Here is a 70,174-nt window from a genome sequence, read left to right as displayed (position 1 = left end):
CACAACACTTCCAGCTGCCAGCCAGCCGCCGCTAGTTCTTCGTTTCGCTGCGCCGGCAGAACTCAGTGGAGTGCGGCGTGGCGCAGTATGTGTGCAGCTAACAGATCATCATAATAAATTGAGTTTACTTCCCAATCAGAGCTTTAAAACGAGCACTTTTTTATCGAGGCGCATGGAGGCGGGGGGGGGGGGGGCTCGGGAATCGGGGGTTCGTTCGAGGGGAAGCCGGCGTGCCGTGGCTCGCCGCAGCATTAGTATGCGTCGGGTCCGCGTGCATTTAGCCGCAGTCAGCGGAAAAAATAAAGTCGGCGGTCGGCGGTTGGAGGTTGTTTTTCCTCTAATGGTGGACATGTTTTTATTTGGCTCCGGCTCAGCGCGGGGGGAAATGTGATCTTTGATGGTGCCATTAAATGAAGTGGCAACAGAAGAGCGGAGCGCTTTTGAATTTTTAAATGTAGCCTTTCTTCACTTTTTATGATTGAAGGGGAAATGCTAAATTATGAATTCTCCGCACACAAAGCCCATGAAATATACATCGCTATGTTTGAATTGCGTCTGTCGCCACCACTACATCGTATGAATAATGAATACGCAACGCGCTACCGAAAGACTTCACAGGAGCGCTACATGGCGAGGTCAGGGAAATGAAAGCGTTTCAACTCGTTCGCTGAGGGAATGTGTTTCTCCGCATACAAACCCCAATCAATTGAAATCAAAGACCTGGGCACCTTTTTTCTCATAAGTGGTATTTTTATCACAAGCATAAAACAACAGATGACAGGAGGCTTGTTCCGACCAATCAACATCGTGACATCAGCCATCAATCAATCCAGCGACATTTTGTACGAGGTGTGTGTGTGTGTGTGTGTATGTGTGTGTGTGTGTGTGTGTGTGTGTGTGTGTGTGTGTGTGTGTGTGTGTGTGTGTGTGTGTGTGTGTGTGTGTGTGTGTGTGTGTGTGTGTGTTTGTGTGGCGCCCCCCTTTTATGATTGCGTGAGGGGAAATACAAATTATGACCCTCCGCAATAAAAGCCCATGAAATATACATCGTTATGTTTGAATCTGGCGGCTGAAAATGCCACGCATGTATATCGATGAATAATGAATAATGCAACGCGCTGAAAGACTTCACAGGAGCGCCATGTGAAGTAGTCAGAAATGAAAGCGTTTCAACTCGCTCGCTTTCTTAATGGGCCAGTACAATCTCAAATCAAAGAGCCACATTTCCCCAAACATTATGGGAACCTCGTCAGACACGTAGTATATAAGAGTATAGCTCAATGAGAGAAACTGTTTTGGTTAAAAGAATAAATATTGATATAAATGTTTATTCTGTAATCAAACTGTGTAAATGAATATAACCCAGATGTTCCTCTCTCCATCACACATTACTAACTCTTCTTCCTCCTGAGTCCTTGGCTTCACGTCTGAGGTCCACTGGACCTGGCTGGGTCTGATGTGTGGCCCTGCTGAAGCCCCGCCCTCCTCCTCTCTACCTCCATCCCGATGGATCACTATTCCTTGCACTCTGTCATATTCATTTCATGTGTTCCTTCTGATCACGCAATCTATTGTTCTCTCCATCCTGGGTAGGGTCCTCCTCTGTTGCTTTCCTGGGCCAATCAAATACAGTTCACTTCTGTAACCCGAACCACAGCCCCTAACTCAGGAAGAAAAACACATGCACACTTTTACACTCACGCTGCAGCCTGAAACCACTTTACACACTCACAAACCTGCTGGATAGACAGCCAAAGGCTGGGTTCATAGCGTGAGGAATCGTTAGTGCGCTCGCTGCCTCAACAGATGGCGGTGGCGACGCCGAGAGGCGAGAGGACACCGCGAGAGAGAGAGCTACAGGTGCAGCTGGCTAATTCAGGGAGGCGAGGCTGTGAGCAGCGGCCGCCCGGCTCCAGCCCAGGCGGCGATAATATCAGCCAGCGGTGGTGGCGGAGAAGCGCGTTCCCCAGCGGGACGGGAGACGAGAGGTTCAGTCGCTAGTGCAAACCGATGTTGTGATGTAAACCTTCGACTCTGTGAAATGATCTGAGCTCTCACGTGTGTGTGTGTGTGTGTGTGTGTGTGTGTGTGTGTGTGTGTGTGTGTGTGTGTGTGTGTGTGTGTGTGTGTGTTTTTGTCCCGGAAATAACCATTTTAAAATCCATGACCGAGGAACCCTGAGGTAAAGGATTACCCACATTTGAAGTTAACTGTCTTTAAGAGACTTTAAGAGACACGGAAACACGGAGGTAATAACCAGGAAGACGTTACGATATGAGTCATGAGCAACATGAGTGAGTCATGAGGAGTCATAATCTTCCCAAGACCTTTCCGGACTTTGGGAATCACATTTCATGCATAACCAAACATTATGTGAAACTCGCCAGATACACGAAATATAAGAGTATAGCCTAAATGAGAGAAACCGCTGGTTGGGCAAGAACAAATACGATATAAATGTTATTCTTGTAATCAAACTGTGTAAATGAATATAACATGTTGGAGGAGTTTGTGAATGGAAATAACCATCTAAAATAGCTCAATTGAATTGAATTTATCATGTTTTTATCATCAAAAATCAATCATCTCTTCTTCCTTAAAACAACGGGTAACCAGGAGAAGCCTTCCGACCAATAACATCATACAACCATCAATCAATCAAACATTTTAACCCACGGTATGTGTGGGTGTATGTGTATGTATGTATGTGTATGTGTGTATGTGTATGTATGTGTGTATGTGTGTATGTGTATGTATGTGTGTATGTATGTGTGTATGTATGTATGTATGTGTTTGTATGGCATACCATCCTGTAGCTCCATTGTTCATTCTAAGCCCGCCCACTTTGCACCGGGCCAATCAAATGCAAAGGATTCACTTCTGTAACCGAACCACAGCCCCTAACTCCTGAGGAAGAAAAAACACATGCACACGCACACACACACCTACACTCACGCACACACATGCAGGCTGCACACACACACACTCTGGCTCTACTGGATAGACAATAGGCTGGATCATAGCGTGAGGAGTCGTTGGTGCGCTCGCTGCCTCCAACAGATGAGCGATGGCGACGCCGAGAGGCAGGAAGGGCGCGCCGGAGCAGCTTCGAGGTCACGGCTAATTCGGGAGGCGAGGAGATGTGAGCAGCCGGCCGCCGGCGCTCCAGCGGGCGCGATAATGTCAGCGGTTAGCGGTGGTGGCGGAGCGCGTTCCCCCCGCGGCGGGACCGGGACGAGAGGTTCAAGTCCTTTAATTAAACCCGTCAGCGTGTAAACCTTCGCTCTGTGAAGCGGTACGAGACGCTCACGTGTGTGTGTGTGTGTGTGTGTGTGTGTGTGTGTGTGTGTGTGTGTGTGTGTGTGTGTGTGTGTGTGTGTGTGTGTGTGTGTGTGTGTGTTACCACGGGCAAAAGTTTAGTGTCACCCAGACAATGTGTTTTCCATGAAAACTCATTTTTATTTATCAAAATGAATATAAAAATCTAGTCAAGACATTGAGGAGTTATAAATAATAGTTATATTAAATATTAATGTCGTTCTTCTTTGTGGCTCAAAGGAGGCCAGTTTCATAGCTTCTCTCCAACAATAACTGTTTTCAGCTCGCTCACATAAAAGGGTACAACGAGCTTTAAAATCCATGACCGCATGAACCCTGAGGTAAGATTCTACATTTGGGGTTAACTGTCTCTTTAAGACTTTAAGAGACACGAAGATGTAATAACCAGGAAGATGTTACATGATAGAAGGAGTCATGAGCAGTCATATGAGGAGTCATATGAGGAGTCAGAAGCAAAAGGTTTTTGAAGGAGTCATACAACGAGTCATATGAGAGTCTCCCCGTCCCTTCCTCCTCCTCTTCTCTCTGCCCTCCCTCCTCCTCCTCCCTCCGCCCCTCCTCCTCCTCTCCTCCTCTTCTCGTCCTCCTCCTCCTCCCTCCCTCCTCCTCCTCGTCCTCCTCCTCCTCCTCCTCTCCTCCTCCCTCCTCCCTCCGTCCTCCTCTCCTCCCTCCTGCCCTCCTCCTCTCTGCCTCCTCCTCCATCCCTCCTCCTCCTCCTCATCCTCTCCTCCTCTCATCCTCCCTCCTCCTCTCGGTCTCCTCTCGTCTCCTCGTCTCCTCCTCTCCTCCTCCTCCTCCTCCTCCTCCTCTCAGTCCCTCCCTCTCCCCTCTCTCGTCCTCTTCTCGGCCCCTCCTCTCCTCCTCCTGTCCTCTCCTCCTCTTCCTCAGTCCCTTCCTCCTCCTTCATCCTCTCCTCCTCCTCCTCGTCTCCTCTCTGCCCCTCCCTCCTCATCCTCCTCTCCTCCTCCTCCTCCTCCTTCTGCCTCCTCCTCTCCCTCCCTCCCTCCTCCTCCTCGTCCTCTCCTCCTCCTCTCGTCTCCTCCTCCTCCTCTCCCTCTCTTGTCCCTCATCCCTCCCTCCTCCCTCCTCCTCCTCCTGTCCTCCTCCTCCCTCCTCCTCCTCCTCCCCTCCTCCTCCGTCCTCTCATCCTCCTCTCATCCTCCTCCCTCTCTCGTCTCTCCTCCTCTCGTCCCTCCTCCCTCTCTCGTCCTCCTCCCTCCCTCGTCCTCTCCTCCTCTCATCCTCCTCCTCCTCTCGTCTCCTCTTGTCCTCTCCTCATCTCCTCCCTCTCCTTCTTGTCCTCTCATCCTCCTCCTCCTCCTCCTCCTCCTCTTGTCCTCTCCTCCTCCTTCCTCCCTCCTCCCTCCTTCCCCCCCTCTTTTCGTCCTCCATGAAAAGGCGATAACACAGTATGCCACTAGAACACTGGAGATTAGGCCTCCTTGTACCTCTGTAGACTTGTTAACATTAACTATGTAGGTATTTATGATTCATTTAATGTTATCTTCATTGGAAAATAAGGATATTTCTCGTGACTCCAAACTTCATTGAGTGGTGCTTATGGGCGCCATTGTGTAAAGTTGACCTTCTTCAATGAGTCAATGGCTATAGGACACGAGACTGCATCAAAATTTCCATCTGCTGTTGGAGCAGCTTACCCCCCTCCCCTCCCCCTCCCCTCCCCCGATTCTCACTGCATGGTGCGGTGAGATTTTTCAACACTTCCAGCGCGTTGTGCCGCGCTCGCCGCTAGCCTCTGCTGCGCCGGCAGAACTCAGTGGAGTGCGCGGCGTATTGAGAAGTCGCCTGCGGCGAATGATCATCAGCATAATTGAGTTTACTTCCAATCAGAGCTTTGAGCAGGCACTTTTTATCGAGGCGCGGCATGGAGGCGGGGCTCCGGGAATCGGGGGTTCGTTCGAGGGGAAGCCGGCGTGCCGTGGCTCGCCGCAGCATTAGTATGCGTCGGGTCCGCGTGCATTTAGCCGCAGTCAGCGGAAAAAATAAAGTCGGCGGTCGGCGGTTGGAGGTTGTTTTTCCTCTAATGGACATGTTTGTTGGCTCCGGCTCCAGCGGAGATATGATCTTTGATGGTGCGCCGCTTTAAATGAAGTGCAACAAAGCGGAGCGCTTGAATTTTTTAGCCGCTCTACTTTTTATGATTGCGTGAGGGGAAATGCTAAATTATGAATTCCTCCGGCACACAAAGCCCATGAAATATACATCGTTATGTTTGAATCTGCATCGATGCCGCCACGGCGACATGTAGATAATGAATAATGCAACGCGCGGAAAGACTTCACAGGAGCGCCATGTGGCGAGTCAGGAAATGACGGTTTCAACTCGTTAAACTTTCTTAATGGGCCGAAAGTACACCCGAAATCAAGAGCCTTATTTCCCTTCTTACACAAGTGGTATTTTATTAATCTTTCAAGACCTTTCAGGACTTTAACCACATTTCCATAACCAAACATTATACAGGAACTCGCCGTACAGTATGAAATTATAGCCTTAAATAGGAGAGAAGCTGGTTTTGGTTACAAAAGAATAAATATTGATATAAATGTTTCTTGTAATCAAACTAATAATAAATGAATATAACTTACATGTTGAGGGGCACCATTCCAGAAATAACCATTTTAAAATCCATGACCGTATAGACCACAAGGGTAAGGATTCTTACATTTTAGGGTTAACTCTTTAAGAGACTTAAGAACCTGAAACACGGGTAATAACCAGGAAGACGTTACATGATAGAAGAGTCATATGAGCAGTCATATGAGAGTCATATGAAGTCATATGAGTTATTAGAGAGTCATACAATGAGTCATATGAGGAGTCTCTCGTCCTCTCCTCCTCTCCTCTTCTCGTCCTCTCGTCCCCTCCTCCTCTCCTCCTCCTCTCGTCCTCCCCTCCTCCTCCCCTCTCCTCCTCTCCTCCTCCCCTCCTCCTCTCGTCCTCTCCTCCTCCTCTCCTCTCCTCCTCCCCTCCTCCTCTCGTCCTCCTCTCCTCCTCTCGTCCTCTCCTCCTCTCTTCCTCGTCCTCTCCCTTTCCTCTCGTCCTCTCCTCCTCCTCTGTCCTCTCCTCCTCTCATCCTCTCCCACATTTTTATTTATCAAAATGAATATAAAATCTGGTCAAGACATTGAGGAGGTTATAAATAATGATTTATATGGTAAATATTAATGTCGTTCTTCTTGTGGCTCAAAGGAAGGCCAGTTTTATAGCTTCTCTCAGCAGCATAACTGTTTTCAGCTGCGCTCACATAAAAAGGGTTTAAAGGGTTTTCTACCCCTCCGCTAGTCTTCTAAGGCGATAACACAATGTACCACTAGAACACTGGAGATGGGCCTCAACATACCTCTGTAGACTTCATTAACATTAACTATGTAGAGTATTTATGATTCATTTAATGTTATCTTCATTGGAAAAATAAGGATATTTCTACGTGACTCCAAACTTCTGACTGGTGGTGCTTGTCGGCCTTCGTGTGTAAAGTTGACACTTCTTCAATGAGTCGGCGGCTATAGGACACGAGGACTGCATCAAAGATTTCCATCTGCTGACGGAGCAGCTCCCACCCCCCTCCCCCCTCCCCCCTCCCCTCCCCCGATTCCCTCCACCACTTAATTGGCGAGGCTGAGATTGCACAACACTTCCAGCGCGTTGTGCCGCGCTCGCCGCTAGCCTCTGCTGCGCCGGCAGAACTCAGTGGAGTGCGCGGCGTGAAGTGTGTGCAGCGAATAGATCATCAGCATAAATTGAGTTTACTTCCCAATCAGAGCTTTAAAACGAGCACTTTTTTATCGAGGCGCATGGAGGCGGGGGGGCTCAGAATCGGGGGTTCGTTCGAGGGGAAGCCGGCGTGCCGTGGCTCGCCGCAGCATTAGTATGCGTCGGGTCCGCGTGCATTTAGCCGCAGTCAGCGGAAAAAATAAAGTCGGCGGTCGGCGGTTGGAGGTTGTTTTTCCTCTAATGGTGGACATGTTTTTATTTGGCTCCGGCTCAGCGGGGGGGGGGGGGGGGAATGTGATCTTTGATGGTGCCGCCGCTTTAAATGAAGTGCAACAGAAGAGCGGAGCGCTTGAATTTTTTAGCCGCTCTACTTTTTATGATTGCGTGAGGGGAAATGCTAAATTATGAATTCCTCCGGCACACAAAGCCCATGAAATATACATCGTTATGTTTGAATCTGCGTCGGTCGCCACGGCGACACGTATGAATAATGAATAATGCAACGCGCCGGGAAAGACTTCACAGGAGCGCCATGTGGCGAGGTCAGGGAAATGAAAGCGGTTTCAACTCGTTCGCTTTCTTAATGGGCCAGTACACCCCGAAATCAAAGAGCCTTATTTCCCTTCTTACCTGAAGTGGTATTTATTAATCTTTCCAAGACCTTTCCGGGACTTTAACCACATTTCCATAACCAAACATTATGTGAAACCTCGCCGTATACACGAGTATAAGAGTATAGCCTTAAATGAGAGAAACCGTTTTGGTTAAAAGAATAAATATTGATATAAATGTTTATTCTTGTAATCAAACTGTGTAAATGAATATAACACATGTTCGAGGGCTTTTCCATTCCCGGAAATAACCATTTTTAAAATCCATGACCGTATGAACCCTGAGGTAAAAGGATTGTTCTTACATTTGGGGTTAACTGTCTCTTTAAGAGACTTTAAGAGACACGGAAACACGAGGTAATAACCAGGAAGACGTTACATGATAGAAGGAGTCATATGAGCAGTCATATGAGGAGTCATATGAGGAGTCATATGAGGAGTTATTGAAGGAGTCATACAATGAGTCATATGAGGAGTCTCTCGTCCTCTCCTCCTCTCCTCTTCTCGTCCTCTCGTCCCCTCCTCCTCTCCTCCTCCTCTCGTCCTCTCCTCCTCTCCTCTTCTCGTCCTCTCCTCCTCTCCTCCTCCCCTCCTCCTCTCGTCCTCTCCTCCTCCTCCTCTCCTCCTCCTCCCCTCCTCCTCTCGTCCTCCTCTCCTCCTCTCGTCCTCTCCTCCTCTTCTCGTCCTCTCCTCCTCTTGTCCTCTCCTCCTCCTCCTCCTCCTCATCCTCTCCTCCTCCTCTCTCGTCCTCTCGTCCTCTCCTCATCTCCTCCTCTCCTCCTCCTCCTCTCCTCCTCCTCCTCTCGTCCTCTCCTCCTCTCCTCCTCTCCTCCTCCTCTCGTCCTCTTCTCTCGTCCTCCTCTCCTCCTCTCGTCCTCTCCTCCTCTTCTCGTCCTCTCCTCCTCTCATCCTCTCCTCCTCCTCTCGTCCTCTCGTCCTCTCCTCATCTCCTCCTCTCTCCTCCTCCTCCTCTCGTCCTCTCCTCCTCTCCTCCTCCTCCTCCTCTCGTCCTCTCCTCCTCCTCTCGTCCTCTCCTCCTCTCCTCTTCTTGTCCTCTCATCCTCTCCTCCTCCTCCTCCTCCTCTCGTCCTCTCCTCCTCCTCCTCCCCTCCTCCTCTCGTCCTCTCATCCTCCTCTCGTCCTCCTCTCCTCCTCTTCTCGTCCTCTCCTCCTCTCGTCCTCTCCTCCTCCTCTCGTCCTCTCCTCCTCTCGTCCTCTCCTCCTCCTCTCATCCTCTCCTCCTCCTCTCGTCCTCTTGTCCTCTCCTCATCTCCTCCTCTCCTCTTCTTGTCCTCTCATCCTCTCCTCCTCTCCTCCTCCCCTCCTCCTCTCGTCCTCTCCTCCTCCTCCTCTCCTCCTCCCCTCCTCCTCTCGTCCTCTCATCCTCCTCTCGTCCTCCTCTCCTCCTCTTCTCGTCCTCTCCTCTCGTCCTCTCGTCCTCTCCTCCTCCTCTCCTCCTCCTCCTCTCGTCCTCTCGTCCTCTCCTCATCTCCTCCTCTCCTCCTCCTCTCCTCCTCCTCCTCTCATCCTCTCCTCCTCTCCTCCTCTCCTCCTCTCCTCCTCCTCCCCTCCTCCTCTCGTCCTCTCCTCCTCTCCTCTTCTCGTCCTCCTCCACGTTTCCTCTCCAGAATAACGACTCTGTTGTTGTGAATCTTTGGATTATTAACGTCTTAACGTGTTTATGCCGTTCATAAAAGAACAATAAGAATCCCGACGCTCGGTCCGCCTCCATCCCAGAGATCTGAGGGCGCATTGTGAACGGCCTCCATGAGTGTGTGTGGGTGTGGGGGGGGGGGGGGACCCGGTTATCTGGTTATCATCAGCCGCTTTCGCGTGTGTGTGTGCCTGTGTGTGTGTAGATGAATAGATAGATGGATAGATGAATAGATAGATATATAGATAGATATATAGATATATAGATAGATAGATAGATATATGAATAGAGAGATGGATGGATGGATGGATGAAGGGTTTATCCTCTCCACATCATACTTCAGGCGCTCTCGTCTCTGAACCCTTTGAATAGAATGAAGTCGTCGAGCAGCTGCAGCTGAAGTGATGATCTGCCGCGCCGCGTGGAGGAAATCACTCGCCACACGGGATCATCGGCGCCGCGGCTCACGAGCTCCACGGAGGACGACTCCTGTGACCGGCAACTGAGGAGGCGATGAGGAGCTGCAGGTGGCCGTCGAGCCCCGACTAACACGATACCTCACACCACTCATCGAGGACTTGAAGAGACATCCAGATAGTTCCCATTGAAGCAGGAAAGTGGGATTCTTTGACTTAAAGCCCCAGGAACAGGATGGCTGTATTATTATTTACTGTTATGTATATTTCTATATAATCTAGTGTTGAGCAATGAGTCCATGCATACGGCACTATAGAGGGTACGCTGACCCTCATGGTCTCCGGCGTTACACCAACGTCTCTTTGTCCTGTTCCAGAACATTCTCACAACCTTTTCTCACCTATTATACAAAAGTCCTTTTCTTTCCCAGCAGACACGTTTGACGTGTCAGCGTTTTAACGGTAATGGCTCTATTCACGGGTCCCACGAGCCCTGACAGCCTGACACCGGATCAGCCCCGCCGTAGGGGCCATTGTAGGCACCTGAACGCCTCGTTGAGCGCGGACGCCTCGGCGTCGGGTCTGAGAGAGTCACGCGGCGCGCCGGGCGACAGCGTATAATCACCGATTGAAGCCGGGTGGCGTACGAAGGAGTGAAGCGAGGACCGGCGATGAAACGGATATGGGAAACGTATTTTAGACTCAGACACATAGAATTCCACCCAAAAAATTGGTTTGGCCTGAAACTGAAGCAGCTAAATGTGATGGTAGGTAAGTAGGTAGGTAGGTGGGTAGGTAGCTAGGTAGGTAGGTAGCTAGGTAAGTAGGTAGGTAGGTAGGTAGGTAGGCAGGCAGGCAGGCAGGCAGGCAGGTAGGCAGGCAGGCAGGTGCCAGGCAGGCAGGCAGGTGGATGGATGAATGGACAGATAGATATATATATACAGAAGAAAGGTAGGCAGGAGGGAGGAGGTGCAGTGGCAGGTAAGTAGGTAGGTAGGTAGGTAAGTGGATGGATGAATGGATAGATAGATAGATAGATAGAAAGGTAGGTAGGGAGGTAGGGAGGGAGGGAGGTAGGCAGGTAGAGATGTCTTGGCCTGAAACTGAAGCAGCTAAATGGGATGCAGCCCTCTTTTCTTCTTCTTTACTTCCTTTCGTCTTCTCTCCGCTGTGGATCTCAGGACCAGTGGCCAGTGGTGTGCTCCACACGCTGACCGCTGACCACAGATCAGTTTGCACTGCGCATTGAGGCCCACGGCCAGAAGGAGGCGGTGGTCGAGTGTCATTGGGATCCACACCATACGAGCCACCCTCTCACCTCACAGGGATTCACTTGATTCAGCGTTCATAGGAACGCATTGCTCAGAGAAGCTCTGAGGATCTTCTCTCAAACCTCCGTTAGCACCAGGAGCTCCGACGCGAGGTGCTAATCCTTCGTGACATCTGGGTCAGCGCTTCACATTAAGTTAGTCCAGCCCGCTCACGACCTTTGAGCAAGGCGCAAACACCAGTTATGCTTAAGAGGAAGGTGTTAAAGGTGCTGCTTTATATTCTTTATAGCGCCGTGTGGTTGAAAGAACAGAGAGCAGCAGCGGAGCGCCTGGAGGAGGAACACACGAGGCTGAAGGGGCGGAGCTGTGACTCCATGCAGAGCGCCCGGCTTCACCTTCCTCTCCCCTGCACCGCCGCCCTGCAGCCGGAGGTCAGCGGGCGGCAGGAGACGCACTGACCCGTGTACAGGGAACACACACACACACACACACACATGCAGCTGGACTCTCCTCACAGCACGCCACACATCAGAGAAGCGTGATGTAACTGGAGAGCTGGTGGATGTGTGGAGACTGTGACTGGTTTGGGGTGGGGGGGGGGGGGCTATGGATTACCAAAAGATTGATCGCCCACAGTACAACATACACACAGCAGGGGGCAAGGATGTCTCGTAATGCGAGCCCAGCGTATCCTCTGGGGACGACGAGCGATATCAGAATCAATCGGGGTCGAGCCGCTGAACCCTGAGGACGAGGAGACGGAGCTCAGGTTCATCAGCTAGAGTCTCGTGCAGAAACCCAACTTCAGTGTTTAAACGAGCGAATGAAACACACCGCAGGTCTTCCAGTGTGTTAGCTTAGCTAAGCTAACGGAGACTTTTTGTTCTTGATGAAATCACAGAGATGTCGTCTGTGTTGGTTTTCACTTCAAGTTGAACTTGTGAATTAATTTATATCAACGATCCAATGAGCCCCGAGAGGGTGCAGGGACGTTGATATAGCGCGCCGATTTACCCCCCACCACTGGACACGCCCGGCAGGCATGTCCATGCACAGCGGCCCACTAAGGAGAGAGAGAGAGAGAGACAGAGAGAGAGAAAGGGAGAGAGACAGAGAGACAGAGAGAGAGAGAGAGAGACAGAGCGAGATTTTTTTTGATTTTTGAAAAACACTTTATTTACATTTTTTTAACCATTACGTTTCTTTAAAAATGAAGTGTTTTAAAAAATCGGGTTGTTTAAAATAAAAGCAAACAAACAAAACAAAACACATTAAAAAAACAGACACATATTTTACCGAATAAAAAGTGGTGCAAACACCAGTTCCTCCTCCACCACAGAACAAACAATATCTTTAAAACACCAGCGTTGTTTAAAAGCATCCAGGTCTCCAATGTGTTTATAAAACCTGAACTCCAGCCAGAGTCTGGCTCTGATGTTACAGAGCCACACTGCCCCGGCCTCCTGCCCCTCTTTGTTTTCCAAAAACATGGTAAATAGTCTCTCGGAGGTCACAGAAGGGGCACTGGCTCAGGACACCGGGATTAATTACCGAAATAAAAGCGTTGGACGCGACATCACCATGTAAAATCCGCCACTGGAGGTCAGCGGTCCTTTTCTTCAGGGGAGGCTTGTATAGGACCCCCCACTGCGGGCCAGGGCCTCCATGCCCAAGTCTCTCTGACCACACAGTGGGCGGTCTGTTGCACAGTCCGGACCTGTTGATGCTCTTCACGAGGTTAAAATACAAAGTCTTCTTGTCTGCTTTGTTCAGTGTGCAGTTTTCTGGGTGGGTTGTCCTGAGCAGGGGGCCGGTGAGTCCCCCTAGCCCCGGGCTGAGGGAGATTTCTGGGAAGGGGTCTGCAGGGTCCGGCTCTGTCTTCTGCTGGCTGTAGTCGTTGAGGAGGCTCCTCTCCAACCCGGTCAGCCTCTGCCTCCACAGCTCCAGGAGCCTCCTCGCCACCCGGTCGGAATGCAGACCCAGCAGGGAGCCCAGGGCCGGGGGGTCGCTCAGCATCGGCCCCACTGCATCCACCAACTGCTGCAGGGAAAGGGTCTTTGTTCGCAGCAGCGCCCCCGTTAGTCCAGGGGTGACGCTGCTGCTAATGTCCAGTTTTGCCCCGTGAATTAATGGTTCTCTCAACAACCAGAACAGAGAGAGTCAGACTGTGGGCACCTTTCGTGCTTAAAAAGGGCCCACGACTTAAAAACACCCTGATAAAAAGGAGGCAGCCCACTTAGTTTTAAAAAGCTGGGGTCTATTAAAAACAGAGCAGTATCCAGCCCCAGGTTGTCAGCACGTCTGAGGATGCAGCTGGCCACGTCTCGCCACACTAAAAACCCAGGACTCGTTAAAAACTTCTGAACAAACTGTAATCTAAAAGTGGCTGTCCGGCTGGCCAGGTGGACAAGGCCCTGTCCCCCCTCCTCTCTGGTTAAAAACAGCACCCCCTGTGGCACCCAGTGTAGACCCTTCCAAAAAAAATCCACAATTTTCCTTTGTATATTGGCTAAGAAGCCCGAGGGAGGGTCTAAAACGGTCAACCTGTGCCACAGTTGGGATGCAATAAGATTGTTTAAAACCAGTACTCTACCTTTAAAAGACATCTGGGGGAGCAGCCACTTCCACTTGGACAGTTTCCCCTTTATCTATCTTCTCTGTGACGCCCTCCCAGTTCTTCTGGACCATGCTCGGCTTCCCCAGGTATATCCCTAAATATTTAAAACCGTCCTTTTTCCATATGAGCTTTTGTGGAAGAACCGGGAGGCCGCCACGCCACTCCCCCACAGCGAGGGCTTCGCTTTTCGTCCAGTTCACCCTCGCTGATGATGCTGTGCTAAAATCCTGTACAATTTGATTTAAAAGGTTCACATCACTTTGATTCTTAATAAAAAACAACAACGTCGTCGGCATACGCCGATAAAATCACTTTCTTATTAAAACCAGGTAAAAACAAACCATGCAGGCTAGAGCGTATTTTAATGAGGAGGGGCTCGAGGGAGAGTGCGTAGAGCATCCCGGACAGAGCACAGCCCTGCCGGACCCCTCTACTCACTCTAAAAGGAGCACACAGCCTGCCGTTTATCTTCAGCACACTCTCAACATTACTGTACAACACCTTGATCTTAGCTATGAAGCCTGCGCTGAACCCAAACTTCCCCAGAACTTTCCAGAGGAAGCCGTGTTCAACGCGGTCAAAAGCCTTTTTCTGATCTAGAGAAATCAGACCAGTGTCCATACCCAACGAGCTGGAGACCTCCAAAACATCCCGAATGAGGTGGACGTTGTCCACCATGGACCTGCCGGGCACACAGTAGGTCTGGTCCCGATGGAGGACCTGCTCCATAGCTCCCTCAGCCTGGAGGCGAGGACCCTGGACAGAAGCTTGTAATCCACACACAGCAGAGACACAGGGCCAGTTACCATGTCCTGGGTTTCCTTTAGGCAGCAGGGTAAGCACTGCCTCCGCAGGACATCGGCATGGAACCAGAGGCCAGACTCGTTGAAGACTTCTAGGATGTCCCTCCGACGACATCCCAGTATTTTTGTAAAATTCAGCGGGAGGCCGTCGATCTGGGCGCGCCTCCTGCATTCCTGCAGGGCAGCTTTCAGCTCTTGGGGGGTTATGGGTCTGTCGAGCTCCTCATTAGTCTCCTCGGAGACCTGAGGCAGCTCCCCACAGAGCCCCTCCGTCGACTCTCCCTCCTCCCTATACTCACTGGCATACAGGGAGGAGTAAAACCCCACCGCTCGCTTCCGAATCTGGCTTGGCTCCACAACCGGCTGCCCTGCGTCCGTCAGCAGTGAGTGGATCACTCGGCCCTGCCCACTCCTCTTCTCCAGGCCACTCCTCTTCTCCAGGCCACTCCTCTTCTCCAATATGCGCTCCTAGGTAAAAAGTTCCTAATAAAAACATGACATAAAACCAAAGAGTGATCAGTAAAACCAGCCGGAACAATGCTGCACATTTTAAAAATATTAAAATGGTGCTTAAAAACATAAATACGGTCTAACCTGGCTGAGGAGATCCTTCCCTCCCTAACGTGGGACCATGTGTACTGTCGGCAGTCCGGATGCATCCTTCTCCACACGTCCACCAGGCCATGAGAATGGACCAGCCTCCTCAGCACCTGCTGTGAAGCTGGATGTGGCTCTGTGTGGTTTCTGTCTTTAAAATCATCCTCTGTGCAGTTAAAATCCCACCCCCAAGAATAGAAAATCCTCCGAGGCACAGTCATTTAAAACATCATTAACTTTAGATAAAAACAGCTTCCTCTCTGCCCCGGTTGTTGGAGCATACACATTAATCAAAACAAGATTAAAAAGGTCGAACCGTGCTTTCACTAATAACAGCCTCCCCTCCACGATGTGTTTGACCTCCAGTGACCGCGGGCTGAAGGCCCTGGAGAAGAGGAAGCCCACTCCTCCGCTGAGGTTGGTGTTGTGGCTCAGGAGGACTTCCCCCCCCCCACTCCCTCCTCCAGTCCGCCTCGTTGGTGCTGTCGCTGTGCGTCTCTTGTAAGAAGAGAACATCGTTGGCTTTCATCTTGTTAAATTCATAAATAGATGTTCTCTTCTTACTGTCCCTCGCTCCATTTACGTTTAAAACTCCGACTCTGAATGTGTTCATTAAAAGAAAAGAGTTTAAAAAACAAATAAAACTTTAAAACAACAAATCAATTAAAACACACATTGGAGCTCTCCACCTCCCCCTGCTGGATGCACTCTTTCACTTTAGGTAAAAACTTTTTAATCCTAAAAACCTCTTGCTTGTCTAACCTTTTTTTTTTCATGTGATAACGGCAGGACTGTACAAAGGCCACGAGGTCAGGGAAGTGATCCCTGACCTCCACTTTCTTTTTGTTCTTTGTTTTATGTAAAAACAGACTTATTTCATCGGCTGTATATAGCTTTTGTTCTTGACTATTAGTTAAAAACAGAGGAGAGTCGCTGTCCTTTGACCCCTCCTCATCACTGCTGTCCTCCACCGGCCCCACCCCCTGACTCCTCCTCCTCACCGCCACCCTGCTGGCTTTAGCTTCGCCGCCGGCGCTCTGGCCACTCTTTTTCCTTTTCGGGGCCTCTTTCTGCCCCCCTGCTTCTTCCTCGTCCATCTCTACCTGCTCAGCCCCCTCCTCCACTGCACCCTCCTCCTCCGCCTTTTCGACTCCACCCACCTGTCCTACCCCCTCTATGGGCTTCTCACCACCATCGTCCTTGTCTTTTTTCCCCTTTTTCTCCTCTTTCTCCCTTTCCTCATCATTTTCCACCCCACTCCCCACCTCCACCTCTAAGCCCGTGCCACCATCGTAATACCATCACCAATATTATTTTTAGTTTTGTAAATCTTTTTTTCTTTTTTCCCCCCTTCTTCTCCTTCCTCCTCCCCACCTCACCCACAGCTTCCACCCCACTGCTCTTGGAAGTTTCACCCATGTCCCCTCCATCTTTTTGGTCTGCTTTTCCTTTTTCCTCTTTCCTCCCATCCCTTCCGACTCCACCCACAGCCTGCCTTTCACTGCCCTGTCCAGCCTCCCCACCCTCACCACCATCACCCCCATCACCCCCCTCACTCACGCTTTCATTCATACCCACCACATGTGTGTCGGGTACAGCAGCAGTGACGCCGCTCGCTGCGCTCTCCGTTGGAATCGGAGCCGCTGCCGCGCCGGCCGCCGCAGGTGTGGCGCAGCGCGATGCGCCGGACGGACCCGCGCCGCCTGGACCAGCTGACGCCGGATCGTGGCGCTTCGAGCAGACCCTCGCGGTGTGCCCCTCCTCCCCGCAATGAAAGCACTTCATCGCCGATGATGACGCGTAGATATTATAGTTAACATCATCTACTCTGACGCTGAAGCGCAGGTTTAACTCCGCGCTCCGGTCGTTGAGTATCATATAAACCGATCTACGGTAACTCATGATGTGCTTCATCTCGCTCTCCTTGAACCCCGATGAGATCACTCTGATCGGGGAGACCAGTTTCCCGTGCCGGGAGAGCTCTCTGCTGAGGAACTCATCGGAGATGAGCGGAGGGACGTTCGACACGAGGACTCTGGTGGACGGCTGATCCAGCGGAAACACCTGCACAAACAAATCTCCCACGAGAGACCCTCCTCCACCACTCGGCTCACCTTCCCCACCTGATCCAGGAAGATCACGACCGAGCCGTTCATCTTGCCGGCGGACTTCACGCTGCTGAACCCGACTTTCTTCCCGACTGCCCGAGCCAATTCCTCCACGCTGCACGAGGAGTCACCGGAGATCTTCATCCCGTGTCTCCTCGTAAGCAGCGGGGGGGGAACCGGGGCAAACATTTCCTCCACGCACCGAGCCCGGTGAGGCACCGGCAGCGGGAAGACACCCAGAGAAAAGAACCTAAATACCCACCAAACTAATTAAACTACTGTGAAACCAACTAATACACCACATAAACTAAATACACACAACTATGAAAGAACAGAAAAGAGAGAAACACACAGACAACGCTCCGCAGCTCTCAAACACACACCCTGTCGCTCTGACGCTCAGCGTGGAGAGAGAGAGAGAGAGAGAGAGACAGAGAGAGAGAGAGAAAGGGAGAGAGATTGAGAGAAGGACCCCCTGAGACGAGCTTTAACCCCATGATGTTCTCCTCCCATAATGGAGACGGAGCCACTGACATCAGTCCATCTCCAACTCTTTGTCTCGAGGAAAGTTGCAGACATTTTATTCTGGAGTCCATAGAAAACAACCGCGATGCTTCAGAAGCTGAAGGAGCTCTCAGGGCCTCGCGCTTCTTCTTCTGTTGGCTCTTTAAAGCTGAGAGTGTGAACTCGGCGAGGGAACGGAGGGCGTCCATTTGATGCATTTAAGGTTCAGTGCTCCCGAACCCCCCCCCCCCCCACACACACACACACACACACACACACACACTCACACCCTCCCCCTCCGCTCACCTCCTCGTCCGTGGCGTTTGCTGCTGTCAATAAATCTGAGGCTTCTTGCTGCGGGGGGAAACACATTGTACCTCATCCACTCCCTCCCCTCGTTAGTGAGAGTGTGTGTGTGTGCGTGTGTGTGTGTGTGTGTGTGTGTCCCTCAGAGAACAGGCATTTGATGCCACACGTCCATCAGCCGAGACACAAATATCAATTTTTTGTGGCTGCGTACGTCAAGATTATGGTGAAGAGATGACAGCGGAGGACTCATGGCTCCCCAGATAAAGAAGAGAGGGGAGGGGGCGTGTGTGTGTGTGTGTGTGTGTGTGTGTGTGTGTGTGTGTGTGTGTGTGTGTGCACTCCCCCGTCAGCAGGACACAACGAGAGGGGCACAGTGAGATGGTAGACATGGGCAGCGGTGTGAGAATGTGAGGCAGCGATGAAGAGGGGAGGAAGAGGGGAGGAAGAGGGGAGGAAGGGGGGAGGAAGAGGGGAGGAATTGGGGAGGAAGAGCGTATGAAGAGTGGCGGAAGACGGTATGAAAGGGGGATGAAGAGGGGATGAAGGATGAAGAGGGGAAGAAGAGGGAAGGGCCTTTTACCTTTTCAAAATATAAGTCTGATCTATCTATTAAAGCCTCTATAAACTATTCATACAATATCATCAGGGATACGTCAAAACCAAGAAGAGAAATACAAAACCAAGAAGAAGAAGAAGAAGAAGAGAGAGAACCGTTCCTCCTCGTCAGCACGCGGCCGATCTGGTTTCTGTTGGAGATGATGAAGCTCTGAAGACGAGGAGGAGGTGATCATCAACCTGTTCATCTCCCATCCATCACACACACACACACACACACACACGTCTCTCCGGAGTGTTTTCATTGGACGAGCATCGTTACTGCGGCGTTGCCATCGAGCGCCGGCGGGTCGATGCTCGCTGCTCGTTAGCGGCGTGGATCACAGCCGCTGCTATCGGCTTTCTGCTGCTCGCATGCGGGCGGAGGACTCCTCCTCCTCCTCCTCCTTCTTCTTCTTCTTCTTCTTCTTCTCCTTCTTCTTCTTCTTCTTCTTCTTATCCTCCTTCTTCTCCTTCTTCTTCTTCTTCTCCTCCTTCTTCTTCTTCTTCTTCTTCTCCTTCTTCTTCTTCTTCTTCTTCTTCTCCTCCTCCTCCTCCTTCTTCTTCTTCTCCTTCTTCTTCTTCTTCTTCTTCTTCTTCTTCTTCTCCTTCTTCTCCTTCTTCTTCTTCTCCTCCTTCTTCTTCTTCTTCTTCTTCTTCTTCTTCTTCTCCTCCTCCTCCTTCTCCTTCTTCTCCTTCTTCTTCTTCTTCTTCTTCTCCTCCTCCTCCTTCTCCTCCTTCTTCTTCTTCTTCTCCTTCTCCTCCTTCTCCTTCTTCTTCTTCTTCTTCTTCTTCTTCTCCTTCTCCTTCTTCTTCTTCTCCTTCTCCTCCTTCTCCTTCTTCTTCTTCTTCTGCGTGGGGATAATGAGTCAATTTAAGCGGGATTGCTAATTATGGAGTTAATGGCGTGGAAAGAAACCAGGGGATGAGAAACGGAGCAGCGGCCGGCCCCGGTGAGACGTGCACGTGGGCGTGCACGTGGGCGTGCACGTGGGCGTGCACGTGGGCGTGCACGTGGGCGTGCACGTGGGCGTGCACGTCAGGCGCACATGCATGCAGCGTTTATTAGATCCAGCGCCACTGCGAGGTAAGAAGTCATTATGTCATCACTGACGCCTCGCAGGCCCTCGAGAGCCGAGACACCGGTACAGAAGCTCATCAGCGTCTCCACACACACACACACACACACACACACACACACACACACACACACACATACACACACCCACACACTAGATTTCATATCCTGCGCCAAATATGGCGTCGAGGGATCGCAGGACTCCAAATGGAAAGAATGAAATGTGTTCCTTCCTGAGCGCTCCTCTGGGGGCGGGGCTCATTACCGCTTTAATAGTTACGATTGTTTTACGATTAAATTCTTTTACAAGATTAATTTAGCCTCCAGGATGTCAGGAAATCATGTTTAAAAAAAAATCCCGGAGCCCAAAGTGACGTCTTCAAATCTCTTCTCCTCCACGCTCATCAACACCTGAGCCAACCAGGCGACCAACCCCCCCACACACACACACACACACACACACACACACACACACACACACACACACACACACACACACACACACACACACACACACACACACACACACACACACACACACACACACACACACACACACACACACACACACACACACACACACACACACACACACACACACCAGATGGCCGAGTGACGGATCCGAGTGTCACATCCGGCGGCCATCTTGGCGCCTGGGGGCGTGTCCGTGGCCGTGTCGGCCTCCGGAGCGCGGCGGCTGCAGATGCTGTTCATTTGCAGGTTAATGTGTTTTGAGGCGTCGGCCAATTAGAGCTCGACAGATGAGGAGCGCCGACGGGTTATTTACTTTACAGGGGAAAGTGAGAGCGATGTCACGGTCACAGGCTGGGACACACAATGATATACATATATATATATATACACTACCATTCAAAAGTTTGGGATCACCCAGACAATTTCGTGTTTTCCATGAAAACTCACACTTTTATTTATCAAATGAGTTGCAAAATGTATAGAAAATATAGTCAAGACATTGACAAGGTTAGAAATAATGATTTGTATTTGAAGTATTAATTTTATTCTTCAAACTTTGCTTTCGTCAAAGAATGCTCCTTTTGCAGCAATTACAGCATTGCAGACCTTTGGCATTCTAGCTGTTAATCTGTTGAGGTAATCTGTTGAAATGTCACCCCACGCTTCCTGAAGCACCTCCACAAGTTGGATTGGCTTGATGGGCACTTCTTGCGGACCATACGGTCAAGCTGCTCCACAACAGCTCAATGGGGTTGAGATCTGGTGACTGTGCTGGCCACTCCATTACAGACAGCAGACCAGCTGCCTGCTTCTTCCCTCAATAGTTCTTGCACAATGTGGAGGTGTGCTTTGGGTCATTGTCCTGTTGGAGGAGGACATTGGCTCCAATCAAGCGCTGCCCACAGGGTATGGCATGGCGTTGCAAAATGGAGTGATAGCCTTCCTTATTTAAAATCCCTTTTACCTGGTACAAATCTCCCACTTCACCAGCACCAAAGCAGCCCCAGACCATCACATGACCTCCACCATGCTTGACAGATGGTGTCAGGCTCTCTTCCAGCATCTTTTCACCTGTTCTGCGTCTCACAAATGTTCTTCTGTGTGATCCAAACACCTCAAACTTGGATTCATCTGTCCAGAACACCTTTTTCCAATCTTCCTCTGTCCAATGCCTGTGTTCTTTTGCCCATACCAATCTTTTCTTTTGATTGGCCAGTCTCAGATATGGCTTTTTCTTTGCCACTCTGCCTAGAAGGCCAGCATCCCGAGTCGCCTCTTCACTGTCGACGTTGACACTGGCGTTTTGCGGGTACCATTTAAAGAAGCTGCCAGTTGAGGACCTGTGAGGCGTCTATTTCTCAAACTAGAGACTCTAATGTACTTGTCTTCTTGCTGAGTTGTGCACCGGGGCCTCCCACTTCTCTTTCTGCTCTGGTTAGAGCCCGTTTGTGCTGTTCTCTGAAGGGAGTAGTACACACCGCTGGAGGACATTTTCAGTTTCTTTGCAATTTCTCGCATGGAATAGCCTTCATTTCTAAGAACAAGAATAGACTGGCCAGTTTCACATGAAACTTCTTTTTTTCTGGCCATTTTGAGAGTTATCAAACCCACAAATGTGATGCTCCAGATAATCAACTAGCTCAAAGGAAGGCCAGTTGTATAGCTTATATCTCCAGCATAACTGTTTTCAGCTGTGCTAACATAATTGCACGGGTTTTCTAATCAGACATTAGTCTTCTAAGGCGATTAGCAAACACAATGTACCATTAGAACACTGGAGTGATAGTTGATGGAAATGGGCCTCTATACACCTATATGGAGATATTTCATTAGAAACCAGACGTTTCCACCTAGAATAGTCATTTACCACATTAACAATGTATAGAGTGTATTTCTGATTGATTTAATGTTATCTTCATTGAAAAAAACAATGCTTTTCTTTGAAAAATAAGGACATTTCTAAGTGATCCCAAACTTTTGAACGGTAGTGTATGTGTGTGTGTGTGTGTGTGTGTGTGTGTGTTTCTCTGGGTATGCAATAAATACAAATATAAATATGCTTTATGAAATAACCACATGATTTTGTATTATCTTGCATGTCTTCCATTGGCCAACGCGATGTCGCCTTGTTGAAGCCCCGCCTTCGACATTCCTGCCGTCGCCATCTTGGTTTTCGGCTGTCGGCCATCTTGTTTGTTTTTTCTTAGCTATTTTTAAACCAGAAGAGGGAGGAGCTACATGCGACTGATCAGGTGACCACCGGAGTTAAAACGTGGATCCACGAACCGAACAAGCAGACAGTCAAAGGGTTAAAGTCGCCGACGGCTCCGTGGTCGCCTCGCCACCTGTCAATCACGTAGTTTAGTCATGAGGCGTGTTGACGCCTTACAGGTCATCTCCAAATAATATGTATAAATGTCACTTTGGATAAAAGCCTCAGCTAACGACACACTGCAGGACGTTGGTGTGAATATAGAGCAACCTCCTGTATGGTGGTAATGCTGCAACAGCAATGCATTCTGGGAGATGTAACGCCACAGAGCCAGGAGTTCAAAGTGAATTACATAACAGAATGAGGGGTTATTCTCATGGCTGTCTCCACGGCAACGGGATAATGACACTCTCGATCCATCACGCCACCGATGCCCGCGGTGCCACCGCTCGGCTCGCCAGCTTCCAATTTGCCTCCCGTGAATTGTCTTTTTTTTCTTTTCTCTTTCTTTTTTCCTTCTCTGAAGAAACGTTTTGTAACGGATTAGAGATTAATATTAATATTAATAATAATATTAATATTATTATTAATAGTATTATTAATATTCTCGCAGACAATTAGAGGTCACAAAAAAAGAACATTGTGTCCATAAAACTACCCACGAGTCAGAGAGTGATACAGAGCGTGGAGGAAGAGGATGGGGGAGGAAGAGGAGCGTGGAGGAAGAGGATAGAGGAGGAAGAGGAGCGTGGAGGAAGAGGATGGAGGAGGAAGAGGAGCGTGGAGGTAGAGGAGCATGGGGTAGGAAGAGGAGCGTGGAGGAAGAGGATGGAGGAGGAAGAGGATCGTGGAGGAAGAGGATGGAGGAGGAAGAGGAGCGTGGAGGAAGAGGAGCATGGGGTAGGAAGAGGAGCGTGGAGGAAGAGGATGGAGGAGGAAGAGGAGCGTGGAGGAAGAGGAGCATGGGGTAGGAAGAGGAGCGTGGAGGAAGAGGTCTGTTCAGGTCACCAGGTCTGTTCAGGTCACCAGGTCACCAGGTCACCAGGTCCGTTCAGGTCACCAGGTCACCAGGTCTGTTCAGGTCACCAGGTCACCAGGTCCGTTCAGGTCACCAGGTCACCAGGTCCGTTCAGGTCACCGGGTCACCAGGTCACCAGGTCCGTTCAGGTCACCGGGTCACCAGGTCCGTTGAGGTCACCAGGTCACCAGGTCACCAGGTCTGTTCAGGTCACCAGGTCCGTTCAGGTCACTGGGTCACCAGGTCACCAGGTCTGTTCAGGTCACCAGGTCCGTTCAGGTCACTGGGTCACCAGGTCACCAGGTCCGTTCAGGTCACCGGGTCACCAGGTCACCAGGTCCGTTCAGGTCACCGGGTCACCAGGTCTGTTCAGGTCACCAGGTCCGTTCAGGTCACCGGGTCACCAGGTCACCAGGTCCGTTCAGGTCAACGGGTCACCAGGTCACCAGGTCTGTTCAGGTCACCAGGTCACCAGGTCCGTTTAGGGCTCCGATCGGTTCTGATGGTGCTCAGAGCCAATAGGTGGAGAACTGTTCCACGAGGACACAAAGATCAAAGGCATGACGTCTGCAGAACATCAACTTCATTCATCTGAGGAACGTTTGGAAAACTGTAAAGCAAAACACCAACATTTATTTTGAGCTTCTTCCAGAAGAATAATGGTTCTTTAATGGTTCTTTTAAAAGGGTTTGCGGTTCTGCGAAAAACCATCACCTACTGGAGAACCCTTCATTCCTTTGAGACACCTTTAGAGGTTCTTTTATTACTCGTTGTCATTTCTTCACGCCGAGCCGCCCGTGTGAACGGTGCGATTATAAATAAAGTTTACCGTTCTCATCATCTGAGGAACGCAGATAAACACCTCGGGTAAAGAAGACTCTCTCTCCTCGTGCCGCGGCCCGGGGGTTTGGATCGTTATCTGAGCTGCAAAGAACGTGACAAACGGCAGATTGACGTGCAAATGAGAGAAAATCCAAAGTTGATAAAGTCGTACGACTTCCAACACAAACCAAAATATACGACCCTCGTCCAAAACCAGAAAGAAGTCTGAACACATTGCCACCTGTTCCACTGTGAGCCAATCTAGCAACACCTGAACCTCTTGCTGCTCCTGATTAAATTGGCCTATGTCGCCCCCTAGTGGTGGGAGGTCCGACAAAAAAACAAAATGGCTCCTACAATGTCCGTGACAGATGTCTACAGCGTGGCCAGCGTCACCGTTTGCCTCCACAGACCCAAGAGACTCCACTGCTCGTTTTCGGTGGTAAATGATTTATAACCAATACCTATCCTGATCGGATGACGCTCCAAAGACGATCAAACAACGTGAGCAACGGGCCGTCTGATGATGTCCAATCACAGCGCAGCTTTGGATTCCTCCACTTTCATGGCGCGTCAGACCGACACGCCGGTGTGTTTCTTTCCTTCCGAAACCAAAAGTACGAGAGCAAAAACGTGTAAGGAACGAATCAAGCTAACGGAAGCTAAGTCGAAGATGACGGAAGCTAACGGAAGCTGCAAATCGTTAGCCTGTATAGATCACACGCGGTGGTCACCTGTTAGAAGGTCCACTGGCTGTTAAACTTATGTGTTCCTTTGGTTGTTTCTAGACATGGATGTCACACTCCAACGCTTCCTCTTGACTTCCTCTTGACTTCCTCTCCGTGAATCCTCCGCTGTGAGGACGCTGACTTCACGCCCGCGACACATTGCAATAACAGCCTCTTTTTTTGTGGGCTGCAAATATTAAAAGCCGGCCGGAGCCGGCGCTCGAGGAGCCGGCTGCGGCAGCGGCTCGCGGCCCCCCGTGGCTCGCGGCCCCCCGTGGCTCGTGGCCCCCCGTGGCTCGTGGCCCCCCGTGGCTCGTGGGCGCCCGTCCTGAAGCCTCAAGGTCGTTGGATCCCACCGGTCCAATGCCAACGTGTCCTTGAGCCAGACGCTGACTCCTATAGCAAGAGGAAGGGAAGGGGCCAGGAAACAGAAAATAGTTCATTATTACCAAACAAACCTTCAACTTTCGAGAGATGGTTCTATCTCCAATGTACCGTTAGCTGCTCACAGCTAACCACACTGTCGCTAACTGCTGGATTATTATCTCATACACAAGATCTCAGAGAGCGGCAGGCAGAGCCTCCAATGTGATATCCAGGAAGTAAAAATGATTCAGCAGTGAAAACAGATTCGAAGGATAAAGGTCAAAGGTCAGCGAAGGGTCAGCTGCGTCTGTTGGTGTCAACACAACCGTCACATACACAATTTACAACTACAACGGTTTAATCTTATAGCAAGCAGCAGGTATGCAAAAAAAGTGTCTGTGTGTCTCTGTGTGTGTGTGTGTGTGTGTGTGTCTTCATCTCTTGATTCTCTTTGTCCTTTTAAGAACCGTTGGAAAAATTCTTTCCTGGTTTTCACTCGGTGGGCCAAGACCACCCCAAAAAAACAAACAACAACAAACTTGCCCCATAACTTTCTTTCCTTCTTTCCCCATTCTAGAAAAGTCCCCTTAAAACCACCAAAAAATTTTTTTCTTCCTTCCTTTAACCCCAAAAATTTTATTTTTAATTTTTTTTATTTTTGTTTTTCCTTACCCTTTTTAATTTTAAATTTTTTTTTAAAAAAGATAAAGACATAAAAAATTTTTAAAATATTTTATACCCCAACCCAAATAATTTTATTTTTCCTTTTATTGTTTTAAATAAATTTTTAGCTTTATAGAAATTTACCCGTTTTTCCTCCCATTCCCAAAACTATTGCCCCCATTTGATTTAATTTTATTAAAAAAGTTTTTCAATGGTTTTTAATCTTAAACAATAAATTTTTTGAAAAAAGATAATAAATAAATTCTTTTTTTTTTAAAATTAAAGTTTTTCTTACCAAGTTTTTTATTCCAAAGTTTAAAAAATTTTTGACCTAAAATTCTGGGTTAAAGGGAAAAGAAAAAAGGTTTTTTTTTGAATTCAAAATTAAGACCTTTTTTTTTAAAAACCTTTCTCGACCTTTTTCTCCCGCAAAATTTTAAAAAACCACCAAAATTATTTTTTTAGGGCCTTAAAACTAGGCACCACCGCCTTTTTTCCCACCTTAAAGAAAAAAACCCCCCAAAACCGGGGGAATTGGGGAAATTGTTTCTGATTTTTTATATTGGGGGTTTTTTTTTTTTTTGTACAAATTTTTGGTTTCCCTTGCTTTGCATTTTTAATATATTATAAAATATTTTTTATTTAAAACATGGGGGGAAAAAATTTGCCTTGTTATAATTTCAATGGGTTTGTAATAAAGATAAAATTTTTAAAACTATATATTTTAAAAGGTCCCCCCCCAAAAAAATACTATAATTTTAAAAATTTTTTGGCCCTTTAAAACCCATCCAAAAAACCTTTACACGACAACCCCAAAACCCCTACCCAACACCCACACCTCCCTTTTAAAAATCCACAACAACCCGGAAAATACCCCTTTTTACCAGAACCATTCACCCGGCCCATTTTTCGCCAAAATACTGAATTTCCGGTGGACCCCTAAGGCCATCCACCCCTGGGGCTTATTCCCCCGGGGGGAGCAGTGCTGGTTTTTTCAGGTTAAATTTTTTCCCCCAATTGGTCCCCCCCAGGTTAGGGGTTATTTCCCCTTCAAAAAACTGGTCCGGCGCACCTGTTCTAAATTTCCCCCCACCCTTCCAAAAATTTTGGTCACCCGACAACGTGTTTTCCCCGGAAAACCAACACTTTTATTTTTCAAATGAGGGAAAAAATAAAAAATCCAAAACTTTTTCGGGTTGGTTAGTTTTGGGAAGAAACCCCAAAATTTTCTTTAAAAGAAAGCCTTTTGCCAGCAAAACACAAACCCTTTTTCCACTTTAAATTTTTTGGGGGTTTAAACTGTTGGTGTAACCCCCCGCTTCCAACATCCCCAAGTTGGAAAATTTTGGTTGTGGGTTTGGTGGTGTGTGTTGGGGTTGGTTGGTGTGTGGTTTTGGTGTGTGTTTTCCCTTGTTTTTCCTTGGGGGTGTGCTTTTCATTTCCTGTTGGGGGAAAATTTGGTAAACCCGGCCCCCAAAGGGGAACCCTTGGGAAAAGGGTAAGCCCCCTTTTTAAAAACCTTTCCCTGGACAAAACCCCACACCACACCAAACACCCCAGACCATACAGACCCCACCACACAGACACATCCCCAGCACTTTTTAAAACCCCCCACAAAGCCATCCCCAAAAACCCAAACTTAATTATCGCCAAACACCCCAACCCCCCAACCGGCTTTTCCCAACCAATCCACCACCAGATAAAACCTTTTTTCCCCCCCTAGAACCACACCCATCGCCCCCTTACCGACACCCTTTGGACCCTTTTAAAAACCCAGGGGGAAAATTAGGGGATTTCCCCAAAAAGAATTAAAATTTTTGCTTCTTGCCTAGTTTACCCTTCCCACTTTCTTTTCCAGACCTTTCCCAAAATACACACCCTTTGGGAAATTTTGCCTTTTAATTTCCCATAATACCCATTTTTTTAAAAACAAAATAACCCTTTTTCAGAAACCCCCAGAACACGAACCCACAAATTACCCAGAAACAAACTAGCTCAAAAGGGGGTTTTTAAGGGGCCTCCTGCAAAACAGGGTTTTGTTTCAAAACCCGGGCTTCCCCATTAGTTTTAAGGGTTCCCCAAAAATCCTTAGAACACTGGGGGAAAGTTGTAAATGGGGTTTTAACCCCCCATGGGGATTTTTTAAAACCAAGGGGGGTTTCCCCCAAAAATAATTTCCCTTAAAATTTTAAAAATGTATTTCTATTTTTAAATTTATCCATTGAAAAACAATCCAAAAAAAACATTTTTAAGGGCCCAAACTTTTTAAAATTTTTTTTTTTCCGGACAAAAATACAATATAAATACAAAATAAAACCCCAGAAACCATTCTTATTCCAAAAGGCCCTTTTAAAGGGGCACCCCACCCTTCCCACGGCACAAAACCAAAAAACATCCCCACATACCCCCATTTAAACTATCCCCAACCAACAACAAAAGCATTAAACCCACCCCCTCCCAAAATTCAACACAGACAACGGGGCACAGGCACCAACAAATGAAAAGCACGGGAAAAAGCCCACACCAAAACACGCAACCAAAAAAGCAACCCAAACGAACACAATCACAAGAAAGCCCCAACCCGGGGCAAAGGAAAAAAACAGAAATTTTTCAGGCCCCACCAACGGGAAAACACCGACCACACAACCCCCGGTTGATACCCCCCAGGTTTCCAAATTTCCAAAAAAACTTTTTTTTTTCTTTTTTTTTCCCCTTAAAAAAGGAACAAAACACCTAAATTTTATTAATTTAAAATTCCGAAAATTGAAGGGGACAAAAAAGAACAAAAACACACACACACACACACACACACACACATACACACATACACACACACACACATACACACATACACACACACACATACACAGACACACACATACACACAGACACACATACACACACACATACACACAGACACATACACACACACATACACATACACACATACACACACACACACACACACACACACACAGACACACAGACACACACACACACACACACAGACACACACACACACACACACAGACACACAGACACACACAGACACACACACAGACACACACACACAGACACACACACATACACACAGACACACACACACACAGACACACACACACACAGACACACACAGACACACACACACACACACAGACACACACACATACAGACACACACACACACAGACACACACACACACCCCGGACATAGTATACCCGTGAGGTCCCTTTATTAACCAAAATAACTTCAATCTTTTACCTTAAAGGAACACACACGCGTAAACTGGCTTTACTGTGAATTGGTAAAAATCGAATTGAACCTTGTGACAACCGAAGCAAACACACACACACACACACGCACACACACACACGCACACGCACACACACACACACACATGCACACACACGCACACGCACACACACACGCACACGCACACGCACACTTGCTCATTAGAGGAGCTCAAAGTCTCGAGCTGCCCGGCCCCCAAAAAATAATGTGGACCGTTTATAAAACGGGAGACAGGATCGACGCTATCAAAGGGAAACTGACTCTGAAGGTGTGTGTGTGGGGGGGGGGGGGGGTAGTGCTTTGTTCACACCTTTGGATTTAAAAGCTGCTTTAAAATCTGTAAGAATTTTTAAAAAACGAAGAAGGCACGCCGCTTCCATCATCTCCGCACAAGAGTCGATCCGAAGGAAGCGAGCCGGCTCGACGTCTCCAGACCGCCGGCTCTTTAACACGAGTTTCAGTGTCTCTCTTTTACCTTTGTGTCATTGTGTCGTTGTGTCTTTGTGTCTTTGTGTCTTTGTGTCTTTGTCTGGTGGCGTTTGCCGATCTCTTTCCCATCCTGAGCGTATTCGTGTAGCGGCGCTGAGTGACGGCTCCACCACGGTGCAGCGGGGACGGGATGGAAGCCCCCCCCCCCCCCCCCCGAGGAAGTGTTCACACGACAACAGCCGCTCTCTGATGACATCATCGGATCTGAACAGAACCAAAGTGCCACCGAGTAATCTCACCAGAGCGACTTCTCCTCCTCCGAGGAGCCGCCTGATCTTCGTGGGATTCTAAGTGAAATCAACGGTGACGTGATTTACTCCCGAAGAATTCACATACACACTCACACACACACACACACACACACACACAATCATATACAGACATACATACTCACACACACACACACATATTAACACTCATATACAGACACACACACTCACACACACTCACAAACACACACACACTCATATACAGACACACACACTCACACACACACACCCACACACACGCACACAAATACAGACACACACATACAGACACAGACAGTCACACACACAGGTACTGGACATGCAGGCCGTTGGAGATTAGGAACATTCATCACGTCCAGTGAACATGAAACTATATTTAATGTGATTAACTAGTCTTCTCTTCTTCTCTTCTTCTCTTCTTCTCTTCTTTAATCTCATCACCAGCGGCTCTCTGTTTCATCTCCTTCGCTACACGAGAGAGAAAAGGTTTAAATGTAATCATCTACAATAAAACACCCGCTGCAGCCGACCACAGAGGAATGATGATGATTTGTTGGTTGAGGCAAAGCGTTTGGGGGGGGGGGGTAGAGGGGGGGGGGGCATTACAGCCTTGATCTCACTCCAATTACAAAGCCTCGGCTCACGTCTTCACTTTAATGGGCACGCCTTGGCTCATCAGCGCCCTGAGGGTTAACGGGGGTCACAGGGCAGACTCACTGTTTGATTAGCCCCGAATCGCTCAACTCGATATGAGGGTGTTCCCACACACACACACACACACACGCACACACTCCCCCCCTCCCCTCTTCAACCGCCAGCGGCAACGAACCCGTTTCCCCACCAGGTTTCCTCACAGGAAGCTCGGCGTCGGCCTCGTCTGCTTCACAGAGTCAAAGTGACTCCAAGGGAAGTGAGACGACTTCAACAGGTTGAACTTGTGTTGTTGAGTTTTATTAATACTTCATTCTCCACTTGTCTGAGAGAAATATTTGACTTTTCACACCACCACAGTTATTGATTTGTTTCAGATTCAAAGTTGTAGACGGTGCAGATTTCATCTATAAAAAAAAAGAGATATTGTATTCACAAAGTTATTGTCAGAGTAAATATAGTTTAACATCTTCTTACGGAAACACGTGTGAAGCTGCTCTGCCTGCCCCCCTGAATGTTTTCATATCCAATAATATCATCTAAACTCCATCTCTAAACATTCCTCTTTACTCTGACATTAATCTGAATATTCTATGTTCTGCTTTTATTCTTCTGTTTATTTATTTTACTGCATCATCTTTTACAGTGTATTTTACTTTTTGCTCTTTTAACTGTTTACATGTTTTTGCCTCCTGTTGTTGCCAAATTGTTTAAATTGACTCCTGTAATGCACTTTGTGACACTTTGTCTGTGATAAGTGCAAAATATAAATAAACTTTACTGACTTAAACTGGATGATAAGGGGTTAAAAAGTCAACTCATCTATGGATGTATTGAACCTGAGATGGATAAAAAGGTGCATTAAGCTGCTTTAAATATGATCAGATCAATGCTCACCAGAGTAGAAACGAGCCTGGAGGTCACGGCGGGTGTCGTGTTGCTTCATCAATATTTCAGGTTAAGAATACTTCCTCTCCAAAAGAAATAACCCGCTAATAAAAGAACATATAACAGTTTCCTTCTGCTTTATTGGGCGATGGTCTTTATTACTTTAACACGTGTAAAGAAAGTGCGTGGTTGTGTTTTTAAGGTTGTATTCATTATCTCGGGAGGATTCAATTTGCTGCTGGGTAATGAGGGGATCAGCTGCATGCACACGATTACTGGGAATAATTGGAAAATGTAGAAAATAAAGTAATTGCGATCTTCCGACTGAGAAAAGGGCCGATAGTCTCATGCTATTTAAGATTTGAAAAAAAGATGTTCGCTCTGTTTCAGAACACAAAGGCGTGTTCTTCATATTCGCTCTAAAGAAACCGAGATATCGCACAAAAACATTGAAGTCCGGCTAAACTGTCATTTCTTTTTCTGAGAATTAATTGAGCTCAAGTAGTTTGTTTAGGATTAAGAGAGGAACCAGGGGAACCAGGGGAACCAGGGGGAACCAGGGGATCTAGGGGAACCAGAGGAAACCAGGGGAACCAGGGGAACCAGGGGGAACCAGGGGAACTAGGGGAACCAGAGGAAACCAGGGGAACCAGGGGAAACCAAGGGAACCAGGGGGAACCAGGGGAACTAGGGGAACCAGGGGAACTAGGGGAACCAGAGGAAACCAGGGGAACCAGGGGAAACCAGGGGAACCAGGGGAACTAGGGGAACCAGAGGAAACCAGAGGAACCAGGGAACCAGAGGAACCAGGGAAACCAGAGGAACCAGGGGAACCAGAGGAACCAGGGAAACCAGGGGAACCAGGGGAACCAGAGGAACCAGGGGAACCAGGGGAACCAGAGGAACCAGGGGAACCAGGGGAACCAGAGGAACCAGGGGAACCATGGGGGAACCAGGCGGAACCAGGGGAACCAGGGGGAACCAGGGGAAACCAGGGGAACCAGGGGAAACCAGGGAACCAGGAGAACCAGGGGGAACCAGGGGAACCAGGGGAAACCAAGGGAACCAGGGGAACCAGGGGGAACCAAGGGAACCAGGGGGAACCAGGGGAAACCAAGGGAACCAGGTGAACCAGGTGAACCAGGGGGAACCAGGGGAAACCAAGGGAACCAGGGGAAACCAAGGGAAACCAGGTGAACCAGGGGGAACCAGGTGAACCAGGGGGAACCAAGGGAACCAAGGGAACCAGGGGGAACCAGGAGAACCAGGCAGAACCAGGTGAACCAGGGGAACCAGGGGAAACCAAGGGAACCAGGGGAACCAGGGGGAACCAGGTGAACCAGGGGGAACCAGGGGAAACCAGGGGGAACCAGGTGAACCAGGGGGAACCAGGGGAAACCAGGGGGAACCAGGTGAACCAGGGGAACCAGGGGAAACCAAGGGAACCAGGGGGAACCAGGAGAACCAGGGGGAACCAGGTGAACCAGGGGAACCAGGGGAAACCAAGGGAACCAGGGGGAACCAGGAGAACCAGGGGGAACCAGGGGAAACCAAGGGAACCAGGAGAACCAGGGGGAACCAGGTGAACCAGGGGAAACCAAGGGAACCAGAGGGAACCAGGGGAAACCAAGGGAACCAGGGGGAACCAGGAGAACCAGGGGGAACCAGGGGAAACCAGGGGAAACAAAGGGAACCAGGAGAACCAGGGAACCAGACCAAAGCAGCGGGAACCAGACCAAAGCTTCGTGAACCAACCAAAGCATCTTACCAGACCAACGCAGCTTTAAACCAAATGTTGGGGAACAGGGTTTAGCAGCAAAAAGAAAACATATTTTTCTCAAAAGTTTCAGTGAGAGTTTCGCTAAAAGCAGCGTGAACCAGACCAAAGCAGCGTGGACCAGACCAAAGCAGCGTGGACCAGACCAAAGCAGCGTGAACCAGACCAAAGCAGCGTGGACCAGACCAAAGCAGCGTGAACCAGACCAAAGCAGCGTGGACCAGACCAAAGCAGCGTGAACCAGACCAACGCGATGCCTCCAACAGAAATGCAATGTTAGCTGCTAACAAACTTGTGCACAGCACCTCACATCACCCGTTAAACAACGTCCTTCTCCCTTCTGTTTGAGGGACCTGGGACCGCCGGGCTCATCCAAAAACACAACAAGCAATGTGATTTCAACATATACGACTCAAATTCATCATCTTATAAAATCCTTAAAATGTATTTCATTGTTGGTCTTTTATCATATTTAGATTTGATTGATATCTCTCTTCCTTAAGAATAACCACGTCATATTTGTGGTACGTGAGACGCTTCACCGACACAACGACCGGAGAAGCGCCTCCTTCCTGACTTCAGGGGAACCCTCCCAGAGGGCAGAGCGACCCCTCTACACGGCGCATTGAAGGACGCTCTGCCGTTATCTTCAGCAACCTTTCCCCTCGTTGGAGTCAGAACTCAAACAGGATTACACCGTGGGATGAATAATACATGTTCAATAAAGTCGCTCTGGCCTGACTGTAAATGAAGCGCGGCCCCGGAAAGGGAGAAAGGCATCTTCTATTACCACACGTTGGTTTCTCAAGACCTTTTTATACGACATTCAGGAAGTCCCTGCTTCCCTTCTGTGGTTTCCCAGATTTGGATTTTATTTAAAACACACACACAAATTGCCGCATTACTTGCGGGTGAAGAGGAGGGTGAAGAGGAGGGAGACGGAGACCGCGTGTTGGTTTTAATGAGACGACCTCCCGCCGTGGACTTGTTAAAGCTGCTGTGTTGGCGCTGCGGCGCGTGACGGGTCCGTCTATCACTGAACTAACAGAACCCCGGCCGAGCCGCACGATGAACCTGCCGTCCAGAGAGGAGGTCCGAGGGTGGGACCAGGCGCGAGTCGCCTTCTTTCTGAGCCGGGTGAGTACCATGATTACGCTACGCTAATGGACCTGTTTAAAAGTTGAGTAAAGTTCATTCTATATTCTTCAATATGTTAATATAATATGATCAATATAATACATTTATATATCAATAATATAGAATATATATATTATAATATTATAATAATATAATATATATATATCAATAATATATCATATATATATTATAATATGATAATAATATCTTATATATAAATAATATTATAATAATATATATAATAATATATATAATATTATTATAATAATATTATATATATATATATTATAATAATATAATATATATTATTATAATAATATAATATATATATAGTATAATATTATAATCACATTATATCTAATATTATAATAATAGTATATAGATATATATAATAATATATAATAATAATAATATAATATATCAATATAATATTATATAATATGTCAATATTGCCCCTCAGAACAAAATGCATGAATGTGCAGCTGTCGCCGTCAGACTAAGAATTAATGGACAAAGACTTCTGGTGAGTTTTTTTCTCTTTTTACCTGAATTCACCAGAAAATGCTGTTTTTTCTGCTGCAGTTCATAATCTGCTCCTCTGGGTTGTGTTTGTGTTCAGTTTGCTGCTCCAAATACTTCAATCTGGACAAATCCTCCCGAGCGATTATAAATATGATATTAAAAACAGCAGATTACATTGTTTAGTCAAACATTTAGAGACATCCTCATGATTATTTTTAAAGTCAAAACTGTTCAGGGGAATTTGTTTCTTCCTGTTAAAATATATCAGACATTGCAATATTTCTCCAACACATTGAATTGTATCAACGTCGCCTCGAGTTGTGGAACTCTGTGAATGTCCAGAGTTTACAGGACGCGAGCCGAGCAGCTCGATCTGCTTCCCACGCCGCGTGACCGCGAGGCCGTGGACCACGTGGAAGTCAGCCCGTCGGTTTCAACTTCTGCTTCAGAGCGTTCCCTCGTCCCGCCGCGTGTCTCTGAGGAACAGCGAGGACGAGTCAGAGCGGTGGCGTGAGGCTCGGGGGATGATGGAGCTGTGACCCCCTCTTATTGAGCAGGTGTCATTAGCTGCTCCGGTCTTAAGGCTGAGGCTGCAGTGAGGATGTTCTGCAGCGGCTGCAGCCTGCGGTGACTTCCTCGTGGTCAGTGTTTGAGGATCCGTAGAACACGTCCGTATATACTCGGCACGCCGTCGATGCTTCACTCATATTTTCATTTGATGTGGCCCCCTGACGGCTTGAAAGACACGGGATCACCTTTTCTTTCAGGAATTTACGAAAAATATGCCGTGCTTTTATTTTGAATGCTTCAAATTAAATTGATTTATGTTATAAAATTAGAGACATTTTCATTGTATGTGGCCCCCCTGACGGCTTGAAAGACACGGGATCACCTTTTCTTTAAGGAATTGACGAAAAATATGCCATGCTTTTATTTTGAAGGTTTCAAATTAAATTGATTTATGTTATAAAATTAGAGACATTTTCATTTTATGTGGCCCCCTGACGGATTCAAAGACACGGGATCACCTTTTCTATGAGAAATATCCTTGCTTTTATTTTGAAGGTTTTAAATTAAATGTATTTATGTTATGAAATTAGAGAAATGTTCTTATGTTACAATATTTCTACGCTCAAATAGACAATAACCAAATGCAAAGAGAGTTATATAACGATATGTTCGGGAGTAGTTTGCAAACGCAGCGCCTCGCGGAGCTGCTAGCTCCACTGTAGCGCTGACGCCCTGCTCCCACCAGGGGGTGCTGCTGGCAGCTATCTGAATAGTTCACGTGCGGTGGCTTTAAAGAACGCATCCGGACCAACACCGTTGATTCAAATAATCTTCAACTCAATTATATTTGAAAGCTAAAAACAGATGGGCCTCCAGGGAGCTAACGCTAACGAGCTAACGCTAACTGGACCGTCGTCACGTTATAAAACGTGTGATGTCATCGAGGCTCCTGGTCGGCTGAGTCTCATTCGAAGAAGCGCAGACACTCCTATGAATGATTCATCGTAGGAGCGGTTTACGTTTTATTGGGTGTCAAAAGGCTAAATGTGGTTTCATGTGTTCTGCTGTGAGGCGGCGGGACGCAGGTGAGAGACGGAGGTTCAGTCCAGGATCTCACTCTGATTCACTGACCGCTGAATCACCAGCTCAACGGGCGCCGTCCTCCCGTCCGGCGTCCCGGTGGGAGGACGGCCTCGTCCTCAGACTGGAGGAATCCTCACATCTGTTCTCCGTCACCACGACGACGAGAGATAAAGGGCCGGCGTCCATTATTCATATTTAAATGAGCCGTAAGAGGCTCACAGCTAGAGCCCTCATCACAAGGCCCCCCCCCTCCCTCTCTCTCTCTCTCTCTCTCTGTGTCTCTCTCTCTCTCTCCTTATCCCTCTCTCTCTCTCTGTCTCTCTCTCTCTCTCTCTCTCTCTGTCTCTTTCCCTCTAATTATCCCTCTGTCTCCCTCTCGCTCTCCCTCTCCCTCCCTCTCCTTATCTCTCTCTCTCTCCATATTTCTCTGTGTGTCACTCTCTCTCTCCATCTCTCGCCCTCTCTCTCCCTCCCTCTCTCTTTCTCCCTCTCTCGCCCTCTCTCTCCCTCCCTCTCTCTTTCTCCCTCTCTCTCTCCCTCACCCCCTCCCACTTTCGCTCTCTCCTTATCCCTCTCCATTTGCCTCTCTCACTCCCTCCGCCCCCTTCTCTCTCTCTCCTTATCTCTCTCCCTCCCCCTCTCTCCATCTCCCTCTCTCCCTCCCTCCCCTCTCTCCATCTCCCTCTCTCTTACCATCACCCCCCCTCTCTCTCTCCTCTCTATCTCCATCTCCCTCTCTCTCCCTCTCCCCCCCTCTCTCTCTCTCTCTCTAAACTTTCACAACATTTGTTGTCCCTCGTTCTTCGTGGCGTCCCGACACAAACGATCAGAGACGAGACGAAACGGGCCGATGAATTACGAATGAGGAGGAATTCATAATTAAAGGGGAACTTTCTGTTGCATATTTTATGGTAATCATTTCCCTCCATTCGGGAGTCACAATTGGCCCAGCGAGGAGGAGGAGGAGGAGGAGGAGGAGGAGGAGGAGGAGGAGGAGGAGGAGGAGGGCAGCGGCCGGTTGAACTTCTTTCTAAGTGCTTGATTGATTGTGTAACACGGCGGTGCGTTCAAGCGCTCCACTTGAAAGTCGGACGCTTTAATCCATATAATTAAACTTTGGGGAAACAGCCGTTTGTCTTCGTCTCTCGTGGACCTGAAGGCCTTCATGTCGAGGATGTCTGATTTTAATCTCTTTGAGTTTCTCATCAACAACACTGACCACGTGTGTGACGTGCGTCACCTGACCCTGAGGACCAATGAGGTGCCTCCGCTTCCTTTGTGGTCCAGCTTGTAAGATATGAGGAGACTTCCTGAGAGACGCAAAGTGTGCTGATGGAACCGTCCCTCAGTGAGATGCTGCCACCTCCTGGTGGCCGGGAGGAGGTGCACCACCACCTCCACCTGTGTATTCAGGGCCCAGGTGACACCTGTAGCCTCTCAGTGAGCCGTGTCACAGGTGCTTACAGCTGTGTGTGTGTGATGCTCCACAGAGCCTCTCCGACAGCGACCTGAGCCACTTCAGTCTCATCCACCGGCCGTAAGTACCAGAGCTCAACACCTGCTGCCTCCTCCTCCTCCTCCTCCTCCTCCCTGCCTCCTTCTCCTCCTCCTCCTCCTCCTCCTCCTGCTCCTTCTCCTCCTGCTCCTCCTCCTTCTCCTCCTGCTCCTCCTCCTTCTCCTCCTGCTCCTCCTCCTCCTCCTTCTCCTCCTCCCTGCCTCCTCCTTCTCCTCCTCCTCTCCTTCTGCTCTCACCTCCCTTTTGCTCGTTGTCGGGGGAATAAAGCACAGCTCCTCACATCCCGTCAGATTATTAATATGTTTGTTTATCAGCATGACAACCAATAAGAGAATACTCAAAATAAAAATGAAAGTGTGTGTGTGTGTGTGCGTGTGTGTGTGTGTGGGGGGGGGGGGGGTTGCATGTGTGCGTGCGTGTGTATGTGGGGTGTGTGTGTGCATTTGTGTGTGCGTGTGTGTGCATGTGTGCGTGCGTGTGTGTGTGTGTGTGTGTGTGTATCTGTATGTGTGTGCGTGTGTCTGTATGTGTGTGTGTGTATGTGTGTGTGTGTATGTGAGTGTGTGAAAGACAACATTCGTGATTATGTGAAATCAGTCACGGTGAAACATAATTTGCATCAATAAATATACAAACCCATTTTTATTATAATGTAATATCAATAATAAATTAAACTTTAAATAAAGGAAAGGAAAAACATCTATTTCTCGTTATGGTTCAATAGATCAAATCATTCCCAAATGACTCCTTTACGCCCTCATTCTTTAGTTTGCAAAAGTTGTTTCTCCACTAATTAAAGTTAAATAAATATATTTATTTATTTGTATTGTTTTTTTCAACAAAACAAAGATAAATTTCGTATTTTAAAGTCATCACTGACATGAACATGAAGTGAAATCTGTTTTCACCGTTCAGCACAAACACAGCAAATATAAACTCAAGTGAATATTAACCTTCCTGGGCTTCCATAGATTACATTTGACTTCCTGTTTTGTGTTTATTCAAACGCCTAAAACAGGAAGTAGAACACGTGATTTATTTGAGTAAATACAGCGGCCCTCGCGTAGCACGTTAGCTTACACGTTCGATCGGGACACTTCCTCATCACATCGCACCTTGACCTTTGACCCTCATGCTCATAGATCAGCACATACTGCATCCTGCAAAATACGAGCAGATACGGTGGCGAGGGATGGAGAATGTCTGACCGTGTCCCCCCAGAGAAGGCCCTGTCCCCCCAGAGGAGACCCTGTCCCCCAGAGAAGGCCCTGTCCCCCCAGAGGAGGCCCTGTCTCCTCAGAGGAGGCCATGTCCCCCCAGAGAAGGCCCTGTCCCCCCAGAGGAGGCCCTGTCCCCCCAGAGGAGGCCCTGTCCCCTCAGAGGAGGCCCTGTCCCCCCAGAGGAGGCCCTGTCCCCCCAGAGAAGGCCCTGTCCCCCCAGAGGAGGCTCTATCCCCTCAGAGGAGGCCCTGTCCCCTCAGAGGAGACCCTGTACCCACAGAGAAGGCCCTGTCCCCCCAGAGGAGACCCTGTACCCCCAGAGAAGGCCCTGTCCCCCCAGAGAAGGCCCTATCCCCTCAGAGGAGGCCCTGTCCCCCCAGAGGAGACCCTATACCCCCAGAGAAGGCCCTGTCCCCCCAGAGGAGACCCTGTACCCCCAGAGGAGGCCCTGTCCCCCCAGAGAAGGCCCTGTCCCCCCAGAGGAGACCCTGTCCCCCCAGAGGAGACCCTGTCCCCCAGAGGAGGCCCTGTCCCCCCAGAGGAGACCCTGTACCCCCAGAGGAGGCCCTGTCCCCCCAGAGGAGGCCCTATCCCCTCAGAGGAGGCCCTGTCCCCCCAGAGGAGGCCCTGTCCCCCAGAGGAGGCCCTATCCCCCCAGAGGAGGCCCTATCCCCCCAGAGGAGGCCCTGTCCCCCCAGAGGAGACCCTGTACCCCCAGAGAAGGCCCTGTCCCCCCAGAGGAGGCCCTATCCCCCCAGAGGAGGCCCTGTCCCCTCAGAGGAGGCCCTGTCCCCCCAGAGGAGGCCCTGTCTCCCAGAGGCCCTGTCCCCCAGAGGCCCTGTCCCCTCAGAGGAGGCCCTGTCCCCCCAGAGGAGGCCCTGTCCCCAGAGGAGGCCCTGTCCCCCCAGAGGCCCTATCCCCCAGAGAAGGCCCTGTCCCCCCAGAGGAGGCCCTGTCCCCCAGAGGAGGCCCTATCCCCTCAGAGGAGGCCCTGTCCCCCCAGAGGAGGCCCTGTCCCCCCAGAGGCCCTATCCCCTCAGAGGAGGCCCTATCCCCTCAGAGGCCCTGTCCCCTCAGAGGAGGCCCTGTCCCCCCAGAGGAGGCCCTGTCCCCTCAGAGGAGGCCCTATCCCCTCAGAGGAGGCCCTGTCCACCCAGAAAAGGCCCTGTACCCCCAGAAAAGGCCCTGTACCCCCAGGCCAATGCTTGGACAGCGTAGGGGGGTGAGGATATGGACAGGCGATGTTTTTAAGATGGTTTGGTGCAGCGTTCAAAGGAGAGGGTTGAAAGTTGCCCCCTGCTGGCCACTAGAAATAATGCACATTTAACTTCACTTTTCAGTGTGTGAAATAGCAGAGAGTGCTTGGGTGACTATTGTGGGCGGGGCCTATTCAAATATGTTAACCTGAAGGCCTCAGCAGGTGATTCATGTCGACCGGTGGCTGTTATCAGTGTAACGGGAAGGAACTGGAATTGAAGAGGGTCAGGAGAGATGTGACGCAACACTGTGTGTGTGTGTGTGTGTGTTTGTGTGAGAGTGTGTGTGTGAGAGAGTGAGAGGTGGGGAGTGAAAAGGGAAGTGATCTCCCTCCTCTCCTCCATGTCAGAGACTCGTCTCCGTCTCATGTCTCTAAACGCTCCGGCAGCTCTCCGGACCTGAAGGGGTTAATTAAACATGAACGTGGACGCGTTAAATAAACTCGCCGCTCCGGCCACGGCTAAGATGCGGTAAGGAGTTCGGTTTACTGACACAAAGGCTTTTTAATTCATGCTTTTTAATACATATATTCATGAATATATATTGTATATATTAATGTGGTGTTTTGGACCAAAAGTGAATGTTTTTCAAGATGGTGTCAACATCTGTTAAAGGGTTAAAAATTGGGCAAAATGTGTTTATGTTTAGTCTGAATGAAAATAAATCAAAAATTGTAATGTCACATGAATCAGAACTTAAACCAGACCGGGTCAGAAAAGTGACAACGATGAAAATTCAAAGAAAAATACGGAGCGACATCTTCACCAACCACCCTGAATGCTAACAATGGCTATGAGGTCGGCTAGAGGAATGTCTCTGACTGACTGGTTGTGTTTTAGGATTGTCTCTGACTGACTGGTTGTGTTTTAGGATTGTCTCTGACTGACTGGTTGTGTTTTAGGATTGTCTCTGACTGACTGGTTGTGTTTTAGGATTGTCTCTGACTGACTGGTTGTGTTTTTAGGATTGTCTCTGACTGACTGGTTGTGTTTTAGGATTGTCTCTGACTGACTGGTTGTGTTTTAGGATTGTCTCTGACTGACTGGTTGTGTTTTTAGGATTGTCTCTGACTGACTGGTTGTGTTTTAGGATTGTCTCTGACTGACTGGTTGTGTTTTAGGATTGTCTCTGACTGACTGGTTGTGTTTTAGGATTGTCTCTGACTGACTGGTTGTGTTTTAGGATTGTCTCTGACTGACTGGTTGTGTTTTAGGATTGTCTCTGACTGACTGGTCTTTTTTTAGGATTGTCTCTGACTGACTGGTTGTGTTTTAGGATTGTCTCTGACTGACTGGTTTGTGTTTTAGGATTGTCTCTGACTGACTGGTTGTGTTTAGGATTGTCTCTGACTGACTGGTTGTGTTTTAGGATTGTCTCTGACTGACTGGTTGTGTTTTAGGATTGTCTCTGACTGACTGGTTGTGTTTTAGGATTGTCTCTGACTGGCTGTTCGGTGTTTGGGATTGTCTCTGACTGACTGGTTGTGTTTTAGGATTGTCTCTGACTGACTGGTCGTGTTTTAGGATTGTCTCTGACTGACTGGTTGTGTTTTAGGATTGTCTCTGACTGACTGGTTGTGTTTTTAGGATTGTCTCTGACTGACTGGTTGTGTTTTAGGATTGTCTCTGACTGACTGGTTGTGTTTTAGGATTGTCTCTGACTGACTGGTTGTGTTTTAGGATTGTCTCTGACTGACTGGTTGGTTTTTAGGATTGTCTCTGACTGACTGGTTGTGTTTTAGGATTGTCTCTGACTGACTGGTTGTGTTTTAGGATTGTCTCTGACTGACTGGTTGTGTTTTTAGGATTGTCTCTGACTGACTGGTTGTGTTTTAGGATTGTCTCTGACTGACTGGTTGTGTTTTAGGATTGTCTCTGACTGACTGGTTGTGTTTTAGGATTGTCTCTGACTGACTGGTTGTGTTTTAGGATTGTCTCTGACTGACTGGTTGTGTTTTTAGGATTGTCTCTGACTGACTGGTTGTGTTTTAGGATTGTCTCTGACTGACTGGTTGTGTTTTAGGATTGTCTCTGACTGACTGGTTTGTGTTTTAGGATTGTCTCTGACTGACTGGTTGTGTTTTAGGATTGTCTCTGACTGACTGGTCGTGTTTTAGGATTGTCTCTGACTGACTGGTTGTGTTTTAGGATTGTCTCTGACTGACTGGTTGTGTTTTAGGATTGTCTCTGACTGACTGGTTGTGTTTTAGGATTGTCTCTGACTGACTGGTTGTGTTTTAGGATTGTCTCTGACTGACTGGTCGTGTTTTAGGATTGTCTCTGACTGACTGGTTGTGTTTTAGGATTGTCTCTGACTGACTGGTTGTGTTTTAGGATTGTCTCTGACTGACTGGTTGTGTTTTTAGGATTGTCTCTGACTGACTGGTTGTGTTTTAGGATTGTCTCTGAATGACTGGTTGTGTTTTTAGGATTGTCTCTGACTGACTGGTTGTGTTTTAGGATTGTCTCTGACTGACTGGTCGTGTTTTAGGATTGTCTCTGACTGACTGGTTGTGTTTTAGGATTGTCTCTGACTGACTGGTTGTGTTTTAGGATTGTCTCTGACTGACTGGTTGTGTTTTAGGATTGTCTCTGACTGACTGGTTGTGTTTTAGGATTGTCTCTGACTGACTGGTCGTGTTTTAGGATTGTCTCTGACTGACTGGTTGTGTTTTTAGGATTGTCTCTGACTGACTGGTTGTGTTTTAGGATTGTCTCTGAATGACTGGTTGTGTTTTAGGATTGTCTCTGACTGACTGGTTGTGTTTTAGGATTGTCTCTGACTGACTGGTTGTGTTTTAGGATTGTCTCTGACTGACTGGTTGTGTTTTAGGATTGTCTCTGACTGACTGGTTGTGTTTTAGGATTGTCTCTGACTGACTGGTTGTGTTTTAGGATTGTCTCTGACTGACTGGTTGTGTTTTAGGATTGTCTCTGACTGACTGGTTGTGTTTTAGGATTGTCTCTGACTGACTGGTTGTGTTTTAGGATTGTCTCTGACTGACTGGTTGTGTTTTAGGATTGTCTCTGACTGACTGGTTGTGTTTTAGGATTGTCTCTGACTGACTGGTTGTGTTTTAGGATTGTCTCTGACTGACTGGTCGTGTTTTAGGATTGTCTCTGACTGACTGGTTGTGTTTTAGGATTGTCTCTGACTGACTGGTTGTGTTTTAGGATTGTCTCTGAATGACTGGTCGTGTTTTAGGATTGTCTCTGACTGACTGGTCGTGTTTTAGGATTGTCTCTGACTGACTGGTTGTGTTTTAGGATTGTCTCTGAATGACTGGTTGTGTTTTAGGATTGTCTCTGACTGACTGGTTGTGTTTTTAGGATTGTCTCTGACTGACTGGTTGTGTTTTAGGATTGTCTCTGACTGACTGGTTGTGTTTTAGGATTGTCTCTGACTGACTGGTTGTGTTTTAGGATTGTCTCTGACTGACTGGTTGTGTTTTAGGATTGTCTCTGACTGACTGGTTGTGTTTTAGGATTGTCTCTGACTGACTGGTTGTGTTTTAGGATTGTCTCTGACTGACTGGTCGTGTTTTGGGATTGTCTCTGACTGACTGGTTGTGTTTTAGGATTGTCTCTGACTGACTGGTTGTGTTTTAGGATTGTCTCTGAATGACTGGTTGTGTTTTTAGGATTGTCTCTGACTGACTGGTTGTGTTTTAGGATTGTCTCTGACTGACTGGTTGTGTTTTTAGGATTGTCTCTGACTGACTGGTTGTGTTTTAGGATTGTCTCTGACTGACTGGTTGTGTTTTAGGATTGTCTCTGACTGACTGGTTGTGTTTTAGGATTGTCTCTGACTGACTGGTTGTGTTTTTAGGATTGTCTCTGAATGACTGGTTGTGTTTTTAGGATTGTCTCTGACTGACTGGTTGTGTTTTAGGATTGTCTCTGACTGACTGGTTGTGTTTTAGGATTGTCTCTGACTGACTGGTCGTGTTTTAGGATTGTCTCTGACTGACTGGTTGTGTTTTAGGATTGTCTCTGACTGACTGGTCGTGTTTTAGGATTGTCTCTGAATGACTGGTTGTGTTTTTAGGATTGTCTCTGACTGACTGGTCGTGTTTTAGGATTGTCTCTGAATGACTGGTTGTGTTTTAGGATTGTCTCTGACTGACTGGTTGTGTTTTAGGATTGTCTCTGACTGACTGGTTGTGTTTTAGGATTGTCTCTGACTGACTGGTTGTGTTTTTAGGATTGTCTCTGACTGACTGGTTGTGTTTTTAGGATTGTCTCTGAATGACTGGTTGTGTTTTAGGATTGTCTCTGACTGACTGGTTGTGTTTTTAGGATTGTCTCTGACTGACTGGTTGTGTTTTCCAGGCAGCTTCAGAAGATGGTCCAGGACATCCGGAGGACTGACAGCAGCTTGCTGAACAAACTGAGGAGGTCGGTCTCGCTCGTCTTTTTCTTCTTCTTCTTCTTCGAGCCCTCTTTGATCTTTGCCGTGCTAATTACCGTGGGCCAGATGCCCGACGCCCCTCGAACGCATCGTTGGAGAATGTCGATTCCTCTTTCACAAACCGGGCTAAGAGTCGAACCCACAGACCTAAAATAACGTGAACAGATGGCGGTTTCGTTTTCATCTCCTGAAATGAGTCCCCTCAGAGGACAGACGCCGTAGTGGGAGGAGTCTGTGGCTCAGTGGTTAGCAGTCCGTCATTCAATCAGAGGGTTGGTGGTTCCATCCCCGGCAAGCCCTAGTCCATGTGCCCTTGAGCAAGACACTTGACCCTGTGATGTATGATTGTAAGTAACTTTGGATGTGTGTATGTGTATGTATGTGTGTGTGTGTGTGTGTTTGTGTAGGGCGGTCCTCAGTCCCAATGTGAATTTATCTGGTCCTCACTTCAGAGCGTAAACAAGAATGTTTGTGTGTGTGTGTGTATTTGTATGTGTGTGTGTAGGTGTGTGTGTGTGCGTGTAGGGTGGTCCTTAGTGACAATGTGAATTTATTTGGTCCTCACTTCAGAATATAAACAAGAATGTTTGTGTATGTGTGTGTGCGTGTGTATGTGTGTGTGTCAAGTAGGTGTGTGTGTGTGTGTATGTGTGTGTGTAGGTGTGTGTTTGTGCGTGTAGGATGGTCCTTAGTGACAATGTGAATATATTTGGTCCTCACTTCAGGGCTCATTCAAGAATGTGTGTGTGTGTGGTTTGCCCTGTGAGGTCATTTGTTGTCCGTGTGTCTCTCTGCAGGCTGAAGAGCAAGCAGCTTCCTAAAGTGCCGGCGAGAGATTACGGAGGTAAGAACCGAGACGTAAAAATACATAATAACAACAACAACAACAACGACATCCACCCGTGTTCACGTCCTCTGCGGCGATGCTCAGATGCCGATGTGCACAATGAAAGAGTCTCTGGGTCGTCCGAGTGTCTCCAGAGTTACGGACATGTCAGCCTCAAAGGAGCGTCGCTGTGGACGACGCCCACTGGCCTGGTTGATGTATTCATACGAGAGCGAGGACGAGCCCCCGTCTCCACTCTGTGACGGTGTTAGCGTGGGAAGAGGATCCTTAAACATCCACCATGGATCATGTGACATGTGCTGCTGCATAACATGACAGTGTACCTCGAACATGAAGAGCAATCTCTCTCCTCCACACATAAATACTTTTTATATCATCATCATCCATCAGGCAGAATGTTTTAAACAGAGTAGAATGTTATAGTATGTATACTGTATATTACTTGAATATTATTACCAATGCGTTATTATGTTATTCCAGTTATAACTCGTCATATTTTGCCCACTGATCAAACTGTGTGTGAAAAGCAGCATATTTCCTTTTGGCGTGTCGTGAGTAGATGTGTGAAATAAAATATTATCAAGTATTGCACAAATATTGTAAGTACAGCAGATTTACTTCCAGCCCTAGACGTTAAAATGTTCTGCTTATTTCACTAATTATGGCGATAATGTTGTAAAACAATCACTAACCACAAAAAAATGCCCTAATCCAGCTAGTTCTCACTTTTATATATATTTTTTAAATATATATATATATAAATATATATATTTATTTGGATATTTATATATTTATATATTTATATTATTTATATTATATATTTATATACATATACAGTATATATACGTATATATATATATATACGTATATATAAATATACACTACCAGTCAAAAGTTTTAGAACCCCCCCATTTTTCCAGTTTTTATTGAAATGTGTGAAATGTGAGCAGTTGAAGTTAAAAACCTGAAATGGGACAAAGGTCAAAGGCAAGAGGTTAAACAACAAAGTGTAGGTTAAAATAATGTACATCTCAGAGTTATACAAACAGGCCTTTTGTTCAGTGAACAAGTGATGACAACGTGCAGCTGGAAGAAGAAAGAATGCTATACGAGTGTGTTCGGCTGTTATAGCTCTATAAAAGACGTCAAACATTTAGATGACGTTTTGTTAAACAAAACAATTCCATGATTTATTTTTTCATCTCCAATTGTTTATTTGTTCTATGCTTTAATTTCAGAGGACATTGAGAAATTAAACTGTAAAGATTTCAATAAAAACTGGAGAAATTGAGCTGTTCTAAAACTTCTAGTGTAGATAGACTGTATATATATTTGTTTTATTTTTAAAGTGAACTTCGGGGAACACGTACGCCCCTCGCACCTGTTTCCAGAAGCTTCTGCTCAAACTGCATGAAGAAAAAAAAATTAAAAACAATGTCACATATTCAGTAGTTCAGGAGTTCCTCCCCCGGCTCTGAAGTGAGAGAACGTGCTCTGACTCCTGCTCCCGTGAACCCGAGCAGGAATGCCCAACCTGCTGCTTCTCCCTCGCTGTAAAGACCAAACCCCTTTTTAATGTCCACAGACGGCAGGGAGGACGGGGACCTGTCCGATCCGGACGACGTGAGTGGAGGTGATGGGGCGGTTGGGCGCGTTGTCTTTGCCCGGCGTCGTGACGGCCATGTTGTTCCCAGGACCGCGAGGCGTACGAGGATCCCCGCGAGGACCACGACCAGAGCTACGAGCCGCCGCCCGGCCACAGGGCCTTCGGCGCGACCTCCGCCCCCGTCTCCGGGGGGGAGTATCTCGGTGGGTAGCGGTCGCCTGACGGGGAACAACGGTTCATGCCTGCACTTATTTTTACCCCCGTGAAGCTCTCCCTCTCCCCGTGGTGGAATGCAAAACTCTTTATTTTTATTGCACACAGTTTCTGTTCTTCAACAACTTCCCCTTTACCGCGATGGCTCTCGCTCCTCCAGCTGGAGTCGCATCGCTCTCCGTCTGCCACCCCCACCCAAAGCCACAATACACATGGAGGGGGGAGGGGTGGGGCTAAAGAATGGAGCTTCATGCGAATGCTGACGCCCTGTTTCTGTTTCTGCTTCTCCTTTTTTTCCAGACAGCCACGGTCCCTGCCGGCCGCCCAGGAAGCCCCTCCACCGGGGAAAGGACTCCAAGCAACTGCCCCCCGAACCCCCTCAGCAGGAGAGCGATGAAGTAAGGCCACGGCCACCCAGACCTCCCACAAACGCTGCCGTGTGTCTCGGGGGAATATCATGTGCATTGCTGAATACCTGGCTGGTATTAGAGTATATCTAGAGTATATAGAGGGCGGTCGACCTTGTGTTCACCGTGTGGCTTCGCAGGAGGACTACGTCGATCCCGACTGCGACGACGACGACGACGACGACGACGACGACTACGTGGAGCCGGCGGGGAACCCGTCCTCCAGTAAGACGCACACCGGGAAAAGAGAGGAGGCGGAGGCTTTGATTGGAGGATGTGAAAAGTAAACTAATAAAGAATAATTATAATGATGAGGACCTTGGTGCGTCCACACAGATCCCGTGATGCATTGTGGGGGCAGAGCAGGGAGGGAGCGTCCCACGTTGCACACACCTGTACCAGAGCGTCCACCCGGTCCAGGTAGGTAGACAGTCACCCGCTCACGAGGGGGTCGGCCTCTATGCTTCATGTGTTAATGCTGCATTCTCTCTCCTGACCACCAGGGGCGACTCCTCTGGTTGTATAGAAGTCTATGCTTCATGTGTTAATGCTGCATTCTCTCTCCTGACCACCAGGGGGCGACTCCTCTGGTTGTATAGAAGTCTATGCTTTGTGTGTTAAAGCTGCATTCTCTCTCCTGACCACCAGGGGGCGACTCCTCTGGTTGTATAGAAGTCTATGCTTCATGTGTTAATGCTGCATTCTCTCTCCTGACCACCGGGGGCGACTCATCTGGTTGTATAGAAGTCTATGCGTTGTGTGTTAAAGCTGCATTCTCTCTCCTGACCACCAGGGGGCGACTCCTCTGGTTGTATAGAAGTCTATATAAATGACTTCTCTCATAAACGAATGTATTGGACAAATTAAAATGGCGCCAGATAAAACATTTTGGAATTTTCAAAGTCCTTCCAATACATTCTGGGAGAAGGCATGTCGACACGTACCAGATTCCACCATAATCCTTCAAATGTTTGATAAATATTAAAAACAACCACACATGTCAACATCATACAGGAAGAATCAGTGTGCGTACACCCCACTCACATAGATCACGAGATATTTCCCATGATGCGTGAGTATTCGTAAGGATTCATCCTCTCAGGACAATGAATATCTTTACACCATTGAAGCCCCGCCCCCTTTAATGATTGTTAAGTGGTGGCCTACCAACACCGTCATGTAGCCAGGATGGCTGAACATGGAATGGAAGAAGAAAGAGTACCTCCATTGCGTCTTCAAATGATGAATGAACAGATTACAGGCCGATGCATGGAGGTCTTTGTAAATACACGACAATGAGAACACACACACACACACACACACAGAAATGCCCGAGGGCAGATTCTGCTGCATGCTGCAGACGTGTTTGAAGAAAAAAACAGAGGCAGTAAATCTAATTCTGGCTTTTGTTGTTTTTCAGACTTTTATGAAGTTCCCGACAAAGAGGTAGGCTTTGAAGTCTCAGCCAATCAAAGTGCCTTTACATGTGGATCCCTCCGCTCAACGGCATCTCTTCTTTGCAGGGAAACTCGTTATCTCTTCCAGCCAGCAGGTCGGTGAGAGGCCGGCGATGCTTAGAAGTACAAAACAAGATGACAGTGTTTGTTAGAAAGTGCTTTTCCCCTCCAGCCTGAGACCATCTGTTCCCTTGCAGACTGGGTCCGAGCCCCGCGACGCAGTACCACGCTCTGCCACCGCGGCCGAGCCCCAGGTAGGAGCGAGCGTTTGATTCCCGAGGCCTGGAGGATGCGTTGTGTCCGCTATCAAGCCGTCGCATTGCTTTCCCCGCTCGACCCCCGCTGACGATCAGTTGCGTTTGTTTTCTTCAGAGGCGACACGAGGAGATCTCCCACTGCGGTACGTTGTCGTGTTCTGCAGAGATTTCACAGTCGGGGCGACGCGGACTCATCGGTATTGTGAATGGTTCCAGACCCGGGAGCCTTCGGAGGACGACGAGTATGAAGTCTGTTATCCGGGGGACCGTGAGTAGGAAATCAAAGGCCTGCCAGCATGAGTCGCTCTGGCGTGTTACGCCACCTAGAGGACGGCCAGAGCGAGAGATGCGACCCAGTAACTGGTGGAACCGTGTGTGCTCCACTAGGTTCCGGTGAGGAACCTGCAGACGGACCTTCTCCACCAAAACCTTTGCCCAGAGAGTAATATATGAAATATGTTTTATAATTATACATCTGTTAAGGGAGGGAGTAACTGAATGTCTGATCATCTCTTCTTCTTCTCCCAGCAGGTCACCAAAACCACCGGTAGGAAACACTCTGAAAACAATGAATACTGATACCTGTCAACATGAATGTTATGTTTATGTGCTTCATGTTTTTTTGTTTTTTTGCAGAGGCCAGATTTCAAACCTAGGGAATTTGAGTGTAAGTGTTGACCTTAATTCAGATACTTTTATTAAATGTTGGGGAAATTAGCGCTGCAAATTGCTTTCTGGATTTTCTTTAGCACCATTTAATAATAAATAATGATTTAATCCCAACCGTATGCTGCACATGACGACCGAAAGTACAAGGCGTTCAGAGATTTCCCACGTTTAAAACTCCAAACTAAAACAACGTTCCCATCAAAATGCAGCCTGATGAGCACGTCTGGTTCTCCACAGGCCGAACGCTGCCGCCGATCAGGATGGAGCAGAAGTTCCCGCCTAAAGCGTTCCCGCCTAATGCGTTCCCGCCTAAAGCGTTCCCGCTGGACACGAAGCTGCTAAAGTACGACGAGCGTGCACTTTGTGGTGGAGCGCCGAGCAAAAATATCCTTTAATGGCCTGTTTGCGGTCTCTCTTGCAGGATTCCTCTCCCACAGCTGACCCCCCCCAGTGAGTAGACGGCTCCTGCTCACTCAGAAATGTCTATATTATAGAGAACCTGCGGAAACTCTTTCTCAGATCAAAACGTAAAGATCTGTGAATCATTGTAATGAGATACTATCTCAAAAATAATGAATTTGCATCTCATAATTATGACTTACTATCCCATATTTGTGAGACACTGAGGAAAGGCTGAAAGAGAACAGCAGGGAAGGGTGGTGAAGAAAATATTAAGATCCTGTAAGTCATAATGATGAGATATTAAGTCAAAATTATGAAATATTAAGTCATATGAGATAGTAAGTCCGAATTATGAGATACTATCTACACGGGATCAACATTTTAAGATCCTGTAAGTCAAAATGATAAGATAGTAAGTCCTAATTATGAGATGCTAAATGAGATACTATCTACAACTTAAACATTTTAAGATGCTGTTCGTCAAAATGATGAGATAGTATCTCTCTTATCATCTTAATAGTCATAATGATGAGATGCTATGAACGGAAATGGGCCTCCATAAGACCCCCAGTCTGGTAAATGGGCCTCCATAAGACCCCCAGTCTGGTGAATGGGCCTCCATAAGACCCCCCAGTCTGGTAAATGGGCCTCCATAAGACCCCCAGTCTGGTAAATGGACCTCCATAAGACCCCCCAGTCTGGTGAATGGGCCTCCATAAGACCCCCAGTCTGGTAAATGGGCCTCCATAAGACCCCCCAGTCTGGTGAATGGGCCTCCATAAGACCCCCCAGTCTGGTAAATGGGCCTCCATAAGACCCCCAGTCTGGTAAATGGACCTCCATAAGACCCCCCAGTCTGGTGAATGGGCCTCCATAAGACCCCCAGTCTGGTAAATGGGCCTCCATAAGACCCCCCAGTCTGGTGAATGGGCCTCCATAAGACCCCCCAGTATGGTAAATGGGCCTCCATAAGACCCTCCAGTCTGGTAAATGGGCCTCCATAAGACCCCCCAGTCTGGTAAATGGACCTCCATAAGACCCCCCAGTCTGGTGAATGGGCCTCCATAAGACCCCCAGTCTGGTAAATGGACCTCCATAAGACCCCCCAGTCTGGTAAATGGGCCTCCATAAGACCCCCAGTCTGGTAAATGGGCCTCCATAAGACCCCCAGTCTGGTTAATGGGCCTCCATAAGACCCCCCAGTATGGTAAATGGGCCTCCATAAGACCCCCAGTCTGGTTAATGGGCCTCCATAAGACCCCCCAGTCTGGTGAATGGGCCTCCATAAGACCCCCCAGTATGGTAAATGGGCCTCCATAAGACCCCCAGTCTGGTAAATGGGCCTCCATAAGACCCCCAGTCTGGTGAATGGGCCTCCATAAGACCCCCCAGTATGGTAAATGGGCCTCCATAAGACCCCCAGTCTGGTAAATGGCCTCCATAAGACCCCCAGTCTGGTGAATGGGCCTCCATAAGACCCCCCAGTATGGTAAATGGGCCTCCATAAGACCCCCAGTCTGGTAAATGGCCTCCATAAGACCCCCAGTCTGGTGAATGGGCCTCCATAAGACCCTCCAGTATGGTAAATGGGCCTCCATAAGACCCCCCAGTCTGGTGAATGGGCCTCCATAAGACCCCCCAGTATGGTAAATGGGCCTCCATAAGACCCCCCAGTCTGGTAAATGGGCCTCCATAAGACCCCCCAGTATGGTAAATGGGCCTCCATAAGACCCCCAGTCTGGTAAATGGCCTCCATAAGACCCCCAGTCTGGTAAATGGGCCTCCATAAGACCCTCCAGTATGGTAAATGGGCCTCCATAAGACCCCCAGTCTGGTAAATGGGCCTCCATAAGACCCCCCAGTATGGTAAATGGGCCTCCATAAGACCCCCAGTTTGGTAAATGGGCCTCCATAAGACCCCCCAGTCTGGTAAATGGGCCTCCATAAGACCTCCAGTCTGGTAAATGGGCCTCCATAAGACCCCCCAGTCTGGTAAATGGGCCTCCATAAGACCCCCCAGTCTGGTAACTGGGCCTCCATAAGACCCCCAGTCTGGTTAATGGGCCTCCATAAGACCCCCAGTCTGGTAATTGGGCCTCCATAAGACCCCCCAGTCTGGTAAATGGGCCTCCATAAGACCCCCCAGTCTGGTAAATGAGCCTCCATAAGACCCCCCAGTCTGGTAAATGGGCCTCCATAAGACCCCCAGTCTGGTAATTGGGCCTCCATAAGACCCCCCAGTCTGGTAAATGGGCCTCCATAAGACCCCCCAGTCTGGTAAATGGGCCTCCATAAGACCCCCCAGTCTGGTGAATGAGCCTCCATAAGACCCCCAGTATCATACGGCGTGTCCCTGGTTGCTTCAGGACCGGCCGACAGAGGAAGCGTGCCTCCTGAGAACGGGTCTCTGGACCAGGACCAGGCGGGCTCTCATGAAGCAGAACAAACGACCCGGCCGGCCACAAGTCGTCCTCTCCACTCGCCGCCGTGTCAGGACGCCGACATCGAGAAGAAGCCCTGGTACGCCGGCGCCTGCGACCGCAAGACCGCCGACGACGCCTTGTGTCGCTGCAGCAGGGTGAGGAGAACCGGCCGACCTTGGTCCACGCGAGGGGGAGGAGGCCCGGTCACCGACCCCCTCCCGCCTGTTGCAGGCCGGGGCGTTCATGGTGAGGAAGAGCTCCGGGCAGGACGCTCTGCAGCCGTACACGCTGGTGGTGTTCTACAAGGACCGCGTGTACAACGTCCCCATCCGCTTCATCGCGGCCACGCGGCGCTACGCTCTGGGGCGAGAGAAGAAGGGCGAGGAGGTACGGAGGAGGAGGGGAGACAGCTGAAGGCATCTGAAACAACGGCTGAGGATGCCAACTGTGTGACACGTTGCATTGTGGGAGTTCAGAGACCATTTTGCCCATAGACAGAATCCCCTGACTCCCCTCTTCCCCTTTCATTTGAAAACATTCATGAAGCCAGTCGTGTTGATTTCATGGACACTTCAGAAGTTCCTCTTCTCTCTTCGCAGCATTTCAGCAGCGTCTGCCACATCATCGAGAACCACCAGAGGACGCCACTGGTGCTGATCGACAGCCAGAGCAACGCCAAGGACGCCACCAAGCTGTGCTTCCCCGCGAGGCCCTAGAATGGCCCCAGGCCCTAGATTGGCCCTGGATTGTCATTAAATTGGCACTAGATTGGCTTTAGATTGTCTCTATTGACCCTCAATTAGCCCCAGATTGACCCTCAATTAGCCCCAGATTGACCCCTCAATTAGCCCCAGATTGGCCCAACATTGACCCTCAATTGGCCCAAGATTGACCCCAGAATTACCTTTAATTGGCCCTAGATTGTCTCTAGATTGACCCTCAATTAGTCCCCTTAATTGGCCCGATTGACCCCTCAATTGGCCCCAGATTGACCCCAGAATTACCTTTAATTGGCCCTAGATTGTTCCTCACCAAAGCACTGTGCAGATCTAGAGCCGAAGTAGAGACGACAAAGCAGATTTGTTTCTTATTTTTAATGCCCAGTCAGTAAAAAGTGTGTGAAAGTAAATCCAACGGAAGGAGACGGCATTGCTGAAGCTGAAAGAAGCTGGTCGAATATTTTATTTAATACGTTTGGTTGAGCCCAAAAACACACGTTTGTATATTTTTGTTTTATTAAAAAAAGAATTTGTTTTCAACATCCTCGCCTGTGTTTTCTGACTCCAGCTCACATCAACAAAAGCCCACCGGGGACGGCCGGCTCGTCTCCTGGTCAGCGCTCACACTCACAAGGAGTCAGAGGCACTTGGTGACGACTCAGCAGGAATATTCTTTACAGTACCTCTGGACACAACTAGACATCTTCATGCACATTGGAGACACACACACACACACACGATTGTCGAAGCTTGGGCTTGATGAAGGTGAGGTAATGGGAATATAAATCCTGCTCTCATAGTGCAATTAAAAGATAACATTTCAAGTCAAAGAGGAAACTGATTGGAGGAAACCCAGAACACGTGACGGCTGCCTCAGGAAGCAGGTCGACGGCTTTTCATCCTCACTATTTAAATTAATTGCATCTTTAGGGTCGATAAAATATACCTCTGACACTATTATTCTAACATCTTTTGAAAATGTATATAAACATTTTTTTTTTTTTACAATGAAACTGATTCTTCCAGTGGCCCAAAGGCAAAAAGATAAAGATAAAGCGTATAAAGACTGAACTTAAGTCATAAATATATGTTGAATAAAAAGTCTTTTTTCTTTCTTTTATCTGAAACACGGTTTTTGGTATATCTGAATTACTTTGTGGGTCCCAAAGCGAATAGGACCGCACGGTAGAGCCGACCCGTAACAACCCGAGTCACAGAGCTCAGCTGGTCCGGCAAACACACATATTACAGTGTTCCGTCAGATGTTCCACACGACAGTTTGTACTGAGCTCCCCTTAAATAAAATACAGGCGATACAAAAGGAACTCAGATCATCACTAAAGTCCACAGAGCCTCCATCGGGCAGAGAGACGTTTACCCTGAGAACGAACCTCCAGGAGGCGCCGCATTTAAGTCCTCCTCAAACAAATCACATTTAAGACTTAAAGAAAAGAAAAAGAACCGTTTCCATTATTCTTTTTGTCATATTGCATAATTTCCAGTCGTAGGTTTGCGTTTCCATCCAGTGTGCGCGACATCTTAAGAGTTTTCACAGTTGGGCTTCCTCCACTCCGTCAGGTGCCGCCGCCGGTGGGCCGTCCACGTCTCCCGACACGCAAAGAGCCGGCCGCAAAACCAGCAGCGGAAAACGGCGGCGGCCTCCTCTTCCTCCTCCTCCTCCTCCTCCTCCTCGCCACCGCCGCCGGAGGAGGCGTCGACCACTTCGTACTTCTTCCTGCTCAGCCGCCGGAGCTTCAGTTTCAACAGGAACCTCTCCTGCACGGCGCTGACGGCGCACGCCGCAGAGTCCGCCGGGTCGCTCGCCTTGGCGGCGGCGAGGGCGGCGGCGGTTCTCCGCGACAGCACCACCTTCTGCGCCTCCCCTCGGTACCGGTCGATGACCTCCATGATGCGGGCCACCTCGGGGATGCAGGCGTCCGGATGGTTCAGCACCACGACGGGCTGGTCGCCCGCCGGACGCTTCACCGGCTGAGATCGTCTGACGGCGACCAACTTCAGGGTCCTCGCCCGGTGCTTCGGGAGCGGCCGCCACGGGCGGGCGGCGGGCGGCGAGGGCGACCGGCGGATGTTGCCGAGGAGATCCGGGCAGGAGCCGGCGGGCGGGTCTCCGTCTCCGGCCCCTGCAGAGGGAACGAGGACCACGTCTTCAGAGCTCACGTCTCCTGAGGGACAAAAAGTCATTGAAGGCAACAATAAATAACTAATTATGTAGCAAGGGACAAACATTTAAGATGAAAACATTTGCATTAAAGTGCCACATTTACCAAAATAAAACTATTATAGTCATGAAATAGGGTTTTAGTTTTAGCTGAAATCAAAAAAGACGCGCGAGTCCTCAGAGAGAGATTGTTCTTTACTTTCATGAACAGTATTAGTCGACATTTAAGGTCCTAGAAGACAGAAAGAATATAAAATAAAGAATTTCTTTCAGGAATACTCCGACTAGCATCACGACTATTTTCTTCTCATGAATTTATGACGTTATTAAATTAAATTGAGTTTTCTTTCTCGTAACTTTGGCACTTTGATCTGAGGTTTTCTTTGATATATGAGCCCCTCTCCTCATGCCCCAGAGTTATCATCAGTTATCATCATTTATTTTGCTTTTAATGGCTCTAAAACTCCGCCGTAGGTCGGCCGTTTCTATTTGATGTAAGCTACGCAATCAAATGTCATCAAATCATAAATAACCATATTTGGACACTATAATTTGCCGTCTTACCCTGAACCGTGACAAAAGAAATGGAGACCGGTGAGGACTCGGTGGAGCCGCTGCGAGGAGCCGCTCCATCGGCGGCCGAGCTCATCCCGTCGTCCGACTCCCGGCGGTCCGTGCCGGGCGCCGACGCCGGGCGGCGTGCGTCCTCGGGACACGGCGACCGGCTCTCGGCGACTTCTGCTACCGAACGCTCCGGGAGCTCCTCCGCGCCGCCGGGCGCCTCTCGACGGAGCGCGGGGGCCACGCTTCCGTCCGGGCCGGGAGTCGAGCCGAGCCCTTCCCCTGGCGTCCTCCGTGGACAGGAAGCGACGGCTCCAGAGGGGTCGTCCAGGACAGCGCCGGTAGCTTTGGTCCATTGGTGCGCCTCCTCCTGGAGATCCTGCGCCTCCTCCTGGAGATCCTGCGCCGCCGCGGTCTGAGGGCATGGCGGTGCGGGGAGGTCGCCCCCCGCCGGACCGCTTCCTGGTGGAGACGGGGAGCTCGGCGACAGCCACTGCGCCTCCTTCACCGGACTCTTCTTCAACACCACCTTCAGCCCCGACGACCTCCCGCCCGACCTCTTGGATCTCGCCGTTCTTTTCCGTCTTCGCCGTTTCCGTTTCGGTGTGACTTTGTGAGCGAGGGTCTGCTCGCCGCTCTGGTTTGACAACTTCCGGTCCCCGGAGATGCCGATCCCGCCCGGTTGCGTTGGTCCCTCGGGGGGTTTTCCACCCGCCTCCATTTCCTGGTCACCCATTGGTTCCCGACTCTCTCCGTTCTCCTGCATTCGAGGGCACTCGGACGGCGGCGCACGCTCGCTCGGATTTGACTCGCCGCCGTTTTGGACAACGACGCGAGGCGCATCCTCCGGGGCGCCGTCCGGGGTTTCCTTCTCCGACGGCGTCGCCGCTTTCAATATTTTGCCGTATGCGGCGCCGTTCTGAGCCACGGTGATCTTGTTCTGGACGGTCAGGACGGTGAGGTCCGGTAAGCTCGCCGCGATGACGCTATCCGACTTCGGGTTGGCGTTCGCGTCTTGGGGGACATTCGACAAAACCGTCTTCAGGGCCTTCGTCCATTTCTGGTCTCCGGTGACAGATTTCATGAGGAACTGCTGAGTCTCCTCGAGTGTCGTCCGTGGATCCGACAGGTGGCAGAACTTATTGAGGAAGTCTCGCCCCGGCAGAGAAAGGCAGTCCTGGGTCAGCCAGCACATCTCCCTCACGGCACTCCTCGTTAACCTGGGCTTCACTTTTGGTATCTGGTCGTTTGGTTTCACCGCCAAGGAGCCGACCTCCTCCTCCTCTTCCTCCTTCCTCTGGTTACCATTCTGGCATACGTGGACCGCTTTAACGTGCTTCGCGATCAACCACTTCTGAGACGCCTCGAAGCCGCAGGGCTGGCAGCGCAGCTCCTGGGCGCTCGTCTTCGGCCCGTACCCCTCGCCCTTCGCGGGCGCCGAAAGCCCCTCGACTCCCTCGTCGCCCACATTATGTGCGTACGTGTGCTCCAAGAACACCCCGACGTCGCCCGTGGAGAATTTCGGACACGTCGCGCACGAATACTCGCCGGCGTGGCAGTGGCGGGCGGCCAGGTGCGCACTGAGCTCCGGCCAGGTGCGCGCGACGTGGTCCCGACAGACGGCGCAGCTGGAGAAGGTTTCCTTGTGGCTCAGCAGGTGCAGCTGCAGGTGGGAGAACTCGTGCGTACTGAAGGTGCAGGCGCCACACGCAAACACGGGCGCGCTCCCTCTGTGGCTCTCCTCAAAGTGCCTCACCAAGTCCTTGGCAACGTACCGAGAGTCGTCCCGACACCGAGCGCACGCGAACCTGAGCGCGGCGGCGCCGCCCTCCTCGGCTCCGCCGCCGTCGGCCCCGTGCCGCCCCCGCCGCGCCTCCTTCTGCAACGAAGGCCACGCCGCGCTCTGCTCCCACTCCCCCCCCCCCGCCGCCGGCTTCTTCTTCCTCTTCGGGCCGTGCTTATCTGCACGTTGCATACTCGGAGGAGGCCGAGCGGCAGTTTTCCTGAGGCGGGGCCATTTGTGCCAATCTCTAGTCCTCTTGTTGACGCCTGGCGGATCATCTCCGCAAGTATCCACCGGATCCATGTTTTGTTTTGGGGGGTTGTTGTTTCTCCAGGTTTCTGAAAAAATAAAAACATGACTAATACAGCTAGAAGGCCAATGCAACAAATACAAGAGCGCTTTATGTCTACGCCGTGGAGTTGTCGTTCTCTGTTTGGGTTCGGGGAGAACGACCGACCCGGGACACCTTCAATTTTGGAGAGTTATTATTTTGTTTTTACAAATGTACATTTGTCATTAAATGCTTTCACACAAACAAACAAAACATCCTTTGCTGGCTCATCACTTGCTGTCTCCCCCCCAACACACACACACTCTTAAGAGGTGCTGCGTTCACGGTCCTCCTCAACATGATATTAATGTAGAGTCCACCTGTTGCTGGCAAGGGTTCAAAACGCCTCCGCGCGGTTATTATTAATAATCCTTTGGCTCGACATCGGGATTAAAACAACAACAACCGGAGGAGTCGCATCGCCCGCCGGCTGCACTTCAACTCACCTGCACCACGCGAACTGTTGCAAACTCGCTTGCGACACAGCAACAACAACAAAAAGGCGCCACGAAAAAATAAAAATAAACGAAATTTCCAATTTATTTATTTTTAAAAGAGGAGAAAGGCTCGCGCGCTAATCCGTGACTCGTTCGGCCATTGACCAAAACAAAGTGGAGGAGACCTGCTGCCGGTCCAGTCGCCCAACCACGGTCACAAATAAAACAACTATCCCAGCGGATACGCGCGAGCCCTTCTCGCCGTGCGCGAGACGAGCCGCTTTGTTGCGCCGCCGTCGATCTGAAGCGTGCTGTGTCTGTTGTTGTGAAACTACGGTTTGTTTGTGGTAATTTGTAATTAACGTGACGCGACGAAAGAGCTCACAAAGACGAAATAACTCGGGAGGATGAAGAGCGACGAAAGTTACGCTCGGTCGTTTTTGGGGGGGGGTGGGGGGGTTCTCGAGTTGGACCCACCGGGAAGTTCCAACGGTACCGCGAAGAAGCTCCAGTTGTCTCATTGTTGTTGTTTTTACCTTTTTTTCTTGTTCCGTGGAGCGCTTGACAGCTCAGCGAGTGGCCGCCATGATGGATTCATACGGGGATTAACAGCCTGTGAGCGGTAGCCTCTTAGCCCTTTAGCCCCGGAGCCTCCGACGCAGAGCCGCGCGCGCGTCCCCGGGGCCTGCTGCTGCTGCGCGGCGTGCCGGGCCGGCCAGACACCGCTCCATTCACACGGAACAACTACACCCCCCACAACTATGTTTTTTTAAAGGTGCAAAAAGAAGCAAAGTTAACTACATCCGTCAAATGAATAGAACCCGGTCTCCTCAGCACACAACCCCCCCGCTGGAGGGTGTCGTGTCTCCGGGTGGATGCGCGTGTGTTGCCCCCTACCTGCACCGCGTCAGATGTTACCACATGTGCACACGTACAGACAGTGTTCAGCTATTAGATCATTACACCTGGAGCCTCGAGGCACTTACAAGTCCTTTGAGTGAGATTAGATGCTCATGATTCAAAAAAATAAAGGGGGTTGCACATACACTAACCTTTAAAAGTTAGAAATGTCTTTAATTTTCAAAGCACTGTTTTTTTCAATGAAGATAACATTAAATTAATCATAAACACTCTCTCAACATATAGTTAATGTGTACATGACTATTCTCTGGTGGTTAATGAAGTCTACAGAGGTGTGTAGAGGCCCATCTCCAGTGTTCTGATGGTACATTGTGTTATCGCCTTAGAAGACTAGCGGAGGGGTAGAAAACCCATTTGTATGTGAGCGCAGCTGAAAACAGTTATGCTGCTGAGAGAAGCTATAAAACTGGCCCTTCTTTGAGCCACAAGAAGAACTACATTAATATTTACAATATAAATCATTATTTATAACCTCATTGTTGTCTTGACTATATTTTATATACATTTTTTAAATTTCTTTTATACATAAAAGTTTAAGTTTTCATGGAAAACACGAAATTCCATTAAAATGACATGAATATAGAGTGACGGGCTCTTCAATATTCACTTCAATAAATCAAGAAAATGACATATTAGAAATAAAACAAGATAGTTTAAAGTATTTCTATTTATATATTTACATTACAATATTGTTCTATGATAATGATGTATTTGGAGATATTGCCTAAAGGTGTTACCTGTTAATAATGAACAAAGGGGGTGGGGGGGCCTCTGTCTTAGAGTCATGTGGTAGTTTAAGAGCCGTGTGTACTTTACAGCTTACACGGCCCAGAGATAACCTGACTTTCTTGGCTCCACATGACCTTTGAGCTGCCAACGACATGCAGCAGACCCCCCCCCCCCCCCCCCCCCCCCAGGTAAGGTATACAGATGAACTACACCCCACCACGCGTTCGCCGGCTTCAGCAGCATCGACTTGAGACTACTACCTCGAGCTAATCACTAATCCGAAAACCAGACTGTTTGCTGTCTCCTCTCTGGTGGTGGGGTGGCTCCCCCTGACATCAGGACAGACAAGTCTCTACATCTTCCTTCGGAGACAACACACACACTTTTTCACCTTATCTCTATTAAACACACATTTAGCACTTCACTTCAGTGATAGCACTTTACTTATGTACTTTTTTTATGGTTCTTATATGTTGAAATGTTAATGTGTATTGTTGTTTGTCTGTTTGTTCTTAGTTTGTACTCTTGAAAACTTATTGTTGTAAGTCGCTTTGGATAAAAGCGTCTGCTAAATGACATGTAATGTAATGTAATGTAACTCATGGAGGATGACACACAGCCCGTACTGACCCAGTGTGATACATCAATGCCTGACATGCCGCTTACATCCCTACTTTCCTCCCAAGTGGGGGGGGGGGGGGTCTGCATTTGAAGCCAACGGGCTCCACTCAGCGGGAGGGAAGACACAGAGAGGACGGCCACCGGCTCGCCCCACGCAGGGCGCCATTCGTTCAGGCCCATTGAGGCCGAGACGACCCACCATCGAGCAGTCGGCATTACCAATCCTCTTAAGACCCCTCCCCCCCCCCCCACACACACACACACACACACCTCCCTGCATGCATGCAGCCACAATCCCCACACTGCTCTTTTTTTGTCATTACCTAAGCATCACATGGCCCCCCTGTGTGTCTATGCTCCCGCACACCCCTCCATGTCGCTCCGACCTATTTGGGTCAGATTGAACGGCGCCGCGCTGCTCGGGGCAAACCGGCCCACTTTGAGTTTGTACCACGCAAACCGATGACCCAGTGACCCAGACGCACACGCGGGTTCCTGTTTCTCCTCCCTGTTGGTCAGATTGGCACCGCGTTGCATTCAGGGCACACGTATACGAGCTGCAGTTCGTTCACAAAAAGCTTTTTTCTTCTCACTTTGTATAACTTGGGGGAAACAGATACACTGAGAGTGAGCTCAGGGGTGAGATGAGGGTGAGATGAGAGTGAGCTCAGGGGTGAGATGAGGGTGAGATGAGAGTGAGCTCAGGGTGAGTTGAGGGTGAGATGAGAGTGAGCTCAAGGTGAGTTGAGGGTGAGATGAGGGTGAGCTGAGGGTGAGCTCAGGGTGAGCTGAGGGTGAGATGAGGGTGAGATGAGAGTGAGCTCAGGGTGAGCTGAGGGTGAGATGAGGGTGAGATGAGGGTGAGCTGAGGGTGAGATGAGGGTGAGATGAGGGTGAGCTCAGGGTGAGATGAGGGTGAGATGAGGGTGAGCTCAGGGTGAGCTGAGGGTGAGATGAGGGTGAGATGAGGGTGAGATGAGAGTGAGCTCAGGGTGAGCTGAGGATGAGATGAGGGTGAGATGAGGGTGAGCTGAGGGTGAGATGAGGGTGAGCTGAGGGTGAGATGAGGGTGAGCTCAGGGTGAGTTGAGGGTGAGATGAGGGTGAGCTCAGGGTGAGTTGAGGGTGAGATGAGAGTGAGCTCAGGGTGAGCTGAGGGTGAGTTGAGGGTGAGATGAGGGTGAGCTGAGGGTGAGATGAGGGTGAGATGAGGGTGAGCTGAGGGTGAGATGAGGGTGAGCTCAGGGTGAGTTGAGGGTGAGATGAGGGTGAGCTCAGGGTGAGCTCAGGGTGAGTTGAGGGTGAGATGAGGGTGAGATGAGGGTGAGATGGGGGTGAGCTCAGGGTGAGATGAGGGTGAGTTGAGGGTGAGATGAGGGTGAGCTCAGGGTGAGTTGAGGGTGAGTTGAGGGTGAGAGAACGAGGCAAACGAGGACAGTGACAGAAGAGTGACATGTACTAAAGATATCAATTTAAAATCAATGGTTTGTCTCCAGTCTCACACACAAAGCTTCTGTCCGTTTATTCCCAGGATAATCTTTATTTAAAGATCCAGGAGTCTGAGTTTAAACCTTAAGAAAAGAAGATAGGGGCAGCTAACGTGGATCCAGTTAATAAACCAAACTAAAGTATGTTTATCACATCCTATAATATATAACTTTGCATCAAATTGAAGAGAAGAGAGATGTTATGTATACTTGTCCGTGGATTTTATTTCCACATAATAAATGTCCCGTGTTTCATTTCTTACATTCTGCAGGATGACATTCTCTATACATGGAGTACATCACTTGTGTTTCCTCCTTCCTTTCTGGAACACTTTCATCCCTAAATACAAAGTTACATCCAAAAACTCAGAGCAGAAACTAGGCCGGCCACCGGTGACCCCTCTGATCTGACCCCAGGGCACCACGCTAAGCCCCTCACGTCCCTCACACACACAACCATCTATCAGGTGACGTCAGTAAGTCCTCCAGGGCTCAGGGTTTAAGGCCTTAGCGATTGAGCCTGTGTCCTCACCTGGTCTAATTCCCCCTTGGGTTGGCTTCTGGCTGCATGGGGCCAGTCGATTGGATGCTGGCGATAGGGGAGGGGAGTAGGGGGGGGATGCTTTCAAGTGCTAATCAGAAACGTTGTACTTTTGACAACAAACAAAAATTGAAACAAACTTTTTGGTGTAAAAGTGACATTCTACCAAAAAAACGGAGATAACTATTTTCGACAATGAATCAAGCGGCGACGAGTTTTGCAAGTGGTAAGATTAATGGAGTCTTCTATTTATTTTATTTATTTACATTTATTTAACCAGGAAAAGCTTCATTGAGATCAAACATCTCCTTTACAAGAGTGTCCTGGTCTGGACAAGCAGAAGCACATTAAATAAAGTTTATATACAACATAAAGAAGTGACAATAAAAAAATTAAAAAAGATAATTTAATTCACAATTTTATAGCAAACAATGTTAACCATAAACATCAATTTTACCACAAGTAATAATAATAACTTTATTTATATAGCACCTTTAAAACAGAGTTTACGAAGTGCTCTACAGAGAAGGCAAAACTAATCTAATGGTAAAATACTAAATAAAGAACAGCAGATAAACCACATTATGGGGAATAAAGAACTGCATACAATGACCAGATCACTTAGAAGCTGTTCTGTAAAAGTGTGTTTTAAGAAGTGATTTAAATAACTTTCTCCAACACAACTACACGGCTTCTTCTTCTTCTTCATCTTGTTGTTCGGCGTCGGTCGTCCCTGCGCACGCAACTTGAAACGTAGTGTTTCCGGGAGCACTTGAACGCAACAGGGGGGTGTTCGCTGAACTCGTGCTGAGCCCAAACAGCCTCCTACTACAACAATGACGAGCGCGAGCGCGTCCCGGCTGCGTTGACTCCGAGCCGGACTCCCGTGGCGCTGCCGGTTCTTCTCCCGCGGACTGCACACCGGGTGAGTCTGCACGTGCGTCTTGTTTTGTTTGATTTGAGAGTTTATGAAACCGACGACGTCACCGGGTGGTCCACTCAGCTGAGCGGCTGTTGCGTGTCCCTGCAGCAGCGGGGTGCAGATCCCCGCATGCGCAGACCACCATGAAGCACTAGTTGCCTGACTGCCCCCTCCCCCCCCCTCGCGTGTTCTGCCCTGCAGGGGGTCTCCAACGCGCCGGGACCAATGGAGCTGGAGGATCAGTGGTGGAAAGGACAACTCGCTGCAGACATCTACCAGGCGCTGCGGTACAAGGTGAGGGACTCAGTGATGGCTGCCAGAGGACAGCTCCGCGACATCAAGGAAGATTGTATTTATATATATATATAATTATTTGTATGTGTATATTTTTATTTATATATATGTGTGTATTATTTATATATATATATTAGGGCTGTCAGCGTTAACGCGTTAATCTATGCGATTAATTTGGCCGCGTTAACGCACTAAAATATTTTAACGCAACTTTGTTTACTTCCGGTGTTCGTTGAAGTTTTTACACTCAAACCGAGTGTCAAGCGCGGCAATGCGGTTTAACACTGTTTCCGTTTTAAAACAATTATTTCCCACGAAAATAAGAAGCAGAAATCAGTTTAACGTGGGTGGCTGAATCAGTCGGGTTTCCTCCTCCGCTCCTTCCTCCCGTCTCCCCCTCTGATACACAGAGGAACGGAGGGGCGGAAAGAACTCGTCACACGAAACCTTCACCGTGATTGGTCAATCCGTTTGTCTGTCAACATTTTGGGAAAAAAACAACCAATGAACACTCAGTAAATCACAAAGGACCTCCCACCTCACAGGTGAGGCTCATTAGCAGCCTGTCAGTCAGAGAGCAGAGAACATGGCGCGAGGACAATGAGCCTCATTGAATAGAGCTGAGATTGTTCTGGAATGTTTGATGTAGAACACGTGGGTATGTGTCATATGCAAACGCCTTTAAAAGGTGAATTTAATTTTTTTGTAAAATGTATAAAATGCCCCCAGCCTCCAGAGGGTTAACAGGACATATGTGAATGTCAGTCAGTTCCCAAGGCCACTGGTTCTGCTGTTCAGTGTTAAAGATGACAGGACCAATGGGGTCTCAATATACTTCTTTTTTTTTACTAATCTGATGTTTCACTGAAGAAACAATTTATCATCCACAATATTAAATACCTCGCTGGCACTTTATAGGTAGGAGCCTCTTTGAAAACACAGCTCTGTGTGAAGTTTGGTCTTTAAAAAGAATGAACTTTTAACTTTTAATTGCGATTAATCGCGATTAATTAATCGCAATTTCAAAATGTGCGATTAATTAGTTAATTTTTTTTAATCGATTGACAGCCCTAATATATATATATTTATATATATTCTTTATTATATTAAATATATGTATTTTAAATATATATTTATATTCCACCCCCTCGTGAATCTGTATTCTATTTGATTTTTGTTTTTCGGCAGAGACAAATCTGATTTTATTTGTCATTTCTAAACTAAAAAAAAAACTCATTAAAAAAAAAACAAGAATCTAAACATTATTTTTTATTTTGTTGTATTTGTATTGACCTTTTATTGTGCGCACCATGTGTTGTGAGAACGTCGGAGAAATATAATTGTAAAAAACATTTTTTGGTTTCTCGGGTTGACCAAACTATTTAGTGGCGGACGTTGTTTTCTGTGAGCACTGAACCGTCCCGTGGGTCACCAGCAGCACGCTGCTGAGGTCACATCTGAGGTCACATCTGAGGTCACATCGTACCCACGCATCAGTCTCCAGTGTGTGCGTGGAGTTCATCTTCACACGTTGGTACCAAACCAAGTGTGCGTGTTGTCTCCACAGGAGCTCAAGCTGCCGTCCTACAAAGGCCAGTCCCCTCAGCTCAACCTGAGGCGATACTTTGCGGACCTCATCGCCATCGTCAGCAACCGCTTCCGGCTGTGCCCCGCAGCCCGGCACCTGGGGGTCTACCTGCTGGACCTCTTCATGGACCGCTACGACGTCACGGTGCAGCAGCTCCACATGGTCTCCCTGTCCTGCCTCCTGTTGGCCAGTAAGTCCACGCGCGGCGGTCTTCTGGCCCCGCGCGGTGTTTCTTTAATGCAACTCTTCTACCACTGCAGGTAAATTTGAGGAACGGGAGGACCGGGTGCCCAAGCTGGAGACCCTGAACAGCCTGGGCTGCATGAGCTCCATGAACCTGGTCCTGACTAAGCAGGGCCTGCTCCACATGGAGCTGCTGCTGCTGGAGACCTTCCAGTGGAACCTGTACCTCCCGACGGCCGCTCACTTCATCGAGTACTACCTGTCCATCGCCGTCCACGAGGGCGACCTGCACGACGGCTGGCCCATGACCTGCCTGGGGAAGACCAAGCTGTACATGGCCAAGTACGCCGACTACTTCCTGGAGGTTTCCTTGCAAGGCGAGTTGCATTCCATGAGGCCTGTTGATGTTTTGGTGTGACGGGCGGAGGTCCTCGAAGACGTTCAATCGGCTCCCAGGGTTTAAACAAAGTTCTGCTTCACTCAATTTATATGAAAAGAAACCGGCAATTTGAGAGTTTATAGGAATGGCGTCATTTTAATTCAACGTTTGTGTCTCGCTGAAGAAATTAAAAGCAAAACAACGACTTCCTTTTCATAATGCAGGATCTACCCAACAAAATATCATTTTTTTCAGTTTATTTTTTAAAGTTTAATATAATAAAATAATTTACAATTGAATACATTTAAATGTTTGACTTGGAGCTCAAACACAACAACAAATCACGTGAATCCCAAGAGGGTCAAAACAGGAGCTAATCTGCTAAGCTAGTTAGCCTTAGCAGGAGTTAAGCTAGTTTTTTGTTCTCTTTCATGATTTGTAATTCATGAAAAATTTACTTTGTTGTGTGGAATAACAAAATGATGACACATGCTGGTTCAGCAAAATGGATTAAAAGATTTTTCAACAGCTGACGACCATTAATGTAGCTGTAGCTGACGCTAGCTGTGTCCGACTCACGAGTCACTTGAAAACCAGGAAAAGTCCTGGAATTATAAAAATGGTTATTTACAGGCCTGGAAAAGTCCTGGAGAAGGAAGAAAAATCCCCAAAGTCCTGAAATGTGTTTATTTAGGCTGAGTTTTAAATAATTAATATGCTTTTAAAAGAATAACGCTCAAAATATAAGCCGGCAAACACTTTGACCTACTCGCTGCAAGTGAACGCACCTTAAATAAAAAGACACAAATGTTTATTCTTTTAATCTAAACTATTGTTTTATTCATTTGAGTCATTTAAGGTGATATTCTGTATGCTTTTGAATTCCCTTTGTTAGTTTAAAGAAGACATTTTCTCACTTTTTCATGTATCCACTGAGATTTAAACAATGTTTGGTCATGGACATTTGGTTTAAAGTCCTGGACACCCATTGGTCGACACGTGTGTGACCCCTGCCTCTTGTGTGTGTGTGTGTGTGTGTGTGGCCGCCCTCACAGCGTCCCTGTGCGCTTGTCGTCGTGACGTTAATGCCGTGATGATCTTCCACATGAGGAAACATCCGTTAAACTCTCCTTCCCTCCCTCAGATCACGGGTTCTTGTGTTTCTCCCCCTCGCTGGTGTCGGCGGCGTGCGTGGTCACCTCCCGCCTCGTCCTGCACCTGTCCCCGACATGGCCGCCCCGACTGCAGCACCTCGCCGGCTACGCGTGGGAGAACCTGGTCCCGTGTGCCAAGAAGCTGCTCATGTGTGTAACGACCCGCCCGCCCGGCGGCTCGGGCAGCGGGACCGCGGCGCGCCGCCGCTCGCACAGTTCACGCGTCGGCGCTCGGCGGATCCTTTCAAAGCTTTTGTTCTGTTCCCTAGAGCTCATGACGGTGACGTCAACGAGGCCAACAAGCTGAAGGGCCCGCAGCAGGGGGGGGGGCCGGCGCCGTACCACGCTGCGGACCAGACGGCCGCCGGGGCCCAGTACCTGCACCAGCCCAGCATGCAGTATCCCCAGCAGGCTCCGCCGCAGCCGGGCCCCGCCCCCCCGACCCACAGGCCCGCCTCCTACCTCGGCCACGCCCCCGCCGACCTGCAGGATCCCAACGCCAACGCGCCGGCCACCGGCGCCTCGCAGGATCCCAAGTCCAGCGTTCCCAACCGGGCGTACCAAGTCGGCGTGCAGTACGGCTGCGCCGCCCCCTGCTTCGACAGATGATGGACTTTCTCAGAATAGAGTCCTTTTTTTTTGCCAGAAGAAGACAAAAGAGATGTAGAGCTGTTCCTCTGGAACACAATGCAACCAAAGAAGAAGAAAAGTGTTTTTAATTTGGAGAGACTTGATCAGATTGGTACTGCACTTTGACCCACGAGGAGGACGCAGCGCGCAAAGCTACGCAACACGCACAAAGCTACGCGCACTAAGCTACGCGCACTATGCAACAAGCGCTACGCAACGCGCACAAAGCTACACGCACAAAGCTACGCAACACGCGCAAAGCTACGCAACATGCACAAGGCTACGCGCACAAAGCTACGCGCGCTATGCAACAAGCGCTATGCAACAAGCACTACGCAACGCGCACAAAGCTACGCGCACTATGCAACAAGCGCTATGCAACAAGCACTACGCAACGCGCACAAAGCTACGCGCACTATGCAACAAGCGCTATGCAACAAGCACTACGCAACGCGCACAAAGCTACGCGCGCTATGCAACAAGCGCTACGCAACACGCGCTATGCAACGCGCTGCAGTCCTCGTCTGGGTTCAGTTTGGGTTCCTGTTTGTTTGAGGGGTCGGGGGTCGATGTCGGGGGTCGATGTTGCAGCGAGAGGCAGAGTTTGCACCACTGTGTTGTGTCACTGTTTAATTTAGCTACAGACCAAAAAGTCTATTTATTTGAGCCAAATTACCTCAAAAGTATTGAATGTACGAAATAGCGCCAACGCCTTCAGCCTGAAGGTTTACGGCCAGTTACAAGAAGAAGTGACTGTTTGTGGTTGAGGTTGGAGAGCACCGTGTTTGGAGGTGTTCTCTTCCTCAAACTTTTCCTTTTTTCTTTTTGTTGTTTTCTCTCTTTTTGTGATTAGTGTCGTTTGTTTAAACTGAGGAGAAAGTCTCAATTTGTTTGCGGAGGAAACGGTTGCTCTGCACCGAGGATGTCAGTCAGTGCTGTGCACTTCCTTGATAGTTTTAAATAAAATACAAATCTGTGCTGGTTGGACTGAGATCTTTGTCTAATTTTCCACTTCCTCAAAATTAAAAGATCGACTCTGTGAGCATCGTGATCTGTTTTCTTACATCCTCGTGTGAACATGTGGAAAAAATGATATACATCAACCTCAATATCCTGTCGTCCGATATAACACCGCCGTTACCTCTGATCTCAGAAAGACGCATTTATTGTAATTGCATTAGATTGTACAAGTGTGCCAAATAAAGTGCCCCACCTGATTCTTTATCTACTGGGCAGCGTCAAGGTATGTTTATACACCTGTTACACAAAAACACATTATTCTTGTTCAGCATGTGAGATGTATGACTTGTGAACCAGCAGCAACCGCAGCCAGTTGACTCAAAAGAAATGTCAAACATATATATAATCTCCAGACCAGTCTGCAACGTCCCCGGTGTCATTCCCCATCTCTCTCTCCCCTAATTTCCTGTTGGAGCACAAAAGCAATGCATCATAAACTAGAATGGGCACTCGGTAGAGTGCATACCTTCGCATAGCACAAGATTGGGCATTGAATT

General features: G+C 48.7%; 3 protein-coding genes across 12 annotated transcripts; 2 read left to right on the top strand and 1 right to left on the bottom strand.

Moving 5' to 3' along the window:
- Positions 1-34,053: 34,053 nt before the first annotated feature.
- On the top strand, positions 34,054-54,462 carry blnk (B cell linker). Of its 7 annotated transcripts, none has more exons than XM_056436327.1 (23): positions 34,060-34,400; positions 34,861-34,923; positions 38,006-38,052; positions 44,840-44,905; positions 45,716-45,762; positions 47,351-47,388; positions 47,460-47,574; positions 47,885-47,982; positions 48,132-48,216; positions 48,328-48,411; positions 49,412-49,437; positions 49,515-49,543; positions 49,646-49,702; positions 49,821-49,848; positions 49,922-49,973; positions 50,093-50,147; positions 50,237-50,252; positions 50,342-50,372; positions 50,612-50,717; positions 50,796-50,824; positions 53,143-53,354; positions 53,431-53,586; positions 53,799-54,462. In XM_056436327.1, the coding sequence occupies exons 1-23, from the start codon at positions 34,332-34,334 to the stop codon at positions 53,913-53,915; spliced, it is 1,626 nt and encodes a 541-aa protein (XP_056292302.1). In that variant the 5' UTR covers positions 34,060-34,331; the 3' UTR covers positions 53,916-54,462. The 7 variants fall into 7 exon arrangements, with proteins under 7 accessions (XP_056292305.1, XP_056292307.1, XP_056292302.1 ...); XM_056436326.1 differs by having other exon boundaries at positions 34,062-34,400; positions 50,234-50,252; XM_056436330.1 differs by lacking the exon at positions 53,431-53,586 and having other exon boundaries at positions 34,054-34,400; positions 50,234-50,252.
- LOC130207636 (zinc finger protein 518A-like) lies at positions 54,364-60,252 on the bottom strand. 4 transcript variants are annotated; one of them, XM_056436316.1, is made up of 3 exons: positions 59,746-60,252; positions 56,662-58,779; positions 54,364-56,059 (listed from the first exon to the last, which is right to left on the bottom strand). In XM_056436316.1, exons 2-3 carry the CDS (start codon positions 58,742-58,744, stop codon positions 55,458-55,460), a joined length of 2,685 nt encoding a protein of 894 aa, XP_056292291.1. In that variant the 5' UTR covers positions 58,745-58,779; positions 59,746-60,252; the 3' UTR covers positions 54,364-55,457. The 4 variants fall into 4 exon arrangements, with proteins under 4 accessions (XP_056292291.1, XP_056292288.1, XP_056292290.1 ...); XM_056436313.1 differs by having other exon boundaries at positions 54,364-56,101; positions 59,746-60,251; XM_056436315.1 differs by lacking the exon at positions 59,746-60,252 and adding an exon at positions 59,687-59,745 and having other exon boundaries at positions 54,364-56,101.
- Positions 60,253-64,243: 3,991 nt separating this feature from the next.
- ccnj (cyclin J) lies at positions 64,244-69,696 on the top strand. Its single transcript, XM_056436334.1, has 5 exons — positions 64,244-64,723; positions 66,291-66,501; positions 66,572-66,871; positions 68,018-68,177; positions 68,297-69,696. The coding sequence occupies exons 1-5, from the start codon at positions 64,655-64,657 to the stop codon at positions 68,634-68,636; spliced, it is 1,080 nt and encodes a 359-aa protein (XP_056292309.1). The 5' UTR covers positions 64,244-64,654; the 3' UTR covers positions 68,637-69,696.
- The last annotated feature ends 478 nt before the right edge of the window (positions 69,697-70,174 follow it).

This window comes from Pseudoliparis swirei, chromosome 17 (genome assembly GCF_029220125.1).
Source record: "Pseudoliparis swirei isolate HS2019 ecotype Mariana Trench chromosome 17, NWPU_hadal_v1, whole genome shotgun sequence".
Taxonomy (NCBI): Eukaryota; Metazoa; Chordata; class Actinopteri; order Perciformes; family Liparidae; genus Pseudoliparis; species Pseudoliparis swirei.
The sequence above is the reverse complement of the archived record's forward strand: the minus strand, read 5'-3'. Positions and strand labels throughout refer to the sequence as shown.

What these genes read in the sequence shown, in the direction of transcription:
- blnk (XM_056436326.1), top strand. Translation starts at nt 34,332, where the DNA reads ATGAACCTGCCGTCCAGAGAGGAGGTCCGAGGGTGGGACCAGGCGCGA. An exon ending in CTCAGCAGGAGAGCGATGAA is followed by an intron (nt 47,983 to 48,131) that starts GTAAGGCCACGG and finishes GTGGCTTCGCAG; the next exon opens with GAGGACTACGTCGATCCCGA. An exon ending in CCACCGCGGCCGAGCCCCAG is followed by an intron (nt 49,703 to 49,820) that starts GTAGGAGCGAGC and finishes TGTTTTCTTCAG; the next exon opens with AGGCGACACGAGGAGATCTC.
- LOC130207636 (XM_056436313.1), bottom strand. Translation starts at nt 58,744, where the DNA reads ATGGATCCGGTGGATACTTGCGGAGATGATCCGCCAGGCGTCAACAAG. An exon ending in TTCTTTTGTCACGGTTCAGG is followed by an intron (nt 56,102 to 56,661) that starts GTAAGACGGCAA and finishes TTTGTCCCTCAG; the next exon opens with GAGACGTGAGCTCTGAAGAC.
- ccnj (XM_056436334.1), top strand. Translation starts at nt 64,655, where the DNA reads ATGGAGCTGGAGGATCAGTGGTGGAAAGGACAACTCGCTGCAGACATC. An exon ending in GTCCTGCCTCCTGTTGGCCA is followed by an intron (nt 66,502 to 66,571) that starts GTAAGTCCACGC and finishes CTACCACTGCAG; the next exon opens with GTAAATTTGAGGAACGGGAG. An exon ending in CCTGGAGGTTTCCTTGCAAG is followed by an intron (nt 66,872 to 68,017) that starts GCGAGTTGCATT and finishes TCCCTCCCTCAG; the next exon opens with ATCACGGGTTCTTGTGTTTC.